The 72,089-nt window shown below is 37.8% G+C and overlaps 1 protein-coding gene and 2 long non-coding RNA genes across 8 annotated transcripts; 2 read left to right on the top strand and 1 right to left on the bottom strand.

Annotated features, from left to right (window-relative positions):
- Window positions 1-46,734: 46,734 nt before the first annotated feature.
- On the top strand, window positions 46,735-48,716 carry LOC113337499. The gene is made up of 3 exons (XR_003354282.1): window positions 46,735-46,970; window positions 47,294-47,341; window positions 48,535-48,716. It is a non-coding gene; the product is annotated as an uncharacterized LOC113337499 (long non-coding RNA).
- A 7,846-nt stretch (window positions 48,717-56,562) lies between these two features.
- Window positions 56,563-58,721, top strand: LOC113317051 (fructokinase-2-like). Its single transcript, XM_026565199.1, has 4 exons — window positions 56,563-57,142; window positions 57,700-58,032; window positions 58,131-58,247; window positions 58,375-58,721. The coding sequence occupies exons 1-4, from the start codon at window positions 56,723-56,725 to the stop codon at window positions 58,504-58,506; spliced, it is 1,002 nt and encodes a 333-aa protein (XP_026420984.1). The 5' UTR covers window positions 56,563-56,722; the 3' UTR covers window positions 58,507-58,721.
- Window positions 58,638-65,780, bottom strand: LOC113317061. Of its 6 annotated transcripts, XR_003343216.1 has the most exons (14): window positions 65,608-65,780; window positions 65,060-65,182; window positions 64,146-64,239; window positions 63,572-63,695; window positions 63,117-63,209; window positions 62,793-62,903; window positions 62,485-62,622; window positions 61,476-61,640; window positions 61,255-61,346; window positions 61,001-61,128; window positions 60,714-60,841; window positions 60,185-60,336; window positions 60,019-60,080; window positions 58,638-59,326 (listed from the first exon to the last, which is right to left on the bottom strand). It is a non-coding gene; the product is annotated as an uncharacterized LOC113317061 (long non-coding RNA). The 6 variants fall into 6 exon arrangements; XR_003343224.1 differs by lacking the exons at window positions 60,019-60,080; window positions 60,185-60,336 and having other exon boundaries at window positions 58,738-59,326; window positions 61,276-61,346; XR_003343213.1 differs by lacking the exons at window positions 60,019-60,080; window positions 60,185-60,336 and having other exon boundaries at window positions 58,744-59,326.
- Between the last annotated feature and the right edge of the window lie 6,309 nt (window positions 65,781-72,089).

Raw genomic sequence — 72,089 nt, 5'->3', positions numbered from 1 at the left:
TAGTAGCAATAAAGGCCATGTGGGGTGTAGAACGCTGTGTGTGGCTGATCTTCTTCTGCCAGGGCTACTTGGTTGTAGCCAGAATGTCCATCCATGAATGACAGTTTTCATATCCTTCTACTGCTTCTACCAGCTGGTCTATGCTCGGCAGGGGATAGCTGTCCTTTGGACATGCCTTGTTGAGATTAGTAAAGTCGATGCATATTCTAACCCCTCCATTTTTCTTAGGAACAATGACCATGTTGGAGATCCAGGTAGGATACTTGACTTCCTTGATAAATCCTGCGTCTAGTAGTTTCCGAAGTTCTGTTTCTACTGCCTCATGATACTCTGGAGCTACTTTTCGTATTTTCTGCCTGAACGGGGGCGTGCCCGGTTTGATGCGTAGTTCATGTTGGATTACTTTTGGGTCAATCCCCGGCATATCTCCTAGCTTCCAGGCGAACACATCCGCGTATTCCTTAAGTAATTTGGTTAAGGAATGTTCCCTTCCTTCGTCCATTATGGTCCCGATTTTGATCATCTTCGGGTTTTCTTCCTTCCGTTTTGATTTCTTTACGGGCTCCACTGGTGTGAACACAGGCTTCGGGTTTCCGAGGACTGGGACGTTCTTTAATTGCTATTTAGCGTGTTTCTGTTCTTCGCTGGTTGTTGAAGTACTTGTTTCTCTGTGCTTAGGACATTATCATCTTTCGTCAAGCCCTTCCCTGTAGTTTCCTTGAGGAACAGGTCTATGGCCTTCTCTTTCGCGGTTTCTTGATTTTTTACTCTTCGGATTTTTCGCTGCTCTTCTTGCTCGTTGTTGATATGATCCTGAGTGGCCTGGCACTCTCGCGTAGTGATCCGATCTCCCTTGATTTCCATTACTCCCTCAGGTGTTGGAAATCTGAGATATTGGTGGTATGTTGCCGCAACTCCTTTGAGCTTATGTATCCATTTTCGTCCAATAATAGCGTTGTAGGGGGAAGGGGTGTCCACCACACTGAATCGGGTTTCCAGTTTCATGGGCCCTGCGTTAACCTGCAACACGATGTCTCCCAAGGGCTTCGTGGCTGCTCCATTGAATCCGTAGATGGTGTGATAAGAGGTCATTAACTGTTCATCATGGAGCTTCATCCGTTTGAATGCATCGTAAAATAGGACGTTTACGGAGCTTCCCCCGTCTATGAGGATCTTTTTGAGGTTACATCCAGCTACTGGTAGTGTTAGGACCAAGGGATCGTTATGGTCTTCCATATCTTCTTCGATATCCTCGGCATCGAAGATGATAGGAGATTCCATCCATTCTTCGTGTTCGTCCACCACTATCCCATCGACCTTATATAATTCGCAGCGGTCTTCGAATTGCTTCCGTAACCTCTTTCCTATCTGCGCTGTAAGTGAGGGTCCTGTGGCTTCAGAACACGAGATGGTGTTGATTGTTCGGTTTCCTTCCGGAAGTTGGACTGGTTTGGTTCGCTTGGATCTGTCCTCGGTAACATCCTTTCGTACGTAATGTTTGAGCTCTCCCGCATCAATTAATTTTTGGATCATTATTTTAAGGTTCTTGCACTTTTCGGTCTGGTGTCCGTTGAAACGTGATATTCACAGTAATCTTTAGACTTCTCGGATCTCGGGGGCTGCTTTCCCTTAGACCATGGCCACTCCAAGTTTTCCCTCCCTTTGATCTCTCGTAGGATACGAGCATAGCTAGCGTTGAGTTTCGTGTAAACTTGATCTTCGAATTTTCGGTCACCTGCTTCGTTCATCCCTTCGTTCCTTCCTATCTTCGTGAGGTCTCTCCCCTGAGCAACTCCTTTTGGCCCCATTGGTTTGTTCCGCTGAATTGGTGCGGTGAGACCTCTGCGGATATGCCCTCGGGTTTTCCCGTTGAATTTCTTCAAGTCGAGCGTGCTTTTCGATAATTATTCGAAGATCTCCCTCTGTCTTAGGCACGCTCCCATGAATTTCAACAAATAGGGGACTCATTCGGTCTAAGCCCCATTTGTAGCAATTGATGCTTACCACTGGGTCCACGCTCCCTATGGCTTGGCAGATCTTGTGCCATCTGTTAGTGTACTCCCTCGTGGTTTCCTTGTAGCCAATCGCTAGTGAAAAGAGCTTATCCATTCCGGTGTTTACAGTCTTGTTGTACATGTACGTTCTTAAGAATTTCTCTGCGAGTTGGTCGTATGAGTGGATGGAGTTTGGTTGAAGATTATCGAACCATAACGCCGATCCCTTCAGGCTTGACGGGAAGTATATGCAGAGTATGGCGTCGTTCTGACCCCATCTAGATAAGACACGGTTGTAGTACCGAATATGTGCAGCAGGGTCACTGGATCCATCATAGCATTCGAACGTTGGGACATGGCATTTCAGTGGAATAGGGGTGTTGGCCAAGCGATGAGTTAAAGGCGTGGAGTTAGCTTCTCTCATGACCTCTTCTAACCTCCCCCCGCCTTGTTTATTTTTTAATTGCCTGATCTCGGCCATCATCTCATCTCGTAGTTCTTCCATTGCGCGGTGGTGCCCTAAATTCTTCTGCTCGTTACCGTCTGACTCTCCATCGTCATAATCCGGGTCGGATACGCTACTTCCCCTTGTCGCGTCTTCATTAGCCGCTATGACGACTCTACAGTCTCGGTTTGGCTCTGGTGTTTTTGAGTTTGCTTCATCAAGTTGTTGGCTGGTCTTCGTGCTTAGAGAAATCCGCTCCTTTAAATCTTGATTTTCTCTGGCCAACAGGGCTACAACATCTGCGTAAACCTGCTGGCTCTTCTTCAGTTCCTCAAGCTCAGCCATCAGTCGATGTGATTGGTTGGACCCCTGATTGGGAGTCCCAGCGCGTGCTACTACAGCCATGGTGCCGCCCTCCTCCACGGTTTGCACTAAAGGTGGCAGGGGTTCAGCTTCGGTTGCTGGCATTTCCAAATTGGGGTGAGTGCCCCTCTGCGGTGCTAGAGCCGCCGGTATGGTTTGATTTTGATCATTTGTTGGTGGCATTCCAAAAGTTAGAAGGTGCACGGGTTGGAATGTTCTGGATTCATCCACCCTTTCTCTTGGTTGATTAAGTTGATTCATGGCGCAAGTATTGCTAGCCTCTGCAGCCTTCGGGACTACCGCAGCCGCACCGTACTTTGTCGCTGCTGCTCTGAGATCCGCCGCTGCAACTGAATTAGCGTTCATAGGTGAAGTGATTTCCGCAGTATCTTGCCTTTGACTGGTCATTTTAGCTTTATCTCCTTTCTGCTTGCTTCGGGTGATGACCGGGGTTGTCCTGGGTGTTTCTTTTGACAAAGCTTTGGATTTTCCTGCTTCCTGCGTCTTTTCCATCACGTGTCCTTTTGTTGACAATGAAATCTCGCCGAAACTCGCCTTCTTTACTCACAATACGTTCTTTCTGCATAAGGCATTTCAAACAAAAAACGGGAATATCCGCGTGAAGCGGGTTAGTTGGAGAAATACATTCTTCCAGGAGAGGATTAATACACGCAAGTTACAATACATGGGTTAAAGTTTTATTAAAGGAGATCCTTAGTATAAAAACTACGAAAACCCCCCCCCCCCAGAGAGACGGGTTCGCACGAGATTTAAAGAAAATCGTAAATCCGCGGATTAGAACAATAAATCTTATCGAAGATAAAAGGTGGGTTTTTGAATACAATACAGTTAACAAATGATCTATACGGTCCGAGCTGATAAATCAGAGCAATCATATGCCAATTTAAAATGAAATCACAGGACAAGATAAATCTTTTACCGGGACGAAGTCCCTGTTTCTAGCGCCAAATTGTGAACACACAAACCACGAAGGGATCCGAATGCTCACAATCAATCATCATCATCTAAAGATATTTGTGATGATGATATCCTAGTGTTGATTCCTTGGCTCAAAACCTTCGGGTTTATCATAGCCTCATCTAACAACTCCATGCGAGGCGTTTGCGCACGGGATATAAGTACAAACAAAGAAAGCAAAACGTATAAGTAAAGATCCATGGGGCTAAATAAATATAAAGTGCTGAAATGTAAACAAGACCAAGGTTTACGTGGTTCAGCACTAAGGCCTACGTCCACGGGGTTTGTTGTTTTACTATATTCTTCACGGTTACACGAATAGTCGAATGACTTTTGGGTTTACATGTTTCTCTCTTCTAAATGATGAACTTACACTTGCAATCTCTCTCTCTTTCTCTTTCCCTTCCTGATTTTTCCGATCCCCTTTCCTCTTGGTGGAGACGGGGTATTTATAAGGTTAGAATGTGGGACCCATCTCTGAAGGCCGTTGGAACCTTATCTTCTTGTGTCCCTGCGTCTATCACGCAGAGGTCTGCGTTTGCCCCTTGATCCCGCAGAGGCATCCTCGCTCGTTCCACAGGTTGATCGACACGTACACTGCTCAGAGTGTTTAATGTGGGTAGTTGAGGGGTCTGCTCGTGTCAGACAAGTGTCTTCTGCCCCTGTCACGTCCGTGTCAGCTAACTTTCTCTCCACCGTTGATCTTAGCTTCTCTTTTGGGGATGAGATAAAGTAACTCCTCGGGGTTTATTTGGTGTTTCGTAGCGCATCATGTTTTGATGTTTTGGCCTGCATGCTTTCCACGTATCTTTTTATATACACGTGTCTGATAGTGAGATATATGTGTACACAGTATTTTATAGATACTCGTGATCCTTGCACCTGTATTTTATTTGAAGTGCATGATCCTTGCACTTTTAAGGCAACTAAGAATACATTAAGGAGAGGCAGTACAAGTTGTACAGCTAATTTAGTGTGCAAAATATTGTGGCTTTGTTCATTATCTGTTTGGTCGGTGACAATGATCTTGTGGACGTGTATATATACATGTAAGAAATTTTCTTAGCAGATCGCGTAGTAGGCTTTTCCAAAATCGTGTTATTAATTACTTCCCAGAAAGAAATTTATAGAGTGATATAGTAGAGTCTGACGTTAATAAGTTGAATTTAGCATTGCTCTGAGCTTTAGAAGATTCCTTTTTCTACTTGTTTAGAAAACTACTGCCTTACTAGAAGGAGGTTCCTCCAAAAACCATCCAAGGATTGGGAAAAAGTACAATCACAATACTATTTTTTTTTGCTCAATATGATTAAACAACAATCCATGGTTTTAGTCATTCAGAATCTCAGATCCGTTTTCAGAATGGTGGGCTCTTTTCAACCTGGTTTGGGCATATGCTTGTTCAGTTCCCAATAAAAGCCGATCACTGCTCACCGATCATCAAAAACGCCCCTAGCCGATCACTGCTCACCGATCAATCAAATAAAAAATCAGTGCTGAGGAATTTTGTAATATTGGAAGTCTTGGATTATATATTGGGATCAATATATTATCTTCTAATAATTTTACCATTATATTACAATAACAACGCTAAAAATCAATGGTTATCACAAGTAAACAGATCCTACAAACGTTTTAGGAGAACAGGAAGAATCATCTTCTTGTTTTTGATGAGCAATATCGATCATGTGAACTTCTAAAGCTAATCGAGTAACAGTTTACTTCATATGACTTCCTTGAATTACCAGACGTTTTTCTGTTGCTTTCTTACTCGTTGATTGCACTACTCATTAGTCATTTCTTTCTCTATGGACAACAACTGTCTATAATATTCAGTAACAGTGTTGTTGTCTGTATATTATTAAACTCATGTAGCAAATTCATTAAATATATATATTCCTCTTTCACGTATTCTATGATCCAACCAACCACTAGTTATTGCTTGTTACTTATTTTATGTAGCAATTTACATTTAATTTGAGTCTATCACTTGGCCGAAACCGTCTTTGGTTCACTTCGCTAGCTTTCTATTCTCTTTTTTAAACAAGAAAAAGCGAGGTGAATTTTATAACTTATAGCTTTTTTTTTTTTTTTTAGAGACAAGCAGGTGAAGTAATTATTACACTGTATATTTAACCAACAAGTAAAATGAAATCATGTTTTGCTGAGAAAATGAAATAAAATCTTTACCGTAATTTCAGTTTACAAACTAAAGAGTGAAAAAAGAAAAAGAAATGATGGTTCTAAATCTAGACCAGTATATTTGGAACTGGTTCAAGGAATGTCCAAGAAATTGGAACTCCATTGACTAGAGATCATCTAAACCAGCTATGCCAGGATCATAAACCAGACATAATTTTTCTTTTTGAAACAAAGGCCCAACTAGACAAAATGGAATTTTTTTCTTAAAGAATTCCAATTTTCATGACTGGTTCATTGTTCCATCTGTGGGATTAGCTAAGGGGTTAGCCATTGCTTGGCATAATAACTTGGAAATGAAATTATTATCTGAAAATTTCAATGTTTGCCATTTAGAATCAAAAATAGGAGATACAGTTATAGAAATGGTTTGTGTATATGGCACGGTGGAAGCTGATGAAAAACATTCCCAGTGGTCTTATATTTCAGATTTAGCGAAAGCAATTAAAAATCCATGGTTTTTAATTGGAGACCTAAATATCATCCAACTCCCGGGCGAGAAGCAAGGTGGAAACAACACAAGCTCGAGTAGTAAAGCTTTTGTGACAAACGTGATAGACTCAATGGGTTTACAAGATGCGGGTTATGAAGGTGCACCATTCACTTGGTCAAATAATAGGAGTGGAGAAGCAAACATTTGTGAGAGAATTGACAGAGCACTTGAATCTTTCCAGTGGATTCAATTATTCCCGGATACAAAGGTAAGCCATCTATCCAGAATAGGGTCAGATCACACACCGATTTTATTTAACTCAAACCCGGAACCCAAGAAACTACAAAAGCCTTTTAGATGTATCCGATCCTGGTTAAACCACCCTACGTTAACTTCAGTTGTTGAGGCTTCTTGGAAACTAAAATCCAGTACCTCCTCAAACTTAGCCCAACAACTAAAATCCTTATCCTCGGAATTAGCCCCTTGGAATTATGAAGTTTTCGGTAATATCCACAAAGATATAAAAAGATTGATTAGCAGGATAAAGAATATTCACAATTCGGGAAATATTTCTACCAAAATAATAATTCTCAAGATTTACAAGCGGATCTTGGGAAATGGTATGGAATCAAAAGTGATTATTACCACCAGCTCTCTCGTGATAAGTTTTTCAAGGAATACGATCAAAATATTGAGTATTTCCATGCTTCAGCTTCTAGTAGGATAAAAATAAATGCAATCCACACCCTCAGAGAACCCTCAGGTCTTTGGATCTCAAATAGAGAACAACTAAATTCCCTTCTTATAAACCATTTCACCCAGATTGGAACCTTAAATCAAATCCCATCTCGAGAAGAAATTTGGTCTACCCTATCCAATATGAATCCTTGGGGTGCTCCTGGCCCGGATGGTTTTCGACCGGGCTTCTTAAATGAAAATTGGGAAATTTTAGGGCCTGATATCACCTACACGATCCAGGAGTTTTTTAAAAAAGGAGTTTTGGACTAGGATTTAAATCACTCTTTCATTACCCTTATCCCAAAAACCACCACTCCTCAAACTCCGGGCGATTTTAGACCCATCATCCTCAGTAATATAGTCTACAAACTTATCTCAAAAATTCTCGCAAATAGACTAAAGCCCATTTTAAACAAAATCATTTCCCCAAACCAATCCGCTTTTCTACCAGGAAGACAAATCACCGACAACATCATCATTGCTCATGAGTTAATTCACTCGATGAAAACATCAAAGAAAAAGAAAGGTTTCTTAGCGCTAAAATTAGATCTTTCCAAAGCGTTTGATAGGGTTGAGTGGCCATTTATAAAAAAAGGCGCTATCCTCGTTCGGTTTTAGTGATACCTGGGTCAACCTAATTTCTCAATGCATCTCCATTACTTCGTCCTTAATCCTCCTAAATGGCTCCCCAGGTCCAATTTTCACTACCTCAAGGGGTCTCAGACAAGGGGACCCTCTATCCCCCTATCTTTTCCTCATTAGCATGGAGATCCTTTCTAGACTTTTAGAAAAAACTACCTTAGAGAAAAAAAATTCTGGCCTAAAAATAAACAAAAATGCCCCAACCATCTGCACCTTTTCTTGTTCGATGATTGTTTCTTATTCACCAAAGCCGACCTGGGAGAAGCAAAAAATCTTCTAGATATCCTATCCTCATTCGGGGAGATCACTGGCCAAATGGTAAACCTCGAAAAATCCGGAATTTACTTCAGCCCAAAAATCCATCCCAAACATGGGAAAATAATAAAAAAAAATTCTAAAAGTTCCCCTGATGATGAAAAAACATAGATATCTTGGAACTCCCCTTTTCTTCGACAGAAATAGAAAATAAAATTTTGAACCTCTCCTACAAAGATATTATAACACCCTTCAGGGTTGGAAGGCAAAATTGTTATCTCAAGCGGGAAGAACAGTTTTAATACAAGATACTCTTCAATCTTACCCCACTTATCCAATGCAAATGTTAGTTCTTCCCAAAGAAACTTTGGATAAACTATACAGAATTCAGAGAGATTTTTGGTGGAAAAAAGACGATTCCAAGAAGAAAGGTGGATATATAAGGGCGTGGAATAATATGTGTCGACCTAAATCTCAGGGAGGATTGGGCATCAAGAACCCACATAAGTTTAATATAGCTCTGCTCACAAAGCTAGCCAATGGATTAATAATTGAAAAAGACCAATTATGGGTAAAACTTTTAGAAGCGAAATACTTCGATAACGGAAACCCAATGGAACCGACTAGAAACTATGAGCTTTCTTGGATATGGACAAGCATTCAAAAAGGTTTGAATATTATCAAAGGAAATTACACTTGGAAAGTGAAAAATGGAGATCACGTGAAGATTTGGGAAGACAATTGGATACCCAATGAAGATATCGTGAACCAACCAATTGATAAAGAAGAACCCTTACCACAGAAAGTCAAAGAGCTATTAAATGCAAAAGGAGAGTGGAACTGTGATTTAGTAACTAATTTATTCACCCTCGAAATAAAGGAAAAGAATCTGACAATTCACCCTAGAATAGAAGATTTGGATAAAAGTAGATGGAAACACCATGATTCGGGGGTCTTCTCGGCAAAAAATATATACAATTTTTTGATAAATCAAGGCCAGGATAATGAGAACGACAAGGATTTCCCTGGAAATCTTTATGGAAAATAAAAATTATCCCAAGAATTAGACTATTCATCTGGAAGTTAATTCAAAAGGACTTACCCACAAAAAGTAGACTGGCAGCACACAATTCGGAAATCTCGCCAACTGCCCCATGTGCAATTCTCAAGAGGTGGAAACGGAAATACATCTTTTCAAAAATTTCCCCTTCGCGAGGCCATATGGTTTGGGTGTTCTCTAGATGCAGCAACCATGCAAATTTTCACAGCTTCGATTGAGGAATGGGTTTAAACTTGGATTGAAGACCCAAATTTCTCACAATTCAAGGAAAAAATTGCTACTATTACGTGGTTTATTTGGAAATACAGGTGTGAGATAGTTTTTCAACAAACAAACCCAGATCCCATAAGACTGATCGAACAAATCAAGAATTATATGAAAGAGACAAGCACAAACGACAGTCCTTTAACTAAAAAAGGAAATAAGACTAATAGATCCTATTGGTCGAACTTCGATTCAGATTGGATAATATTTGTTGATAATGCTTTTAAAAAGGAGGATTTTTCTATGGGATACGCCTTCATACTTTACTCAACTGACCAAGAAGCGTTCATGCATATATCAGTGGGTTCAGAGTTGGCTTTCACAGCCGTACATGCAGAAGCAAAGGCGCTCCTAAGAGCTTTGAAATAGTTAGAAGAAAATATCCTCTCAAGTGTTACAATATCTACAGATTGCAAAATCTTGGTTGATTCTATAAACAAATCTAGTGAGGTCAGTTCTTGGGTCACTGAGAATACTATTGAAGACATTATGCAAAGTCTAAAAAGACTTTCTCAAGCAAAAATCAAGCACATAATTAGGGACCATAATGCAGCGGTAGACTCAATAGTTAAAGAAGCAAGGATTTCGAGATCCCAACACAGGACTAGCCACATTCACCGGAAGGTCAAAAAGGAGAGTATCATCTCCAATATATTTGCAAAAAATAAAATTATAGAATTATTGTACAATATCTTTTAGTTTTAATATAATTTCGTTTTCCATAAAAAAAATAATACTTGGAACTAGTTTCAATTCTGTCAATTTAGTAGGTCATGAATTGATGGCACGTGGGATACTGCATTGATTTGATGTCTGAGCTACATATGTTAGATATGGTCTAAAGATCCTTTTTATTTGATTGAGAATTCAGAAATTGTCTTTATCCACTTTTTATATTCCTTCTCCTTGGATCAGTTTTTTCCTGATAATGCTAAGTGTACCAGGAAAATATCGCGTCGTTTCTCCCAGGTGAAAAGAAATTTGGTGGGCTCCACCACTAAACCTTGCCCCTGCTAATCTCTGATGGGGCCATCGGAATTTCTGTTTCACCCGGGAGAAACGACGGGATTTTCTCCCGATACACTTAGCACTACTGGTTTTTCCCTCTCATAGCGAGGTTACAAGCTAAGTCCTATGGGATGGATTGAATTTTTCTTCCAAGCTCACGACAAGAAATGTCACTGCATTCAATAGGGACCTCACCTTGTTTAACCCATAAAAACGTCTATTTTGTTTTTTGAGATTATCTTTGGTTTCCACTTCTAAGGAGATACTGCCATGGAGGTGTCTTACTCTCAAGCAGATAATGTATTTGGCTTTTATGGAACTAGCGAAAGAACCAACAATATATTTGAACAAGAGATTAGGGCAATTCCTATGAAAATCAAAAAATCCATTTTTTTGTTGACACGTGGATGAACAAACTGTGTTTTCCATTATGGTAAAGGATTGGGCGTTAGATAACTAAGCGCGCGACCGTAATAGAAACGCTAGCGCTCGTAGGTAAATCGCTGGCGCTCGTTCCACAAACTCCGGTGTTTGTAAAAGAAACACTGGTGTTTGAACCAAGGTCGCCAACGACTACTTTTCAACGGTCACCGGAACGGTTAGTTTCTACCGGCTGGTTTTTTCCTCCATAAATACGGCTCGAGTTTGATCTTACAAATTCACAAAAATCTTTCATCAGATCAATCTTTTCATTCAATTGCTTTCAATTTTCAACCATGAATTCTGATTTTGATTCTTCTGAGGAAGATATGGAGATGGATGAAATGTTGTATGAAGAAGATGAAGAAATGTGTATGGTTTTTTTTGCGTCAAATGGATGAAGATGCAGATCAAGATAGAAGAAGGCGAAATTTTATGTTGCAATTACAATCCGGGTTATACCAAAGTCTTTAGAGCCATATGAAGTTGCGACTAGATTAACAGCTTTCTGACCCCCTCCTCTTCTTCTCTTGATGTTGGTGTTAACGAGTGATCAAAGCTATATATTCACCAACGGCTCCTGAAATTGTGCAAAAACGATGAGACAACCCATCACCATCACGTCTATTGGGGTTACCTGTTTCTTCACAAAATATTTGAAAAATCTTATCATAATTTTTTTTTCTTAATGAATACCATTGGTTTCATCTAATGTATATAATACATAATTTCTGCAAAGTGACTCGTTTTCATCCATCGTATACTTGACACCACGGATTCTTGTGTTTCTTGGTTGTTTTTTTGTTGTGATTATTGTGGTGTTTGTTGTTGTTGTGATTGTTGTTGTGTTTGTTGTGGTGTTTGTTGTGGTGATCGTTGTTATGCTCGTTGTTGTGAGGATGTCATATTTGTTAGAAATGAAATGTGGAGAGATGAGGTTTTTCTAGTAGATTGAGTTGATATGAATAGTTTTGTTTGAAGAAAAAAAAAATTAGAGATGATATGAAATTGTGCAATTTTGATGTAGTGATGAAGAAGGTGTGAGTTTGAGTCCGGATATGAACTGAATTTATAGGGAAATAAAAAACAAAATCAGTTGTTGGATTCAAGGAGTCGTTGACGCTTTTAGGATAAACGCTGGCGTTTCAACTTTCACCGCGCGCTGGAAAAAAAAGCGCCGGCGCTTTTGTCTAAAACGCCAGCGTCGTTCTCTCAAGCGCCAGCGTTTAAAGCAAGCTCGCGCGTCCTATCATCAAACGCTAGCTACATCCTCCAACTCAATGAACAAACCAACAAATTTGTTGGTTTGAACATCCATTTTTCACGTTTGTTGAGTCCATAATGGGAGCAAAATGAACAAACTATCAAGTTTGTTCATTCCATAGGAAATGCTCTTATTCGACTGAAGGCAGTGTTTTCTTTCCTAAGGTTTTTCATAGATAAGGTCCATAAGGACACTTTTGGAGATTACGCTTCAAAGGCTGGGGGGAGTTCGGTGGCAAGTTGAGTGAGAGTTTTACATATGATTTTACGTATGACTTTAGAGTTTATATTAGTGATAGTGATCTTTCATTTACAAAAGAAAAAGAAATTATTACGATAAAGGGCTATATCACAATAGGTTTGAAGAAGATAGGCTGCTTGCTCAATGGCACTAACTTCCATAAACGCTTCCGTGCAATTTTTCACCCACCTAACCTGAAATTCAACCTAATATTGCTTTTATAGCTTTGTGAGTCTGTGACCTTTGTCAGATGTAGCTTTCTTATGAATCTCACCTCAAGAGCCGCCGAGGTTACAATATTTGGTGGGATTTCAGCTGTGCAAAGGGTGATTACGATTTGCCACTTAAAATAACTTTAGGCTTTAGTTCGACTGTAATGCTTTATATCCCATCAATCCAAGGTAGCTGGCTTAGTATTTCCGGTTAGAAATTTTTTAGTAATTTATTAAAAGAGTGATTAGGATATTCAACTAAAGAAGCCATACAGAAGTGTGCATTAAAAGGTCATGCACACTCTCACAGCTCAGACTTACATTAATAGTGTTTGGCTTTTATAGGTGGAACTTGAGTACTTGGCGAACAGCCAAACAATTCAGTTGAGACTACTCTTATAGGTAGTCTTTTTCCTTTATTTTCTTCACTGGACAAGGACATGAAGTTAGTTTGGAGAAACAAAAGAAACTAGTTACGTCTCTAAGATCGTGGGTACACGAAATAGACTCGCCACGTGTCGAACGCAAAAGGAAAAATCATGATTAGGAAATCTTACTTATAAATCCCAGTCAGAGACTTGTCAATTCGAATGTCAGAATTACCTCGTCACCGATCGATCCCGCGAAGTATCATACAGAAACAAGGAGACTTACACGAAGAATCTAAGTTACGAAAAACCAAGCTAGAGTATCCAACAAGATGCCAACGAAGAAACCGAAAGGGCGAAGTATGGTAACTTGGTTAAAAAGATAGATCGCAAAGTAAATATATGGGGGAACAAGAAAAGAGACAGGTGTCCCGACAAACCCATGTGAAGGTAGCGAAAGAAGGGGAATAACTTTATGGACAATGGCCTGGACGAAGTATAAAGCGTTCCCGAGAAGATTCAACGAAGTAAAATGAGATGTACCCCATTAGGGTTGGTTGGCCTATAAATATAGGTCCTTGAGCAAGGCATGGGGCATCCGATTTTGAAGAGAGAAAAGAGCTTAGTGTAGAGAGCAAGATTAGGGTTTCCTTGTGTTCAAGAACTTGTATTTGTTCCCCTAGAATTCATCAATAAAAGATTTCTTAGTTTATATTACTTAAACATGTCTTAGATCTTGATTGTTTTCCTTTTGGGTGTACTACTGGATTTCCAGTAGTTACATTTTGGCGTCCAGAAAAAGGGAACTTAGATTGGGGATTCATCCTCATCTAAGGAGTGAAGAAAAGCTGAAGTTGTAGGAGTGAGAGATCTTAGCGAGAAGTTCCTTTTAAGATTAGGGTTTTAAGAGTGATTGATACTGAAACTAGGATAAGATTGATGACTAGAACACCAGATCGAGCGACACACATGATAGTGACGAGGAGAAGCAAGCGATTGGAGGCCAAAAGAGGAGGAAAAATGGAAAAAGGAGGAACATCGGCTACAGGAAAAAGGCAAGGCGTGAACCAACAACGGACTGAGGAGGACAACGAAGATAACTTCAGAGAGGGTTCGGTACACACTTCTGACACGGACACCATTGCAGGAGAAGAGATGACTCATGAGGAAATGGAGGAGAATATCGGTGAAGAATACATGACGTTGGAACAACTAATGTAGGATCAGAATCTCGCAACAATTATGTCTCAGCGAAATTATCAATGGTATTGCACAATAGCGTCGCAGAACAATTTCAGAAACGACGTCAGCAAGGATCATGAGAAAGATATGGTAGTCTTGCGAAAATTAGAGAGCTTGCGAAGTTAACATTTGTAAGGTTGCGAGAATGTCGCAAACCATATCCGAAAATAAAGGACATATTAGTTGTCATCCACTATGTATTTCCTTATAAATGGTCATTCGAGTTGTAAAGGAGAGGGAGATCTTTTTTGAGTAAGAAACAAGTAAATAGGAGAGAGAAAGTCTAGAGCAGAGATCATTCTTGATTTCTTTATCTTTTCTTGTAAGAACATTCAAAGATTAATCAATAAAATTAAGAGTGTAAACCTAAATATGAGTTGATCAATAATGAAATCATATGAGGGGTGTAGTGTAGGATTTCCTGCAACTACATAATGGCGCTAGAAACAGGGAATTGAAGATTGAAAGTTGAAGATTGTTGATTGAGAATATTCAAATCAAGAAAGTGATTAAATAAACCAGTGAATCAGTTAAAAGAAAGATGAGCAGAATTAATGAAAATGGCAAAAGATTTGAGTGTAATATGATAACAAAAAGCTTGATCAATGAATTTCATGAAAACGTCAAAGGAAGAATACATAAACAAAATTTTGAAGGAAAGAAAGTTATAGCGGTAGAAAAAATATCACCCTTGAAAGAGTGGGAAAAGCAAAAAATTGCATTCATGGCGGAAGATATACCAAAAGAAAATTTGAACCATACATCTTCGTTGGTCATCACAGTGCCTATTACACGAAAAGAGATGGATACAGCAATAAAATCCGCAGGAGAATGGATGTTGAACATAACTTTAATCGATACAGGAAGTTCAGTTGATATAATATTTTATCATGCATTCCGGGGAATGGGATTTAAAGATGAAGAAACGTCCAGTTCAGCATATTTTGTTCACGGCTTTGGAAAATCCACAACAAAACCTAAAGGAGAAATAGTGGTGCGAATTCCACTTGGAGAAATCGAAACATATGTAACATTGTGTGTGGTGGATATGGAATCGCCATATAATATGTTATTAGGAAGATCATGGATACATGCGATAAAAGCTGTGGTATCAACATTGCATCAATGTATTAAATTCCCCACTCCAAATGGAATAGGTGAAATTAGAGGAGATGTTGACAATGCGAAATTATGTCATCAAATTAAAGTAAAGCATTATAAAGAACAAGCAAAAAAGAAACAATTTCGCAGAAAATTGGCAAAGGAAGCAAAGAAGGAAGAAGAATTTAGAGTTTATATGATAAGGGCAAAAGAAGGAAAAGGAATACCCAGCGAAATTTCGGAAGAAGAGGAAGAACCCATAAAAGAAATAAAAGAACCAACACTAATGGGAGAACCTAAACCCAGTTACACTGCCGCAGAACCAACAAAAGAAATAAATGTTGGGACTGTAGAGGAGTCTCTAAAGTTGAGAATTGGAACCAAAATGGATATAGAAGAAGAAGAAAGAACTGTCAACTTGTTGCGAGAATATAAAGATATTTTCGCAGGAAACATGGATGAGATACTAGGAATAGATCCATCAATTGCTTGCCACAGATTGGAGATTAACAAAAATGTGAGACCATTTAAACAGAGAATAAGAAAAATCGCAACAACTTACCATTCACAAATAGAAGAAGAATTACAGAAAATGTTGGAGGAAGGAATTATAAGAGAAGCTAAATACCCATAATGGATAGCGAATATGGTCATTGTCCCAAAGAAAAACAAGGGAATCAGGATTTGCATAGATTTCACTGATTTGAACAAAGTTTGCCCTAAAGATAGTTTTCTGTTACCCGATATTCCTCAAATGGTGGAATCTGCAGCGGGAAATGATAGGGTATCATCTTTAGATGGGTACAAAGGATATAACCAAATTCCTCTCGCTGAAGAAGATCAAGAACATACTGCTTTCTTTGCCCCTAGAGGTTTATATTGTTACACGAAAATGCTATTTGGTTTGCGAAATGCGGGAGCGACATATCAAAGAATGGTAGAGAAGGTGTTCGCAAAATGAATACATAAAACATTAGAAGTATACGTGGACGACATGTTAGTAAAGAGTAAAGAATCTAAAGACCATGTACAAGACTTGAGGGAGGTTTTTGAACAAATGCGGCAGTATAATGATTAATATTTTTTTGATTGTGGTTGTAGTAAATAGGATTCGAACTCTAAGACTCGTTAAGATTAATTTTAAAGGAATAAAATAGAGAGTTATTGGGTCTAGGATTCGGCCAAACTCATATCAATAGGTTCAATTATTCATTCTCAAACAATTATCGCTCGACGAATAAAACAACATCGACTCTTATTCTTGCCAAGGTAGATTCTCCAAACATTAATTATAAATCGTAAGCATAGGACATCAAACATCTAAGCAAGCATGACCCATCTAATAAAATAATAACAAATTTTTTCAAATCATAATTCTATTTTAATTAAATGCAAAAGTCAAATAGAAAATAAAACAAATTCACCCAAGTATGAAGTACGGCTTCCTCCGTCGACCCAGTGTTGGGGTTTAGCTCCACATGGTGAAAACACTCTCAAAATAATATTTCATTGCTCAAAAAGGTGTTTACAAGGAGAAAAGGTATAAAACAGTGTATTTGCAACAGTTATAATTGTTACAAAACCCACTGTTACAGAGAACCTAACAGAACTGTTGCGAACTCAAAATAATTGTTGGAAAGATTGTTACAAAGTTATTGAGTTTGAAAGTATAGGTCACGGTTTTTCTGTGACTGCTTTTAACTGCTGTTTCGTGTTCTTCTTCTTCTTCAATGGCAGCAGCAGAGACAAGCTCTGCAACTCCCAATCCTCAACCTCTGTTCGAACCCCTAACTCTCCATAAACCTTCTTTGATACTCCAACACCCTATATACTACTCAAGCCTTCGAATATCTCCTCATTACTCCGAATAATCTCTTCATACTTCAGGCAGTAAATAATAAATTCTCGGAATATTTTCTTTCCCATCTTGCATTCCCATAAGTTAAAATGCTACAGACACGCTCTAGACTTTCTGGTGCACGCATACGACTGAGTCAAGACGCTGTAGAGACACGCAACGTTCCAAAATATCACCACAGAATCCCGCGTATTGATCCAACCTCTGTTTCATGGGATATCCACGTAACTTCCCTTTTTTATCGATACCAAAAAGATTACCACCCCTGTTTGGATAAAACAGGCCCAAATCAAACAAAATCCGAGAGGCAGTCCAACAAAAACTCTCTCGAAATCATGTCAGGCATCTCCGCCGGTGAAAGCTAACTTCCCCTGTATCACTTCAAACTGATCATCCAGCCAAATATAATCGATTCTAAAGCACATGCCAACTCTGTTAGGCCAAAACAAATCGTTCCCAAAAGTTTCAGCCATTTAGTCTCTCAAGAACCCCACAAAGTCTCGAACCCTAATTCTGGTTTTTTCCAAACCAGATTTTCCCGCAAATTTTGAATTCAAATGGGAAGAAGAAGGTCGCCCCTTAACCAGCTGCTTGGGTGCGAAAATCAGATGGGTACCCCTTATCATTTGAGGTGCCCCTTATCCAAAAGTGAGAGTCCGAATAACACGTGTCCTCCGGGTGCAGATAACAACTTTTCGAGCAACTTTCTCCATAAGAGCTTATTTCACAAAAACACATACAAACAAGTTTATTAGTGATAAAATGAGTCCCAGCTAATGTATTTATGGGTGAAAATGTGTCGCACTTTCGTGCTCATCAAATTCCCCCACACTTACATTTTGCTAGTCCTCGAGCAAAACAGAAAACTGACCCGCTACACAGCTGGTCATATAATAAGAGACAGAGAGAGACTCGCTACACAGCTGGTCATAATTAGTTTTTTTTTTTGAAGACCCGATACACAGCTGGTCATAAAATGCAAGAAAAAAGAAAAAACCCGCTACACAACTGGTCATAACCCTAATAATCATAATAATTTTTTTTATATAGACCCGCTACACAACTGATTATTATTGTTATTATTTTTTATTTTTTTATTTTTTTTTATTTTTTTTGGAGACCCGCTACACAGCTGGTCATAAAGTGCAAGGAAATACCTGAAAAAGAAAAGTAAAACGTTAACCACTCCCCCACACTTAAACATTACATTGTCCTCAATGTAAGTGAGTCATCCAATGCAAAATTTAAGATGGGAAATCCATAAGATGAAAAAAAAGTAAACGAAAATATAAAAATAAAAATAAAAATAAAAATAAAATAAAATACACCTACTGGAATGTACAAAAAAGGATCCCCAAAAATTAACAACCTGAAAATTTGGGGATCGACCCAAAATATTACATTTGTAAATGACAACTTCACACTTATGTTATAACGATGCGGAGACACTGAAACTATCAAAAACAAAGATTTACCCCTAAACCAAGTTTTTACTGCACAAGGAAGTGCGTAAAGAACAAAATATGGGGATACTATTGAGACTGAGAAATTGTCATTGGCTCATGCACGGTATTAGAAACAGGGACGTCCTCTGGGTATTTTGATGCAAAGTATTCCAACAAAAATTTTGAAGCACATAATTCTAACCCTAAATTAGGTAACTTTTGGAAGTCTAGGGGACTAGAAACGACCTCTAAGTTGGGTGAAAGATCTTGCGAGATAGGTTCTTCTAATAAATTAGTCGAATCATTTACACAATCATTCACAGGGTCATCTATATATTCAGTATGGGACAGAGAGTCACTACATGATTCATCATCATCATCAGCAAATAATCTCTGACATTTAAGAACTCTCAATCTTTGTTCCAAACTAGGTGGTGTGTGTTTATAATACTTCTCGTATATCTCTAAAGGAGATTCTTCACTTACCACATGTGGATCAAAAACTCCATACCGTTGCCTCTGCATGTATTCACCAAGCGTCATCTCAGATGAGGATGCATGCTGATTTAAATTTCTACGCTTATATTCTGCCAATGTCATATTAGGTGACGTCTCCTCGGAAGAAGTCATCATCCTCAAAAATTCCCTGAAAAGAAATACAAAAAGAAACACATAAAAAGGAAAAAAAAATAATCTAAAATAAAATGAAAATACTGTACAAATAATAATAAAAAAATAAAAAAAATAAACCTAAAAATTAATCTAAAAACAAATCCGCGTCGGCGGCGCCAAAATGATTAAGATTGTTTTTATTGTGGTTGTAGTAAATAGGATTCGAACTCTAAGACTTGTTAAGATTAATTTTAAAGGAATAAAATAGAGAGTTATTGGGTCTAGGATTCGGCCGAACTCATATCAATAGGTTCAATTATTCATTCTCAAACAATTATCGCTCGACGAATAAAAAAACACCGACTCTTATTCTTGCCAAGGTAGATTCTCCAAACATTAATTATAAATCGTAAGCATGGGACATCAAACATCTAAGCAAGCATGACCCATCTAATAAAATAATAAATAATTTTTTCAAATCATAATTCTATTTTAATTAAATGCAAAAGTAAAATAGAAAATAAAACAAATTCACCCTAGTATGAAGTTCGGCTTCCTCCATCGACCCAGTGTTGGGGTTTAGCTCCACATGGTGAAAACACTCTCAAAATAATATTTCATTGCTCAAAAAGGTGTTTACAAGGAGAAAAGGTATAAAACAGTGTATTTGCAACAGTTATAATCGTTACAAAACCCACTGTTACAGAGAACCTAACAGAACTGTTGCGAACTCAAAATAATTGTTGGAAAAATTGTTACAAAGTTATTGAGTTTGAAAGTATAGGTCACGGTTTTTCTGCGACTGCTTTTAACTGTTGTTTCGTGTTCTTCTTCTTCTTCAATGGAAGCAGCAGAGACAAGCTCTGCAACTCCCAATCCTCAACCTCTGTTCGAACCCCTAACTCTCCATAAACCTTCTTTGATACTCCAACACCCTATATATACTACTTAAGCCTTCGAATATCTCCTCATTACTCCGAATAATCTCTTCATACTTCAGGCAGTAAAGAATAAATTCTCGGAATATTTTCTTTCCCGTCTTGCATTCCCATGCGTTAAAATGCTACAGACACGCTCTAGACTTTCTGGTGCACGCATACGACTGAGTCAAGACGCTGTAGAGACACGCAACGTTCCAAAATATCACCATAAAATCCCGCGTATTGCTCCAACCTCTGTTTCATGGGATATCCACGTAACTTCTCTTTTTTATCGAAACCAAAAACATTACCACCCCTGTTTGGATAAAACAGGCCCAAATCAAACAAAATCCGAGAGGCAGTCCAACAAAAACTCCCTCGAAATCATGTCAGGCATCTCCGCCGGTGAAAGCTAACTTCCCCTGTATCACTTCAAACTGATCATCCAGCCAAATATAATCGATTCTAAAGCACATGCCAACTCTGTTAGGCCAAAACAAATCGTTCCCAAAAGTTTCAGCCCCATTTAGTCTCTCAAGAACCCCACAAAGTCTCGAACCCTAATTCTGGTTTTTTCCAAACCATATTTTCCCGCAAAATTTGAATTCAAATGGGAAGAAGAAGGTCGCCCCTTAACCAGCTGCTTGGGTGCGAAAATCAGATGGGTACCCCTTATCATTTGAGGTGCCCCTTATCCAAAAGTGAGAGTCCAAATAATACGTGTCCTCTGGGTGCAAATAACAACTTTTCGAGCAACTTTCTCCATAAGAGCTTATTTCACAAAAACACCTACAAACAAGTTTATTCGTGATAAAATGAGTCCCAGTTAATGTATTTATGGGTGAAAATGTGTCGGACTTTCGTGCTCATCATATAACATTAAATTGAATCCTGAGAAGTGTACTATTGGAGTTGCATCAGGAAAATTTTTAGGCTACATTGTATCAAAGGAAGAAATATAGGTTGATCCAGAAAAAGTGCAAGCAGTTCATGACATGCCAACACCAGCAACAATAAAAGATGTACAGAAGTTGAATGGGCTTCTAGCTTCGCTGGGGAGATTCATTTCGCGATCATCAGACAAATGCAAATATTTTTTCGATATACTCAAGAAGGGTGCAAAATTTAAATGGAGTGATGAATGTGAAAAGGATTTTCAAGGAATCAAAGAACATCTTATGAATACAACTATTTTACAAAAGGCAGAACCAGGAGAAGAATTATTGATTTACCTTGCGACAACGTCGCATGCATTAAGTGTTGTGTTATTGCGAGTAGACGCAGGAGTGGAGAAACCCATTTATTACATTAGCAAAACTTTTAATACTGTTGAGAAGAATTACTCAAAGATTTAAAAATTAATCTTAGCATTGGTTTATGCATCATTTAATCTCCGCATATACTTTCAAGCACACAAGATAAAGGTATTAACAAAAGTTCCTATTGAATCAGTGATGAAGAATTCTAAAAGATCGGGAAGGGTAGAGAGATGGAATGCACAAGTAGGCCACTTTGATATTAAATATGAAATTTTGTCTTCACCAAAATCACAAGTTGTTGCGAAATTCTTGGCAGAATTTCCTTTAGAAGAAGATGAAGCAGTAGAAGAAATAATGGATGTAGAAGAAGAACATGGAGATCCAAAAGATTTATTAACAGAACCAAATAGATGGGAAATATTGGTAGATGGATCATCAAATGAAGAAGGAAATGGAGTTGGAATTGTTTTAATTTCGCCAGAAGGAATAAAGATGGCTTTTTCATTCAAATTGGAATTTGCATCCACTAATAATGAAACAGAATATGAAGCTGTGATACATGCTTTAAAATTCACAATAGAAATGAAACTAGAAAATGCTAGGATCACTAGTGATTCGCAGCTAGTTATTCTCTAAATAAAAGGAGAGTACACTAGAAATGAACCATCCTTGAAGAAATATAAGAAGCTGGTTGAAGAATTATCAGCGAAAATCCCAAAGATAAAATGGAGGCACATTTCAAGAAAGGATAATAGACTCACAGACGCTTTTGCTTTCATCTCAAGCATGATGACAGATCCAACTGCGAGATGCATAAAAATATTAACACTTCTGTCACCATCAATAAATAAAGAAGAGGAAGATGTGGATGTGATGGTGATAGATAATGAAAAAGAAGAACAAATAAAATGTCGCAGACTGGAGAATGGAACTTCAGCATATTTGGCGAAAGGAGAAACACGAAATAGATTGGAAACACACAAGTTAAAAAGCCGAGCAACGAATTATGAATTAAGAGATGGGTTGCTATACCGAAAATCCTTTAGTGGACCATCACTCAGATGTTTGACACGAGAGGAAGGAGAAAAGGTGCTGAAAATGTTACATAGTGGAGATGCTGGCAATCATAGTGGAGGAAGATCTTTGGCACATAGAGCAAAAATGCAAGGTTATTATGGCCATACATGCATGAAGATGCAAAACAAATATCAAGACGTGCGAAGATTGTCAGCGACATGGAAAGAAAATACATGCACCAGGAGCACCATTGTCATCTTCAACCAGTGTATGGCCCTTTGGAAAATGGGGCTTAGACATTGTGGGGCCATTTTTACCAGGAACTGGACAAAGAAGATACTTAATAGTCGCAACAGATTATTTCACAAAATGGACAGAAGTGAAGGCAGTACAACATATTCGCGACAAAGATATCTTTACATTCATATTCGAAAATATCATTTGCAGATTTGGAATTCCTGCACAGTTGGTATCTGATAATGGGAAACAGTTTGAGGGGCAGAATATAGAAATGTTACTTAATGCATTCAAGATAAAATGTGGAAAGTCCACTCCTTTGTATCCACAAGCTAATGGGCAAGTAGAAGCAACAAATAAAACAATTGCAGATATATTAAAGAAGAAATTGGAAGGACATCACAGATCATGGTGCGAACAAGTACATAATGCAGTATGGGCTTATAATACAACTAGAAGAGAAGCTACTGGAATGTCACCTTTTTGTTTAACATACGGAGTTGAAGCGGTGTTACCAACAAAGTTGTTATTCCGACAACAAAAAGAGAAGCTTGGGAGAAAAATCTTAGTGCGGGTTTAATTTTAAACAAACTTGATGAATTAGAAGAAAAAAGAGAAAAACTTTACAACATATGGAGAATTATCAGCGAAGATTAGCTCGAGAATATAATAAACGTGTCAAAATACGTGAATTTCAACCAGGAGATTTAGTTCTGCGAGAAACACCAATATATCAGCGAGAAAATGGTGGAAAATTAGCGAAAAATGGGATGGACCTTACATCATTAAGGAGATAGTTGGAACAGGAGCTTATAGATTAATGGATCCAGAAGGAGAGATGTTGGTCATAGATTAGACAGACCATGGAACAGGTTGTATTTGAAAAGATATTATCAGTAAGAAGCTTTGAGAAGTTATGAATTCTGAAAAATAATCAGAATTACTCATATCAAAAGAAGATCATGATGTGCGAAATTGTCGCAGAGATAACCAGAACAATGACATAAAAGAAAGGGGAACCTTTATGGCGTACACCCTAGTTCGCGAATAAAATTTCGCAAGAGGCAAATGTAAGACCTAAAGTACGTCATATTAGGGGGTACCTGTTACATGGCTCAGGGAAAGGCTACACCGCCACCGGAACCTGAGTCATGGAGATTTGGGGTCAATAAATCCCATCCGGGAGAGGCACCTTGGATTCTCAACTTAAGCATATGACTTAGGTTGGGCGACTAAGGTAATAAGGACTCTCTCAAGGAGTGCAGAATCTGATCAAGGCGCTGAGGTACACGGTTGAGTCAAGGGTGCCGGGGGCGTTTGAAGCGTCCTTGCCATTCTTGACAAGTCTTGGCTTATACTGCACTCGGCCTGAAGAAAACCCCACTTAGGGTGCAGTCTCGTAATCATAAGCCCTATAGGCAAAAGGGATAAGAGGATGCAAAAACAATTGGTTGTTGTTAAGACTTGATGGGAGGAGCTAACCTTGTATGGTAGAAGTACACCCTCCTTGAAAGGGCAACCAGGGGGGAGATAAGGACGGCATCCTCCATTAGGGAGCTGATAAGTGTCTTAAGACGCAAATGTCATGAGGCTTTTTATTCGCAAGGATATTAAGGATTATCATATTTGTGCAGAAATCCTGAAGAGACAATAATACAAAAGAAAAAGATAAGACGAGATCAATGGGTTTTCGCATGAAAGTGCGAAGACGTCCTGCGATTTCGTCGCAAGACGGCAATGTCATGGGGCTTTATTTTCGCAAGAATATTTAGGCCTGTCATATTGTCGCAACATTCCTGAAGAGGCCATAATACAAAAGAAAAGGTTAAGACAAAATCAATGGGTTTTTGTATGAAAATGCAAGGACGTCCTGTGATTTTGTCGCAATGACAAGAGATGGCATAATAAGACCTTTAATTAGGAAGGAAAAATAAGACCATATGATAAAACAAATTAATGATAAGCATTCACAACAAATTATTTTTGCAAGAAAGATAATGAGAGGCAAGTATGGGAATCGATATACAAGAAGCATTATCTTTCTTATCAACAAAATATTAAAATGAAAAATTGACTTCAAAGATTATTGAAAAATGTAGCTCTCAAAAGTAATAAAAATAAGACAGCTCAAGAAGAAAAAGCTAGAAAAGAAGCTCAAGCTTCAATATTAATATCAGTAGCAGGAGATGACAGAAATTCTTCGCCAACATTCTCGCAAGCTTCTCCTTCATTTCGGATTTGATCTTCGCCATGACTAGCATTTTGATTATCGCCAGCAATTACTTCTTCAGGAGAAATTTCTTTCTCATTCTGATTAACACCAGCAGATACTTCTGTAGAAGGAACCTCTTCTTCATCTTCCAGGAAATTATCCTCTGCACCGCTTTCGTAATCATAATGACTATCAGCAGGACGAGGAACTTCATCATCGTCTACTTCTAGAGGATCAATTGATGTAGGAGGAAGAGAGTTGGACAATAAGATCTCATTTACAAGGACTTCAGACAGGAGATGGACTTGGCGAAGTAGTGCTCTTTGATGATTCCTATCTTGAATATCTTTGAAATAAGCAAGATAATCAAGTCTTCTTTCTGCTCGATCGCGAGAACCAGTAAGGGTAGAGACGAGCAAGGAATTCTCTTTGCGAATTTTAGCATACTTAGCCTCCAAGTCAGAAATAGAGGAATGAAGATTCTTCTCAGACTCTGCGAAAAATAGAATACAAAATTTTGTTAAAATAAGGAATTCAGAGAGATATGACAAAGAAAAGATAATTAAGGCAGTCAAACTATTATGACTACCTTCCTTTTGCGAAATAAGGTGTTGAATCAAGGATAGGCAACTATTCTCCCAATGGTCCATTGCGTCATCAAATTTATCTCCAACTAAACCTTTAAGTCGAGACTGAATATTTTTCTCTTTAGAAACAAGGAAGGCATTTTTCTTCGCAAGAGAAGAATAAGATTCTTCTAATTTGTAATATTGTTCCTTAAGCTGATTTTTCTTCACACTTAAAGCTATTCTACCTTGAATGAGTGTATCGCTTTCAGCGATAGATGATTCTGTTACTTCTTTAAGTTCATTTCTTAAAGAGCGAAGAGATTTCTCTTGGTTAGCACATACTTTTTGGAGAATATTAAGTTGTTGCGAAGATATCGCCATCTTGTTTAAATAAACTCGCTTCTCTTGAGATAAGGTTTTATTCTCATCTGATAAAGTTTCCATACCTAAATTAGATTTGGTTAAAGAATAAGAAAGACGAGATACTTCATTACTTAATAAGTCTTGTCTTTGAACTAATTGGGTATTTTCATTGGTAAGATTATTTATTTGATCAAGAGAATATGAATAGAGGTTATATAATTGGTTATATTGATACATTAAGACTTCTTTTTCAACATGGGCTTCTTCAACAGCAGATTCAAATTGATATCTCTCCATTACTCGTTTCTGATTTAATGCTTAACATGCGAAAGAGGGATTTAAATGATAATTAAACATGGGAAGGATAAAACCATCGAAAAGGCAAATTAAAGACATAGATGAGGAAATAATACCTCTTAATTCATCATTCTTCTTGCGAAGATTGTCACGATCCAGCAAAATATTCTGAAGTTTTTGATTTTCAAGACGAAGAGCATTACATTCTTTTTCTAAAGCTGTCTGCGAAGCAGCTTTGTCAGAACCCAAATGCTTGCTCAGAATTTCGCAAACATTAGACTTGATGGGATCAGTAGAAGACTTCTTGCCATCATCCAGAATCTCAGATAAAACCTTAAAAGCAATATCTATCCCTTCCACGGTCTCTTTCGACAAAGGAATAGACTTAGGTAGAGAACTAGTAGAGATAAAAGGTTGAGAAGCATTCTCAATGGGAAGAGAAGAGGATTCATTCGCAGAAGGATCCACAAGGGGAATTTCTATCATAGAAAGATCAACTAGAGAAATGAAATCAGAGGCAGCATTTTCGCGAGTTGGAGATAAAGGTTTATCTTGCGAAGATGTCGCAGGAGATTTGGAAGAAATGAAATCAGAGGCAACTTCTTCATGAATTGGAGATAAAGGTTTATCTTGCGAAGATGTCGCAGGAGATTTGGAAGAAATGAGTAGGTGGAAGGGAACAGAAGTTGGAACAGCCTTGAGGTGGCGAGATTTCTTGTGAGGTTTATGAAGATCTTTATCACCCTGAGAATTACAATCTAGATAAGAAACAGAGGCAACAATATTGTTATTAAAAAAAATAGTGTTTCTTACTACCTTCTCATTCGAAGACTTTCTTTTATGTGCGACAACTTTATGCTGTGATTTGGGATTGTTAGGTTTCTGAACTGTAAATTTAGTGTTGGAGCCGCTTTTGCTGAAATAACAAGAGTATGGGAATCACATAAACAACATCACATAAGGAAATAAACAAGATTAATTTCAAATATATCAATTTCAGCAAAAATCATAAGGAAGAAAAGAGAAGACTAACCTTGATGAATCCATGAGAAATGACAGCAAGGAAATTGTCTCGAAGAAGATCACGAACTATGAAGATCTAGTTTGAAGATGAAGAAGAATTTAAAAAGATTGAAGAGGAAAGAACAAAAGTTGCAATAATGGAATTTACAGAAGAACGATGAAGTTGCAGAGAGAATAAAAAGAAAGAAGAAGAGAGTGAAAATAAATATATATAGAGGGAATTTTTCCTCGAGAAAATAAACAGGTTAATACGGAGAGATTTAAGCGGTTAAAAAGTAACGATTACAAAAGACGTGTCGATAAATAAATGGAAGAAAGAATACGTGTGATAAATGCAGAATATGAGAAGATAAGAAGTTGCGGCATTTCTCACATCATTCTCTACTTTGAAGAGAAGATATGAGAAGAGGCAAGATGTAGGATCAGAATCTCGCAACAATTATGTCTCAGCGAAATTATCAATGGTATTGCACACTAGCGTCGCAGAACAATTTCAGAAACGACGTCAGCAAGGATCATGAGAAAGATGTGATAGTCTTGCGAAAATAAGAGAGCTTGCGAAGTTAACATTTGTAAGGTTGCGAGAATGTCGCAAACCATATCCGAAAATAAAGGACAGATTAGTTGTCATCCACTATGTATTTCCTTATAAATAGTCATTCGAGTTGTAAAGGAGAGGGAGATCTTTTTTGAGTAAGAAACAAGTAAATAGGAGAGAGAAATTCTAGAGCAGAGATCATTCTTGATTTCTTTATCTTTTCTTGTAAGAACATTCAAAGATTAATCAATAAAATTAAGAGTGTAAACCTAAAAATGAGTTGATTAATAATGAAATCATATGAGGGATGTAGTGTAGGATTTCCTGCAACTACAACTAAGGGAGACACTTCGCCTTGAAAGGGAACGAGATAGGGATCTAGCGGAGCAGCATTCCCGATTGACGAGACAAAACGCCAGACTGATGCTGCAAAATCGCCAACTGAACGAGGAAGCTGCAGCTGACGACACGGATTCAGAGGTGGACATGATATCACCAGGAGAAGAAGATTTACGACGAAGAAGACATACCCGCGAGGACGACGGAGGAGAACGAAGAAGGAGACGACGAAGATAAAGCAGTGAAGAAAGAGAACTGAGAAGAAAATTGGAAACATCAAGTTGGGAAGATCAAATGAGGAGATATGAAGAAGAGCAGAGATATGAGGAAAATGAGAGGAGGAAAGAAGATGAAAGACAACGCGAATTCGACCGGAGGAATGAAGAAGAAAGGAGACGTGGTGAAGGAAGGCACAGCGTGGTGAGAGGTGGCCGTCGGGAAGAAAACAGAGGGAACCTGAACCAAGAAGTCCTGGATGAGCTACGAGATATGAGGATGTTGATAAATAATTCGTGAAGAGGCGGCAGAGTGCAGCTGGCAGAGGCAATAGAGGAGGCCGATAAATCTCCGTTTACCTATGAGATAATGTACGCTGACATCTCAGAGAAATGTGTACGGCCAACACTTCCGAGCATATTTAGCGGATCCGAGAGTGTTGTGCAGGACCTGAAACAATATTTCGTTGATGCAATGGGGACGAAATGATGCGGTGCTTTGTCGATATTTCACCGCGAGCTTGGCTGTGGAAACATTAGCTTGGTATGACGGGCTACCAGAAAGATCAATTTCGTCGTTCAAAGACTTACAGAGAATATTCATGACCACTTACATCACTAACAATATGCTGAGGCCGGGGATCGAAACTCTATTCAACCTAAGGAGGAGACCTACAGAAAGCCTGTGAGGATTGGTAACGAGGTGGAGGACCGTATGCAGCGGGCTTGCAGGGAGAGTTGACGAGAAAAATTTCATCCTAGCTTTCGTGAACGTGTCAATCCCAACTGATCAGTTGTACACTCAAATATTCATTATTCGCAACTCCTTAACCATGAATGAATTAAGAGAGTACCAAGAGGAGTACATAGCGTTAGAAGAAAAGTAGAGGCAAGTCAGCGAAGCAGTACCAATTCCAGCAAAGGAAAGGAATTCGAGGGTATTACCAAGGGCAGTCATGTTATGGAGAATGATCCAAAATATGAAAAGGGAGAGCCATCAACTCCGGTCCCAGCGAAGTTAGTAGTTGTATCAAGCGGAGATCAAGAGTGGATCGATCAACAAAGATATGAGTAGTCAAGACGAAGGAATTATGAGCCACGAAGCTACAACACGGGATATTAAAAAAATAAATAACCAAGGGCCCAGATTTGGAGAGCGAAGACCAAGTGCACCATCTTTTGAAGACATAAAGCTCCCTAGGCTTAACACAACTGTGGAAAAGGTATGGGAGGCAATAGTATTAACAGAGGAGATCCCACCACCACCTAATTTGGGAAGAGAACCACCATCGAGAACTAGGAGTCATGAGTTATGCAGATATCACTGCTTTCATGGGCATCATACTAATGATTTTCAAAACATTCGACGAATTATACTTCGTCTGATAGAGCCGGGAAAACTCGCACATTTCCTAGAAAATTATGTACCACCACCGCCACCACCTCGTGACAATCAGCCGGTATACCGAATTGAAATATATCGAGGAACAAAAAGGATGAATTATAACACGATAATACATGCAGTAAAGAGCATCCAAAATTTCCATGACAATATACTCAAGAGAGTACATCAGAGGGACTTCGAAGGAAACAAAATATTCAGCATCAATACGAAGAAACCGTTGGAGGAATGGAAGAAAAGAGAAATAATGTTCTCAGCAAAGGATGTACCCGAAGGAGGAAATTCGCACACAAACCCTTTGGTTATAACCCTGAATTTTGGGAAATACTCAAGGTGGGAAGAAGATCCAGCCGAGAAGGCAAAAATCTGGGACAAAATCTTAGTGGATATGTGGAGCTCGGTTGATATACTCTTTTATCATACATTTAGAACCATGGGATACAAGGACTCGGATCTCGTGCCATCGACGTACAACATATATGGATTCAATGGAGTTGCATCTAAGCCAAAATGAGAACTAGTTGTAAAGATTTTTGCTGGCGAGCTAGAAACAAAAGTCACAGTCTGCGTGATAGACATAGACTCACCTTACAATGCTCTTACAGGAAGACCATGGATACACGGGATAAAAGGAATCACATCGACATATCATCAGACCATACGGTTTCCTATGCCGAGTGCAATTGGCGAAATAAGGGGAGATCTTAAGGACGCACAAGATTGTATTAAAAAGGATGTCCATAACTGTGAGGAGAAAATAAGGAATAAAATGGAACAAAAAAAGAGGGCATGCGAAGAGAGAAGAGCGGAGCGGTTGATGGTATTCACAATAGGGATAGGTGAAGAGCTAGTTGCAATGCAGAAGGATGTAGAAGAGACGGAGAAAACAACGACGGACGGCGAGAAGAACCGCATGATGACTCCAGAAAAAGGAATCCAAGCCGAAATAAAGCAAAGCGGAAAGGCAAAGAAGGGAAAAACGGCTGAAGAAAGCGAGGTGACAAAAAATGAGAAATAAATCCCCGCCATCAAGGAAAAACAAACCCCGCGGGGAGGAGCAAAAACAAACACTAATAATCTCAAGAAAGTGTCGATACAAGAAGCTGAGGAGAGCGTTGAATTACATGATTCTCTAGGTAAGGAAGGAAAGGCTTGAGAAGAAGAAGAGGTAAAACGATTAAAGAAAGAACTCTACGAAGAAAGACGAAAGAAGGAAGATTTTGTGAGAGAGCGTATAAGGTTGGAAAGGAAAAATGAGAAACTTGTTATTAAGAACAATCATCTAAAAAGGAAGCAAGCGGAAGGTAATGCACAAAGTGGAAAATATGCTACAAAAAGGGCATTAGCAATTGAAGGACATCGCGAATACCGCGCGAGAAAACAAGGGACGAGGAGAACAAAATAAACGGGAAGATCTAAAAAGAGCCATAGAGAATAGAATGAGGGAATTCGGAGAAAAAGAGTATCTAATGCATCGATCGACGATGGCCGGTGGGAAAAGAAACAATATCCCAGTGACAAAAAAGACAACCGGACTGCAGCCAGAAATGAGGAACAAATGCGCGAAAAACGAACCGTGCAAGACGGAAATAGCGGCACTTTTCTTGTTAAAGCAAAGGGAAAATGAAAGCTTACGAAGTCTAGTGGCGAGATGGGACGTGATTTGCGAATAACTAAAAGGTAGGATTTCAGAGGAATATTTAGTGCACTCGTTCATTTATGCGCTGTCAACTAGGCAGCCATTATTTCCGACTCTGTTCAAAATTAGGAACGAAGTAAAAATGAGGGGGTTAAAAGGATATCAATCAGAGTATATTCGCACAGAAGAAGAACGCTGATAATCAAGGAAGGATTGCAGGAATAATATGAATGTACTTATTTTAATCCAGCAAATGATAATGTATCGAATTTTTAAAAGGATAGTAATGAAATTTTGTTGAATCGTGTCATAAATATGAATTTTTATACTTACAAGATAACCAAGGAAAGATAAGACCTCGCATTAGGGGGAAGATAAGATTCACGAAGTAAACGGTTTCCAGGGAAACTTAAAACCTTCGCCTAGGAAGGCTGAGAATCCAAGGCATGCACCGTAGTTCGCATGAAAATGCAAGAGGCAAGACCTAATGCATGTCGTGAACAACTCTCAAAGAGAAAGTTAGGGGCAATGATAAGACCTATCCGCCGAGGGTCCCTTTTATGATGGCCTTTGGTAAGGGGTGCATAAATATGACCAAGGCGCCGAAGTATTCGGTTGAGCTGCGGGTGCCTGGGACGTCTGGAGCGTTACCGTCCATGTCCGTATGGAAAGTCTTGGCTATGATGCACTCGATCCCAAAGAAGCCTCACTTAGGGTGTGACTTCGTAATCCCAAGCCATATCGGCGAAGGTGATAAGAAGTCACGAAAACAACTGAATGTCGTAATAACTGGATGGGAGGAGACCAACATGCATGTTAGGGTTAACCTACTTGAAGGGGAAATCAGGGGAGTATAAAGGGATGAAACCCTCTAGATTAGGGATTGTGTGACCAAAAAAGACGGCAATGTCATGGGACTAATATTCATGGGAATGTCTAGACCTGTCGCATTGTAGCGAGATGGGGAAAAATAAGTGTTAAGGCGAGGTTGATGGATTATTATTCGAAATAGTAATAAGCGCCTGAGACTTCGCCGAATTAAAATCCTTAAAGAAGGATGAGGCACAATAAGACCTTAATTAGGAGGCACAGTAAGACCTTGTATAAAGTAACATGTAACAATCAGAAAGAGAATAAGGACTAATTACGGCGAGACACTTGATGAATTCCAAAAATAAAAGAAGGCAGATAAAAAAATCTAGCGAGATTCAAAGTTTGTGAAACCGCAGTAAAGGCAAAGCGACCAAGGAGAAGACATAGCTTGACTTGAACAACTTCGCCTTGATCGTCTAATGCTCAACAAGAACAAGAGGCAAGTATATACTTTTACATTTCATGTTCTTCTTTAGCATTATCCTCGCAAGACTCAGCGTTCCGCCAAAATAAGACCCTATCAAGAAAAGGCAAAGGTAAGAACAAGTGAAATAAGAAAGTTGAAGAGGGGGACGACGTGAAAAGCACAGACGAAATTTAATATAAGATGCGGCGAAGATGCCTAGCAAACCCCAAGGGAAGAAAGGAGCTCGCAAAAATTTAAAGCTTAAGGTCTAAAGCTTATGGGGAGGGTTGGATTAGCCTTGGGTTGTACCTTGGAAATACACAAATGAATAAGAAGCAAGTATATGCTTTAAATTTAATTATTCTTTTGAAGTATTTCTCCGATAAGTATATGTTTAACGAAATAGAAAATCATAACAGTGATACAAAAATTCAATCAAAAGATTACCCAAAGAATAAATTAAGATGTTTTGCTCCCCAAGCTTGGGAGCGCCCAGAAAGATAAATTGTTTCAAAGATAGTTAAACATAAATATGAAGGAAGAAAAACTAAGATTGATGCTGAAGAGGGATGTCATCAGAGAAAGCATCACCCGCTTCACCAGGACCAACATCAGTACTGGCAGAGGCACCCTTGGATTCTTCCTCCACGACCTTTTCCTCGTCGATCTTCCGTTCCTCGCCATCTTCGCTGAGCCTCTTTTCTTCGCCAGAGATGATCCTATCGTCCTTTGGTTTCTCATCATCGGAGAACACCTCCAGAGGAAAGACAGGACGAGGAAGGTCATGTTCGTCGCAGAAATTACCAAAAAGAGAAACCAGATAGTCCTGGGTGTTCTTGCGATCTAACTTCGCCACCTTCGCAGAAGTTGCAATCATCTCGTCCATATCATCATTCAAATCACTGACTTCAGTTGTAAGGCGAGAAACCTACGTGCGAAACTCATCCCTTTCACGAGAAAGACGAAGGACTTGGTTCTTATGAAGATCTTCAGATTCTGCAAAACCAAACAAAACTAAATCAGGAACTAGAAGTATTATAATCAATAGCATTCCGCATTGCACCTAAAGCTACCTTCCATTTGCAAGATAATGGTGTTCAAGGTTTCTTGGACGTCGGTATGCAAATGATCCAGCCTGGAGATAGTTAGATCCGACTCGTGGAGTTGAACACATAACTCGTGGTAGGCATTGTCCCATCCTGTACCATGACCCGACTTTGAGGTATCTTTGTCAGATCGAATGACGAGGGAATCCTTGTTCTTGCGAGAATCTGTTGACTTGGTAGACCTCGGACGAGATGAGTTATCTAACTTAGCTTGAAGAAGTTCCACTTTCTTCTTCAGACAGTTGATCTCTTCATTTAAACCGGCTACCTTGTTACGAGATTTGCGAAGATCAACCACGACTTTAGCTTTACTCTTGATCACGCGCTCGTTATCTTCTTCCAGTCTCTTATAGTTAGCCAGTGCCGAGGAATGAAGGTTCCTTGAAGTAATGAGGGAGTAGCTGACTCGTTGAAGCTCAAACTTGAGGCGCTCATTCTCATCGTGAAGATGATAATTCAGTTCCTCGTTACGAGAACAATTGACAGATAGATGGTCCACTTGTGAAAAAAGGGTCTCGACCTACTCATTCAAAATCTGGTTCTCAGACACATAGCAATCATTTTGGGTAACGAGGTTCAGATTCTCAGCGTAAATATCTTCTAGCGAGGTAGATGTTTCGGAGGAATCCATTTGGCGTTGCATACAACGAGCTTGACGAAATACAAAACAAGAAAATAACATAAGTAAAAGCAAAGGCAAAGAACGATTCTGCAAGGGGAGAGAACTTACTTAGAAGTTTCTCTATCTTCTGATCCAGCTTGTTGGAATGCTCCTTTTCCTCTTGAAGATCCTTATCTAAAACTTTGATCTGAGCCTCGTCCTTCTTTTCCTTCTCGCAAACAAATCTGATTTCCACAAGGCTGGCCATATGGCGGTGGACTTCCTGCGAATCAAAGAGTCGTAATTCAAGAAATATGTCTCAGGACAGGAAGAAGGCATGACGGGAAAATCATAAAAGGTTCACCTGATTCATCAAGGCTGAATGTTGTTGGAGAGACAAGTTCATAGAGGCGTTAAGCAATATGGAAGATTCTTGAGAAAGGAAGTCATCATAGCTAAAAGTCACCAGAGATTTTAAGGAACGAGTCCTCATGGCTGGATCTTCGCGAGCTTTGTCGTTGACCTCTTGGAGAAACTTCATGTCCGAGTCATATAGAAGATTAGACAGCACCGACGGATCCGCCTGCTTATTATTCTCTCCAACAGAGGGATCCTCTGTGGATTTCTTCAGACGGTCAACCTTGGGATGAACAGGAGGATCAACTACTTTGGGAGGAGCAGTTGTGCGAGGCTGAGAAGGTTGGAACTTGGGAGGGGTAGAGAGACTTGAAAGTATAAATGAACTTGGAACTGCGGTGAAATCATCCAGATCCAAGACCTTTCGTTGCCTCTTGGACCCGCCAGAAAAGGGGACACTAGTCTGCGAGATAACGAGTTCGTCAGGTAGAATGACTAAAAACATGAAATCTGCGATGTAACAATAATGGCGAAGTAAAATACCTGAGAAGAAGGAGTAGGTGGAACAGGATGATCACGCCTTTTTCTCCACTTAGTTGACTCATGAACAAGCTACTTCGCAAGAAGAGAGCCATCCTGCGAAGAATAGAAGGTTAGAATTTAAGGATATCACAAGAATAAAATAGACGAGATAAATACCTGTTTGGGAGTTAAAGACTCGGAAGTAGCAACCTTCCCCTTGGAAATCTTGAGAAGACCAGCGACATGAATCACAAACTGAAAGAAAAGGGGAACATGAGAACGATTCGGACCCTGAAACGAGATAAATCGTAATGAAGAAAATCATACCTCGGTTGGCACAGACCACCGAAGCTTCCAAGGACCGCATCCAGCGAGATAGCAATGTTTAGGAAGAGGGTCTTGACGAGGATCCCCCTTTTCTTCAAAGCCCCAAACAAATTTTTATGTTCTCGAGTTCCCTTGCTAAGTGCCCTTAGTACTTTATGGGGTGTACCCTCTTTTTAGCCGTTAGTAATAATTGGGTGTATTATTGAATAGTGAGCCATCGGTTAGATACAGACAGGTGTACTGCCTAGATTAGTCTTCTTTTTCCAAATAGGGTTTGTTATTATAACCTGTAAGAGAGGCGGCTTCTCATTCATGAATATTCAGCTATTTGGAGTAATTACTTTGTTCTTCACTGTTTCATTGTCTCACCTAGGCTCTTATCCTTGTAATTTGAGAATAAACTTTCATTTCCGATTGTGAATTTGTTGTGGTAACACAACAATTGGCATCAGAGCCGTTAAATGCTTGTTTCACTATGGGGGGAAGCGGTAGTCCAACTTGAAAATATCTTCAAGATAAATATGATTCACAACGGCTACAAATCAACTCATTAAATGACAAGATCGACAAGATGATGACTAAAGAGGAGTTCAACCTTCAGATGGATACTACCATTAAAGACTTCAAATCTCATATGGAGTCTTGCATTGAAAAAAATTTTCTCAGAAGGACTCTCATGGAATCGATCCAAACCGAGCTGAGTCTTCCAATAGACACACACATCATGAACATCGAGAACCCTCCACTCATCAGCGTCTACCTAAACTCGACTTCCCTTGATTCGATGGTGATAACCCACGCTCCTGGATTCAAAAGTGAAACCATTATTTCCAGCTTCACCACGTCACTGATGAACTACAGAAGGTGAAAATGGCTGCAATACATCTTGATGGTAAGGCTGAAACTTGGCTTTTAAACCTGCAATCTTTCAGATCTATTGTTTCTTGGTTCGAATTGAGCCACCAATCTTGCTTGCGATTTGAAAACCCAGCTAATGAGAATGTTGTAGGCAATTTCAATAAAGTATCCCATACAACTATTGTGGATGCCTTCTTTGAGGAGTTTGAACATTATAAATCTCTTCTGCTAACCTTACACCCTGATTTACCAGAGAACTATTTCATTAACAGTTTTATTGGAGGCTTAAAGCCTGACATTCAAAATTTTGTGCTTATGTTTCACTCCACTACCCTTTTGCGTGCTTACTCTCTTGCTAAGATGGAAGAACAAACTGTCCTACATCGGCAACAATCTCATAAGCACCCTCCCAAATCATTTACAAACAATTTTTCTTCCAAACAATTTAACTCGCATAATTTTCTTCCCAAGCCTATTTATACACCTCCTACCACATTCAAACCACCCCCCCCCCCTCCACCACCTAGAGATGCCCAATCTCCAACCCCTCATATTCGCAGACTCACTCAGGAGCAAGCTCGCAAGCGCAGAGAGCAAGGTCTTTGTTACAATTGTGATGAGTTTTACAAGACTGGTCATGTGTGTGTTAAGAAACAATTGTTTATGGTGGATACTTCTGTACAAGATGAACTTGAAGTGATTCTAGAGGAACATCCAGTTGAGGATCCTCCTTTCCTGTTTATTCTGACATGGAGATTTCTCTTCATGCCCTCACAGGTCATGCTAGTGGTGAAATAATTAGGATACCTGGTCTTCTTAAGAAGCAAGCTATTTCAATTCTTATTGATACTGGGAGTACCCATAGTTTTATTGATTCTGAATTATCTAAGTCTTTGCAATATGACATTTCACCCACTGTTCACCTTCTAGTCACAGTAGCTAATGGAGAGAAGACCATCAACACAGGTGTTTGTTCCCAACTTCAGTGGACAATGCAAGATCACAAATTCTGTGCACCACTCAGACTGCTCCCACTTGGAGGATGTGATATGGTGCTTGGTACTGACTGGCTCAAACAACTAGGTGATGTTCTCTTTAACTTCTCCAAGCTTAGCATCACATTTAAACATAAGGGTAAGAAGATTACACTTTCTGGTAGTCACCAAAAATCTACCTTATTACACATGAGTGGTAATGCTGTTAAGAATTTTTTCAACAAACACACTCATGGTGTCATAGCTCAGCTCTTTTCTATATCCACTCAATCCATTTCAGCACCAATACCACCTCAAGTCTCTACACTTTTACAACAATATCAAGATGTGTTTTCTGAACCCTCTCAAATGCCACCACAAAGGAGTTTGGATCATACCATTCCCCTAAAACCAAACTCTGCACCTATTTTTATGAGACCGTATAAGTGCCCTTATATTCAAAAATATGTTGTAGAAGACTTGGTAAAAGACATGCTAGCTTCTGGAGTCATTCAACCAAGTCACAACCCATTTGTAGCTCCTATTCTTCTGGTTAAAAAGAAGGACAATACCTGGAGATTTTGTGTTGATTATAGGAAGCTTAATTCCATCACCATTAAAGACAAGTTTCCAATCCCCATTATTAAGGAATTGCTGGATGAACTTAATGGTGCAAAGTGGTTCACAAAAATTGATCTCAGGTCTGGCTATCATCAAATCCGAATGGCACTAGCTGATATTTTTAAGACAGCCTTTAGAACACACCATGGTCACTTTGAGTTCAGAGTAATGCCTTTTGGTCTCACTAGTGCTCCAGCCACCTTTCAGGCACTAATGAATGAGGTATTTGGTGCCCACCTGAGGAAGTTCATTCTAGTCTTCTTTGATGACATTCTCATCTACAGTTCTAGCTTGGAATATCACATTCAACACCTTCAAATCACTTTGGAAATTCTAAGACAGCACAAACTGTTTGCTAAGTTCTCTAAGTGTTATTTTGCTCAAGAAGAACTAGAGTTTCTGGGTCATATTATCAATGAAGAAGGTGTTAAAGCTAACCCTGCTATAATCCACAACATGACTGAATGGCCTACTCCTACTACACTTAAAGAGTTAAGAGGATTTCTAGGACTCACTGGGTATCACAGAAAGTTTGTTAAGGGTTATGGCCTTCTCAGCAGACCCCTTACTGAACTTCTCAAAAAGAATGCTTTCACATGGTCCCCTCAAGCTATTACATCCTTCAACAATCTCAAGATAGCCATGAAAAACACTCCAGTTCTGGCACTCCCTGATTTCACTAAAGAATTTGTGCTAGAAGCTGATGCTTGTGAAAATGGCATTGGGGAAGTCCTCATGCAACAAGGAAGACCAATTGCTTTCTACAGCAAACACCTAGGCCCAAGAGCTGCTTCCTTATCTACTTATGAAAAAGAAATGCTTTCCATTTCTCAAGATGTTACAAAGTGGAGACATTACTTACAGGGCCACCATTTCATTATTCAAACAGACCACCAAAGTATCAAGTACATTCTAGAGAAAAATATTGCTATTGTGGTCCAACAGAAATGGGTCATTAAGCTTCTTGGTTTTGACTATGAAGTAAGATACAAGAAGGGGTCAGAAAATAAAGCTGCTGATGCTTTATCAAGAAGGCCTCATCCATCAGCTGAATGCTTCTCCACCACTGTCACTCAACCTCTTTGGTATCAAGATATTATTTCCAGCTATGAAGGTGATGACATAGCACAACAACTTATCTATGAACTTCTAATTACTCCTTATGAAACAGCAAATTTTACTTATCATGATGGTGTTCTGAGATATAAGCATAAAATCTATGTGGGATCTGCTTCAAATACAAGACATCATATCCTCTCCTCAGTGCATTCTTCTGCTGTAAGTGGACACTCTGGGATTCAAGCTACCTACATTAGAGCTAAGATTTACTTCTATTGGCCCAAACTGAGAGAAGATGTTTATCTCTTTGTTTCAAATTGTGATATCTGCCAAAGACACAAAGGTGAACATCAACATCCTGCAGGTCTTCTACAGCCACTGCCAATACCAGCTCAACCATGGCAACACATTTCCATGGACTTGATTGAAGGCTTACCCCTCAGTGACAGGAAGAATGTTATCTTAGTTGTGGTGGATAGGTTGACTAAGTATAGTCATTTCATTCCTCTCCTGCACCCATATACATCCCTTTCAGCGTCTAAGGAATTCATCAATCAAGTGATCAAACTTCATGGATTACCAAGTTCCATTGTATCTGGCAGAGATAAAGTTTTCAGTAGCTTGTTTTGGCAGGAACTATTCAAGGCCTTGGGCACACAATTACATCTAAGTACTGCATATCACCCTCAGACTGATGGACAAACTGAAAGGGTTAATGCTTGCTTGGAAACATACCTCAGATGCATGTCCAGCTACAAGCCAAAGAATTGGTGCAAATGGCTACCCTTAGCACAATGGTGGTACAACTCCATCTTTCACACTAGCCTCAAGATGAGACCATTCAAGGCCTTATATGGGTATGAACCTCCACACGTCGCCTTTCCATCTTCTGTGACTACATCTGTTGCTGCTGTAGAATAATACCTCCAGAAAAGGGATGAAGTTCTAAATCTCTTAAAATAAAATCTTCATAAAGCTCAGAAAAGGATGAAGCTATATGCTGATACTAAGAGAGTAGATAGAAACTTTGATGTTGGTGACTTGGTTTACCTGAAATTACATCCTTACAGACAATCATCCATTGCCCTGAGGAAAAATGCCAAACTCTCTGCTAAGTATTATGACCCATTTCCAGTTCTTCAGAAGATTGGAGCCGTTGCTTACAAGTTGCAGTTACCCTTCAGCTCAAGGATACACCCTGTTTTCCATGTTTCTCAGCTTAAGAAGAAGATTGGCTCTAGTCACATTCCATCTCCTTCTCTTCCAGTTGTTTACCATGAAGGCCATATTGTTCTACACCCAGCTGCCATTTTGGATACCATGACCATTTCCAGAGCATGGAGACAAGTTGAACAAATGCTTATTCAATGGACAAACGCTTTTGCTGAAAATGCTACTTGGGAAGACTCTGCATATGTCCATGCCCACTTTCCTAATTTTAATCCTTGAGGACAAGGATTTTGCAGAGAGGGTGGCATTGTTATGTTCTTGAGTGCCCTTGCTAAGTGCCCTTAATACTTTATGGGGTGTACCCTCTTTTTAGCCGTTAGTAATAATTGGGTGTATTATTGAATAGTGAGCCACCGGTTAGATACAGACAGGTGTACTGCCTGGATTAGTCTTCTTTTGCCAAATAGAGTTTGTTGTTATAAACTGTAAGAGAGGTGGCTTCTCATTCATGAATATTCAACTATTTTGAGTAATACTTTTTTCTTCATTGTTTCATTGTCTCACCTAGGCTCTTATCCTTGTGATTTGAGAATAAACTTTCAATTCTGATTGTGAATTTGTTGTGGTAACACAACACAAAAGGGCCACCAACCACCAAAGGAAACATCGCCCAATCATCATCATAAGAGAGGCGAAGTTGGGAATCCACATCTAACATGAGAGCTTTGGTCGGAGCCACAACGATATTTCGAACAAGATCAATGCCCCACTCTTGGTACTCTCTCGCGCTGGTGAATTTAGCTGAGTAGTTGGCCACGAAAGAATCCACATTGAAGTCACGAGAATCGAATTCTTCAGCTACTGATGGGACTTGGGAAGTACCATTATCTTAGCGAATCTTAAACTCGCTGGAGATGCGAATTGCATTACCAGAGAGTTGGAAAACTCCACACTGCAGCTTACCTAGAATCTCGAAAAAGATGGGGTTAGAAGGGTCGTAAAGGGGGAAAGATAACCCATCCCTCAGTTGGACCATAGTGACGATCATCTTGTCGGACGACCAGATATCCGACTGAATCCACCTGCAATTCAGTTCCATGTCCTGAGTAGCAGTAACGTGAGGACTCACAGAAGAATCGACGGCGGGAGTTAGGGTTAAACCCATCTTTTGAAAATCTGATTGGAATTCCTCAAGAGATTTGAGTGAGATAGTCGCGGAAATCTTCCTGGATGCCATGATAACGAAAGAAGAGTAAAAGGTTGAGAAGGATAGTAACAATTGCAGAAGAAAGAGAAAGTGCAAAAACCAGATAAACGCGGAGTAAAGGAGGAAGAAAATAAACCCCAGAACTAAGTAAAATGGGATATAATTAGCACAGAAAAAATGACTGCTTTAGTGGGTTGACGACACGTTCGAGGTGTACTAACCGGCAATAGGCGGTTACTCAGAGAACGTGGTCACGTGGAAGCAGGAAAGTGGAGAACGTGGCGGCTAAGGAATCCAAAGCGGTTATTCCATTCTCATACGGCTCGAATGGAATAAGAAAAGGCAAAATGTGGGTACACGAAATAGACTCGCCGTGTGTCGAACGCAAAAGGAAGAAGCATGACTAGGAAATCTCACTTATAGATCTCAGTCAAAGACTTGTCAATTCGAATTTCAGAATTACCTCGTCACCGATCGATCCCGCGAAGTATCATACGGAAACAAGGAGACTTACACGAAGAATCTAAGTTACGAAAAACCAAGTTAGAGTATCCAACAAGATGGCAACGAACAAACCGAAAGGGCGAAGTACGGTAACTTGGTTGAAAAGATAGATCGCGAAGTAAATATATTGGGGAATAAGAAAAGAGACAGTTATCCCGACAAACCCATGTGAAGGTAGCGAAAGAAGGGGGAAAACTTTATGGAAAATGGCCTGGACGAAGTATAAAGCGCTCCTGAGAAGATTCGGCGAAGTAAAATGAGTTGTACCCCATTAGGCTTGGTTGGCCTATAAATAGAGGTCCTTGGGCAATGCATTGGGGATCGGATTTTGGAGAGAGAAAAGAGCTTAGTGTAGAGAGCGAGATAAGAGTTTTCTTGTGTTCAAGAACTTGTATTTGTTTTCCTGGAATTCACCTATAAAAGATTTCTTAGTCTATATTACTTAAACATATCTTAGATCTTGATTGTTTTCTTTTTGGGTGTACTACTGGATTTCGAGTAGTTACAAAGATAATGGGAGTTGGGTGGGCAAGTTGAATTGAGTTTTAAATAGGACTCTAAACCAGTGAAAGTGATCCCTGGTTCATCAAGGTAAACAAGTGGATCAAACTTCTAAACGATATGTTGCTAATGGGGGATACCAATTTGATTAGGGATATACCCATAAGACAAAATACTCCACACCATTGATTAAATGAATTAATTTGAAAGAGCTACCGGACATGTGGGAGTCAAATTTAGCTCAATGGCACATAGCCTACCAATTTATGGCGCTGAGCCTAGGAAAGGTTGTTGCTAAAAAGAAGGTACACCACCGCAGCGTTCCTGATTATTACTTCTTCTTTTTTTCCCGTCCAATGCAAAGTGAACTTTTATTTTTCTCTTTTCCACTCAAAATAAACAAAATTTGAAGAGTAAAAGTCCATTTCCGTGGAACGGAGGTAGTAGTCAAGAACTTATATAGGAGTTTGCATTTTACATGATGGTGTTCTATTGTCGGTTAAACAGTTTCATTCAGGGTTCAATTTCTATTGCTTTCTTAGGGAAAAAAAACATAACAGTTTTGTCTCCTCGAGGCGTTACGATATTCTTGGGATTTCAATTCTGCAAAGGGCGATTACAATTTGCAACTTTAAACAAATGAGTACTGAAAATAACTTTAGGCTTTAGTTTTGATTGATTGATCGATTGATCAAACAAATGAGTTAATGTGCTTTATATGAATTTATTTATAATACAAGAAATGTGGTCTGTTGAATCATTGGCCCATTGTTTTGAAAGACACCCCCCTCGTGACCCTCGCACGTTATTAAACAAAAGAAACTCTAGGAAAATGCACAGTCAAGTGCATACTATACCCGAAATGCTATTCACATCTCTATAACAACACACCACTCACACCTTAACAACATCTAAACCCCACATCTATTAAATGGTGAACCATTTTCTCCATCCGTGGACTCCTTCTTAACAATCCTAAACCAATACCACCTATCATTGAGTGCTAAATAAAGCTGTGAAGGGAACTGTGAATAACATTTTCGATAGTATACTAGTGTTAGTATATATGCATAAAGAACACGGTTATATATCTCAACTCAAGTGTTGTATTGGGATCGGTTAGTTTGGACTATAGTTTACTTATACATCTTGCAAAAAAAAAAAAAAAAAAAAAAAAAAAAATAGTGATTAAATTTTCCTAGCATTTTTAGGGGCCATCCAAAAAGAATTAGCCCTTATCTCGCGTATTTTATAATGGCAAAAATGTCCTTCCACAATCGGTAGTTAATACTACAATCGGTAGTTTAACTACAATCGGTAGTTAATTTTGTTACTTTAACCTCCGAATATATTCAATTTTCGAATGTATTTCTTCCTTTTACTATTTTAGTTTCTTGGGACATCATTTATAGCGTTGATGATATCTTTACCCTATCAATGATCTACTATGTGAAACATAAACTTCCCCTCAGTTTTTCTATTCCAAAATGGAGAAATTTATCTGTGGTTCCCTTTCACGTCTTCTGTTTTCTCATTGCCCGCCTCAAACGGGATATCGACGTTTAAGCTTCAACGTTTGGGCACATATGGTGTTCATTCATATCCCCATTCATTGTTGGAGTAGATGGTATCACATCTGATCCATTAGTAATTAACCTTTTGACGTGCCATAGTAAATCCATTTTCTTGGGAAAAAAATGAAAGAGTACATCGGGACCCTTGAAGAGTTGATGGGAGTGTTTAAAGGAAAATTTGTTGTTTGGTCCTATGCTCATATAGTTATTTATAATAGGGTCCAACCGGATTTTATAGGTAGATAAATAGATTGTTATCTATCGATTATGTTTCTGTTACTGTAAATTTCGGATCAAATTTTTGATTTCAAACAATCAAATCATAATTTTAAATCACAACTACTATCATCTACTCATTTTATTTGTTTGTTTGTTTGTTTGTTTTTTGATATTCTAACTTTCAACTTTAAGATTAATAAATTTTGAGTTTTAATTTTAAACAACCAATCATAAAATTTGTTTGATCGACGATCTTTGGTTTCGATCAAAATTAAAACGATGAAATTTTTTTCAATCGGTAGAAAAGAGAAGAAGAAGAAGAAGAAGAAGAAGAAGAAGAGGAATGATATAATTTTGAAAATAAAGGATATAGGTTTAGATTTAGTATAGAGGTGAAGGACAATATATACGATTCTTTATCTTAAGACACCCCTTAATCACCTCCAATGGATGAGAATAAAAAGATGGCCTCTAATTCTTTTTGAGTGGTCCCAAAAATGCTAGGTAAATTTTAAGTAACCTCAAAGAATAACTAACCCAGATTCTGGTGCGAAACCTTAAGCTACAAGCTAAACCAAATCCATCTAACTCGGTCTCAAAATTGATATTGCCTACCTAATAAGGCAATGTTGCTTACGGGTCCATATTGGTATGCCGTCCAAATGGAAAGAAGGAATTCAATGCTTTTGTGGGGCAATGTCAACTTGGGAGCATCAAGCATGGTGTGGCGGTGAGATTATATTTTGGCCGGTTTGCGGCAAGGACTGGTTTCATTTTCAGGTTTTAACCATGCTCGGATGTAAGATCTCACCGTGATTTCTACAATTAGCCGAGTGGGGTATGATGTTTTGGTCTCAGGCTCTCAGCTCTGAAGTCCACTTGCAACAGTTTTGGTTGGTGTGATTCATGATGTTCCCTCCTCCCCTGGTAATCGTACCTTTTTAATAAGCTAGATCTACTGTAGGGAGGGAATCATCGTATGGTGTTTCGGCCCTACCATTAGTATTCTTTTACTTCTCTTTTTTCTTTTTTTTTGTTCCATTCTAATTCTTGATTATGAAATTAGTAACGGGTTAATATTAATTTTAAAATTAGTAGTACAAAATCAGCCATGTAATGTAATTGAATTTCTTTGAGCAAAATTATTATTTATCCGGAATCAAGAATTAATTTAAAATTAGCTGCTAAAACAATCAAAAAAAAAAAAAAAAAAAAAAAAAAAACAGGTGTTGCTGTTGCCATGGTCGTGTGTTTTGCTGGTTTGACATTTGAATTTTACACGATATATACAAATTTGCTATTACCATATTATTTGACTTCATCTAAATCGAGTATGCCATTTAATTCAAAGATCATATAGACAATGTTAGCAAGCCCCATATGAGTTTTGTGAAAATTCAAAGTTTTAATGAAGATGAATATATATATTCCAGCAAGTTTAAAGAGTTTTGTGAAAATATGCATGAATAAAACTTTGGAACCCGTAAGCTACCAGATAAGTAGACTAACTGCATCCAGTTACCCGAATCCAACTGTCAAGCTATTTACAAAATTGGTTTGCAACAAATTCACCGGATTGAGATTCTTTCATCAGCTTCTTCATCCAACCATTTTGTCACCTCAAAGAGAAAAATACAGTACAAGACTGTTATTTTTCTCCTCAAGAGATATATTTTGTTTTATGAGATCCTCTCAAGAGATGTTACAAAACAATATTTGGTGGGATTTCATGTTCTGCAAAAGGTGATAAAATTTGCAACTTTAAAGAAATGAAATTTGAAAATGACTTTCGGCTTTCACTACCAGATTCATCAAATAAATTAATGTACGATAGGGAAAATAAAGAAATGTATGAGCATGATCCTTGCACCTTTGAGACAGAAACTAAGAATACATAAAGGCAATGCGGTACAGGTTTGTACAACTAATTTAGAAGTGTGCAAATATTTTGGTTTTGTTCATTTATCTAAATGATCCCGTGGACGCGTATACGTACATGTGAGAAATTTCTTAGCAGATCGCATGGTAGATTTTTCCAAAATCGTATTATTACTTCCCAAGAAAAAATTTATAGAGTGATACAGTACAGTCTAACATTAAGAAGTTGATTTTCCAAACAAGTAGTTAAATTGTTTTGCTGTGAAACAGAAGGAAAAACACTTCTACTACTTTTGATCGCCACTCGAGGCAAGTTATTTAAAAACAATGCCTTGAGCCTTACATTTAGATTATATAGAGTTGGTTGGACCTCTTATCTACTTCACAGTACTTAATCACTAAAATGCAAATCAAAACTAGAATGAACAAAAGATTAAGCATAGAAAAGCAGAGAGTAGCTAATTAATTTGGTGTAACCAACGAAGGTTTGTGTGTTTTGGTCTCCGGTCTATTCCCATTAAGTTTAGTTAGGTACAAATATTCATGATAGTCTAGGCTTTACTTCTATGGGGTGTCTGTATTTTCTTGACTCGGTACCAACATACGACTAGTCTGTATTATAATTATCTATATCAGTATGTGCTAATCTTGGTTTAAAATTTGTATCACTTACTATAATTTAAGGCTAAAAACTACCACCTTACTAGAAGGAGCTATCTACCAAAACCATCAAAGGATTGGAGAAAAAAAAGTACAATCAATATATTACTCCAATGTTTGATTAAACGAAAGCCCGTGGTTTTGATCATCATTCAGATTCATTTTCAGGATGGTGGGCTCTTTCGAACCTGGTTTGTGCATATGCTTGCTGAATCCTCAAATAATAAACTGATCACTAGTTGGTACGGGTCGACCATTATCAAAAACGCCCCAATGTATATAGTTATCCACACCAAAATCACAATACTTCTTGTTTTTGATGAGCAATATCATGTGAACTTTTGCCGATCAAAAATACAAAAAATCATGTGAACTTCTAAAGGTAATCGAGTAACAGTTTATTTCATATGAACTTCCAAAAAATCTGTTGCTTTCTTACTCGTTAATTGCACTGCTCGTTAGTCATTTCTCCATGGACAACAACTGTCTGTAATATTCAGTGACTTCAGTTACAGTGCTGTTGTCTGTATATTATTAAACTCATGCAACAAATTCATTAAATTTTATATTCTTCTTTCAGGTATTCTATGATCCAACCAACCATTACTTATTGCTTATTATTATTAGCAAGTTACATTTAATTTGAGTCTATCACTTAGCTGAAACTGAGTCAGGTCGGTTAACTTCTCTCTTTTTTTAAAACAGAAAAGTGGGATGAATTGAATATCGTATAGCTTCTTTTTGAAAGAGCAGGTAAAGTAACTATTAAACTTTTCATTTAACAAATAAAATGAAATTATGTTTTGTTTAGAAAATGAAATAAAATCTTTACCTTAATTTCAATTTGCAGACTAAAAGGTGAAAAATGAAAAAGAATAAATAAATGATGACTGCTATTCACCACCCAACCAATTTCTTGATAAATTCCAGAAAATGAATTTTAATTTGGTGAGAAGGACATTCAAACATCCTCCGGTTTGTCTTATATGTATTTTGACATCCTCCTCCCTAAACTAGTATACTCTCTTATTAATTTGCAATTCTGCTATGCATGGTGGTTGATCGTTCTCGTTGGATATAAAACTTTCTGTTGATTTGAAGTTCTGCTAGTTTAATTTGGAAACAAAACGACGTTTTCCCTAAGCATAAAGCCTACTTCAGATTTTTTTTTTCTTCTTAATTTGCTCCTTTTAAAATATTATGGATAGGTTTGTTGTTTTAATTCTAAGACTTCACTCAAGTTTTGAAAATCATTTTCTATGATCGGGTACCCTTACAATATGAAGTAAAGAATTAGAAAACCAATATGACAAAACGGTTATAATAGTCGTGTCAGACTATTATAACGTCCTCAATATTGTTAATGTTTTCTAATCCACGACTAAAAATCGAGGAAAACCCAAGATAAAATCTGGAGCATAAGCCTTAATTATGGGTGCGTGTCGTTTGGTGGTCAATTTGTACCCTTGAACGGATGGCTTGCCTTATCGGGTATCAATATCGGATACAATATGCGCGATGTGGGTGATACTGACTTATATTTACCGATGTTGAGAGTTTCTGTCTAATTAAGGTATTGTCATTCTCCATCGTATAGATTTGCATATATTAGATGTACAAATATACTTCAAGTACATTAAATAATGGTGACTAAACCACTGAATCCGAAAAATATTGTAACTTAAATACATTATTACATTATATATGACTAAGTATATTGTCTTCAGGGGTCACGAAAATAATGGGAGAAAGTATTAGGTTTGAGCTAGCTTCTTCAAAATTTGAATAATTAGTAGATGGTTGACTTTGTTCTTCGAGTTGATACCCCACTTGTAAAGAATATGTGCAGGAACTAAATGAATCTTCAAATAATCATTTTCGTTTAACACGACACTAGATATCGAGATTGTTGATTGAAATTCCATTTATTCTCCCTTGTGAAGCAGGATTGATCGGTGAATGACGTTGAATGCATTTGACGGCTAAACTTCCAATTGGGGATTCGTCACATAAATACTGAGAATTGTATTATCTTAATTATAAATCTAAGATGTTACGCTGTAAAAATATATGAATCTTGTTTTTAGCACCATGATCTTGATCTTGAGTACGAATATGGTGCCTTAAATATGCCTTTTTTATTTGGTATCTGTCAGTATAGAAACCACCCGCATCAACGGATACGTATTAGATACCAGGGAATACTGATAAACTATGCTTGGACATAAAATGTCATTTTAAATTTGTTAGTCCTGCCAGTTGAATTTGGAAACCAAGTTCGCCCTCGTAAAAAACCAAGTCCCAAATTTATTTCTTTTGCCCCTTTTCTATTGAAATCCTGGCTCTTTCCGTGGTCTCAATTTTTAGTCTTCAGACAATTTTTGGATAACCGATTTTTACATTCGGAGATTGTCGCTCACATAGTTGAAACAACCTTAATATACTACTAATTACTCCTTACGTCCCTAAATAGATGACCTATTCATTTTTAAAAAAATCCCCACTAATAGATGACTTACATTAGAAGATATTCTAAAACTACCCTTTAATTGCTTATTGTCGGTATAAGAAATACGTGTAATTTCATAGTCATGTGTATATTCGTTACGTAAGTGTTTTAAAATGCTTTTCAATGATATAAAGTTTACGAATATCCATCTATAGTTTAAACGACAAATTATTTTTAAATTTTATTAGTTCATAAAGATAAGATCATAAAAAAAATACTTAAAAATATTCTCTCTCCTCCATGCCTTAAAATTGGTGCAAACTTGAACTAGGTCATCCATGTAGCAATGGAGAAAGTATTTGCATTTCATGATTACAGACTTAGGTCAGAGGAAAAACTCAAACAAAACCGCATAGCCAAGCTCTTATTGCCAATAAAATGCCGCTCAGATTATTTTAACGGCGTTGTTTTTAAACATCAGCATATCAACAACGGTGAGTCCCATGAAGGAAAACTAGTTATTTAGGGGCAACATGAAAGAATCTCTGGGATAGGAAATAACAACAATTTAAGGTAAAAAATCCTTTGTTTGTCCGAAAAGAAAGTTAATTATCCTGGCGTTTTTAGGGGCCACTCGAAAGGATTTAGGGGCCAACAATAAAACAAAAAAGGTCACCCAAAGGGAAAATGTAGCCAGCCCTTATTTCGCGTAATTCGTAATGGCGAAATTACCCTTATATATTCGGAGGATATGATAACATTGTTATCCTCCGATTGCAATCGGAAGCCAAAATATTTCCCAGACTTCCGATTGTAGTCGGTGCAGTATTAGAATGATTTCTGTTTCATTTTTTCATTTCTTTTTCATTTGTGAGTTGTTAGAGTTATAGAGAAGAAGATGAAGGTTGCTATAATCGGAAGGGAATACAACTTAGCAACCTACCGATTATAAGGAGCCATAGATCGAACCCTTGCCATATTCCATATGTTTTGAGTGTAACAGCCAGCCATAACCACTTGGTTCGTGTTTTGGATGCAGCGTTAATCGGGAGTTAAAATATATTACAAAACCTACCGATTATAAGTTGCCCCAAATTCAAATTTTGAAAGCTACCATAATCGGTAGATATGCTAAATAAAATACCTATCGAGTATTGGTTTCTCCACATTCAACTTTCGTCAAATTAGCCGTTGGAGTTTTTGGGAAAAACAAAAAGAGCCGTTGGACCCTAAACCTATATGAAGAAACTCATATCTATCACCCCAATTGCACCAAACTCTTTCCTCTCTTCAGTTTTAATTTTCATAACAAAAAACATGGATATTGCTTTTGCCGAAGAAGAAGATTGTGCTATTTATAGAGCGTGGGTTGTGGTAACTGCTCATGATCGTGTTCACAAGCTCCACAAATCGGAATCCGAAGAACAGATATGGAACCGTATCTTAATGGTATTTGAGGCCTTAGATGGTAATCGAATTCGAAGATCATCCAATGACATTAAGATGAGAAAGAATGCGCTCGATAAGGAGATTGACAAACTTGAAGATGAGGAACGGTTTGTTAGGAACGCTTTTCCTTGGTGGACGTATGAAAAACGATTAAGTATCTCTGTAACTCCAACTCACATTAACAAAAGTTAGTACTAACTTGTTACTCATTCGTAATTTCAGAGAAATCTTGCGGATCGCCGGTATGTGGACCTCTACGGGAAACGATTTGAACATGAAGGATGCTACAAAATCAAGAGGGACAATTTCTATGGTCACTGGAAGTTATGATCTGTTTTAATACTTTTATGGTCAATTAGGAGTATGGATTTAGGTGCTTTTGACGAAATTGTAAGGTTAAGGTCGTTTGAATTTTATGTAATGGATGTAATCGGAGTATTATTAATATAAAAACTAGCCGATTATACGAAATCGGTAGATTATTTTGTTAAACAACCTACCGATTGTAATATTCGGTTATGTTATGAGTCAACTTTCTTTCCGATTATGGTGTTGTTAGGTTCCAGGAAACAGTTTTTTTACATTGAATAATCGAAAAGGTAATAAAAACTAAACCTTCCGATTATGGTTTGTTTTGAACTTGTAATATTCGAAGGATAATTTTTTTGTAAAGTTCCGAATGTACGATGGCCCAAAAATCTGAATTTGGAAAAACTTATACTTTTCAAATTTTGTCTTTGAAATAATCGGATGTTAAATTAGTTACCAAAACTTCCGAATATGGGCTGTCTACCTTCATATTGGCCCTTGGAACCACCTGGAGCCATGGCGTGGTTTGTTTTGAACTTGTAATATTCGGAGGATAATTTTTTGTAAAGTTCCGAATGTACGATGGCCCAAAAATCAGAATTTGGAAAAACTTATACTTTTCAAATTTTGTCTTTGAAATAATCGGAGTTAAATTAGTTACCAAAACTTCCGAATATGGGATGTCTAACCTTCAATATTGGCCCTTGGAACCACCTGGAGCCATGGCGTGGTTTGTTTTGAACTTGTAATATTCGGAGGAATTTTTTTGTAAAGTTCCGAATGTACGATGGCCCAAAAATCAGAATTTGGAAAAACTTATACTTTTCAAATTTTGTCTTTGAAATAATCGGAGTTAAATTAGTTACCAAAACTTCCGAATATGGGCTGTCTAACCTTCAATATTGGCCCTTGGAACCACCTGGAGCCATGGCGTGGTTTGTTTTGAACTTGTAATATTCGGAGGATATTTTTTGTAAAGTTCCGAATGTACGATGGCCCAAAAATCAGAATTTGGAAAAACTTATACTTTTCAAATTTTGTCTTTGAAATAATCGGAAGTTAAATTAGTTACCAAAACTTCCGAATATGGGCTGTCTAACCTTCAATATTGGCCCTTGGAACCACCTGGAGCCATGGCGTGGTTTGTTTTGAACTTGTAATATTCGGAGGATATTTTTTGTAAAGTTCCGAATGTACGATGGCCCAAAAATCAGAATTTGGAAAAACTTATACTTTTCAAATTTTGTCTTTGAAATAATCGGAAGTTAAATTAGTTACCAAAACTTCCGAATATACCACACAAATCATTGTCATTTGAACTTGTCTAACTTAGTTACCCAAACAAATTTCCGAATGTACAACAAAAATCATTGTCATTTATCTGCTCTTCTTTACTTTACGACCGTGACTACCTCCCAGTCCTGCACGACCACGGGTTTGAGCACCTTCAGTTGGAGCAGCTTCAGTTGGAGCAGCTTCAGCGCTCGATGAAGCTCGAGTTCTTTTACCCGTCTTTGATACTGCCACCTTGGGCTGATGCCTCTTCGTGACTTTCTCCCCAAACTGGGCAGCATAATCTTCGTTATCCATATTATCAACTAGATCTCTAGCCTCTTTGATCTTCTCAGCTGGCATGGGATCTCCGCTCTTCAGCATGCAGTTAACATTTTGGAAACACGCTTGAACCTATTCACCTGTTTTTTATACGTAATGACATAACATCAAACGGTAATTACCTAAGATTTATAGGAATAATATAAAATGAACAAAAATATAAGAACACGCACCAGTCTATCATAACCAGCTGGTTTGTCTTTGATGATACAATTATAACTTGAACCCGCCGCAGTAGTGTTGGATTTGATTTCACGGATAACCAAAGGATGTGATACCTTGTTATACCAACTCATATAGTCTGGAGAATTTTCATCACCTCGGTGGTTCGTCTACCAGTGTCGATAATGAAGTCATTCCTCTTATCCCAGTTATCAAGAACAGTAGGTGGGCCTGTGTGAACAATCGTGAGATTATCACCACTAGAAGACACAACTCCAACTCCAATTTGTAGTAATCCCCCATTTTCTCCAGAGGTTGATGTTGTATATACCCGTGTTGTCGCATCACCCTAGAGGGGTTATACATCACATATCCTGTGGGGTGCCACAATGGTCCAAAATAAAGGGACAAGTCCGACCGAACATTTATATGCCCACTGACTCGATCTTCCTTGTATGGATCAAAGCATACGTCCGAGGCCTTCAATTGGTCCAAAATCTCCCTCATGCGAATCAACTGCTGCTCTTTGTCCTAGAACGGTTGTCTTCAAATATATACTTTGTTCCTCTAGGAGTACCTTTGCACCACCCCGGGTTCTCTCCGGCCAACTTCAGGATAGGGAAGTGGTCATAGATCCATGCCTATATACATAAGAAACCAAGTTTTAGTAAATAGATTGTGTATATTCGGTAGTAATTTCCAAACATAATTTCCGATATATATAATCGGAAAAAACTGAGTACCTATCCACCGAATACCCAACATTCGGAAATATATATGGATCATTTCCTACCGAATATGCGTCATTTGGAGTTCAGTAACCTATAGTTTTTCTGGCCTGTATATTCGGTAGTAATATCAAAAATATTTCCGATTATATAATCGGAAATAAAACTAAGTACCTAGCCACCGAATAACAAACATTCGGAAAATAGATGGATCATTCCTACCGAATATGCGTCATTTGGAGTTCAGTAACCTATAGTTTTTCTGGCCTGTATATTCGGTAGTAATATCAAAAAATATTTCCGATTATATATAATCGGAAATAAAACTAAGTACCTAGCCACCGAATAACAAACATTCGGAAAATAGATGGATCATTCCTACCGAATATGCGTCATTTGGAGTTCAGTAACCTCTAGTTTTCTGGCCTGTATATTCGGTAATATCAAAAAATATTTCCGATTATATAATCGGAAAAAAACTAAGTACCTAGCCACCGAATAAAACATTCGGAAAATAAGATGGATCAATTCCTACCGAATATGCGTCCTTTGGAGTTATGAATATGCATCATATGTATTGTCTACCGAACTATAGAGTGAGTTATAGAGTTAAAGAAAAAACCTGCAATAGAGCCACGTTCCCGGCAACTTGGCAGGTTCCTAGCCTCGACGCCTTTCTCAACTCTTCCATCAAGAATGCTAGGCATGCCGTGCCCCAAGAATAGTCACCGACTTCATGGAGAGGATCCAAAAGTTGTATAAGGTTGGCGTCGATCCGGTTGCCAGAAGTATTGGGGAATATGACACATCCCAATACACAGGAGATATGCAGTGGCAGCGTGGTTCACTTGCTCATCAGTTAACGTTCCATTCTTTTCCTTCTCCAAGGTGCCTCGGAACATATTCATCAAAGCTGTAATGTTGATCTGTCTTGTTCTATAACTGCATGCCTCCTAAACTCTGCTGTTGTTGTCTCTTCATCCCAACCTAAGCACTTGTTAGTTAGAGAATAAAGTTGTGCCCAACTTAACTGCTTTGTGTAGTTAAACTTCACAGCTGTGCCTTGGTCGGGAAGGTTAAGAATCTGCACAACATCATCCGGGGTAATCGTCATCTCCCCAAACGGCATATGGAAAGTATCGGTCTCAGGATACATTCTCTCCACGAACGCCGATATGGCCACACGATCATGTTCCAACAATGAATTCTCGGCGGCATTAGCTAACCCCGAGTTGGCAACAATTGTCTTGAACCTTTCACATTCACCGGATAAAGGCCACGCAAGCATTTTTGTTGGTGCGGTGCGGCGGTAGGTTTGAGTAGACGGACCGCATCTTGATGATCCTATTAAAGTACATAAAAAAATCCTTAATACAAATATTACGATATAACACATAGACAATACATTAATAAAAAATAGTAATTTTATTACCTCGGTTTCGTATATTTCTCTGGCCCATGAGTCTTTGTATCCAAATAGCAATTTTCCTCAATCCGCTGGTAGTCCAAGGATTGTGCCTGCTGGAATACCCTTCTTCTTCAAGTGCTGAGGGACAAGATGTGATGCTTTCTTAGCAATATCCTTCCTTACAACATCTTTTCCTTTTTTGGCTTTTTGGGTACCACTTGGTTGTCCTTCTTCTACTCTTGGCACTGGATCAACTGGTTCAACACTTGGTCCTGCACTTTGTTGAGCGGCTTGTTCAGCACTTGGTCGCACCCCTTGTTCACTGCCTTGTTGTTAAACACTTGGTTGCACTCCTTGTTGACTGCTTTGTTCTTGTTCGCTTTGTTGAGCACTTGAATTATCTTTGGCACTCCTTTCCCTCCTAGCACTAGCTGTCACTTTCTTCCTACCTTCTCGACTTTGTCTAAACAACAAAGAAAGGAACAATATTTACAAACTATACAATCGGAAGACAAAGTATGGAAATATAACCCGAATAAACACATTCGGACGTAAAAAGACACATATTGTTCCCGAATACAAAACAATCGGAAGCTAACTAAACATATGTGCAACCGAATATACATCAATTGGAGTTCAGAAGCTGTAAATTTTTCATCCTACAAAATCGGAAGACAAAGTGCACAACTATAACCCGAATGTACAAATTCGGAAGTAAGAAGACACAAATGTTTCCGAATAAAAAACAATCGGAACATAACTAAACATGTTTACAACCGAATATTCATCAACTGGAGTTCAGAAACTCTAAAATTTTATCCTACACAATCGGAGGTATAAAACATTATATTGTCTTCCGAATAAATACTGTCCCCAAAATGGGATTTTTCCTATATCAGAAATTTTGAGATTTTTTTCAATATATACATTCGTTATTGAGTGTTCTTCCGAATACTGTGTGTCTACTTAAATATATTCGGTAGCCAAAAAAATCATTAAACTACCGATTATTAGCAGTTTGTATCCAGGAAGATATGGCCACCAATATTCGGCAGATAATCATCAAATCTTTCTCCCGAATACTGTCGATGTTCTTGAGGAATGAAGAACACGACTACATTCGGAAGTAAATGAGCATGAATATCGTCCGAATCTGGATAAATAACCGAAAACCCTAGAAAATTTTTTTCTCGATTCGACGAATTAAAGCGAAATAAACCCCAAAAATGATAGATTCTTACCTAATTGGGGCCATTTGAAGTTGACGAAGTGTTTGACTATCGGAATCGCCACCACCGACTATATTGCCGGGTACTTCTTCTTCGCGTTCTTCTTCATTTGCAGCAACAATTTCTTTATTTCCTGCTAAAATTCCAATGTTTGGATCGATACCCCGAGCAACATTTTTGGTTCTAGGTTTGTGGGTTTCATTTCTCTTATCCATTGTTTTATAAACGAATCGACGATGTTTTGATTTTACGATTCGCGGCGATGTTTCGGTTGAACGAGGAAATTTTTTTTTTCTTCCACAATCGGAAGATAATATGAAACTGGAAGAAGAAGAGTTGAAATGAGTAGAATTGTTTTTGATTTGGTTTTTATACAGTTTTACCAGAAGGGCATTTATGTAACTTCAATATCATATAGTGTACCCCTTAACTAGAGTCTTTGGCTGGGTATAAATTGATGGCCCCTAAATCCTTTGGGGTGGCCCCTAAAAGTGCCAGGTTAATTATATCCAAATCCTAATCGAAGTTAAATAATTACCATAAAAATTAGGATTTTATTTCCAACTCTGAAATCCATAATTAATACTATAAATGTATACATCCCACCATCTTCTTTCTTCGTAATCAATTCATCAAAACCACCACCATCGCCAACCAAACCTGACTTCTTTATATCTCTCTCTAGACCCACTTTCTCTATAAATCTCTCCATCTAAATCCTCTTAAAGATCTCTCTTTCTCTTTTTCTTTCATTCTTTCTCTGTAAGAATATCCAGTCCATAAACAATGGCACCAGCAAGCAACACTGTTAATGGTGCTGAATCAAATTCACTTATAGTATCTTTCGGTGAGATGCTTATAGATTTTGTACCGACAGAATCAGGAGTTTCATTAGCAGAAGCACCAGGTTTCTTGAAAGCACCAGGTGGCGCACCAGCTAATGTTGCCATTGCTGTTTCGAGATTGGGTGGGAAAGCTGCTTTTGTTGGTAAACTTGGTGATGATGAATTTGGTCATATGTTGAAGAATATCTTGAATCAGAATGGTGTTAGTAGTGAAGGTGTTATATTTGATCAAGGTGCAAGAACTGCTCTTGCTTTTGTTACGTTGAAAGCTGATGGTGAACGTGAATTCATGTTTTACCGGAATCCTAGTGCCGATATGCTCTTGACTGAATCTGAACTTAACCTTGAACTCATCAGAAAGGTAACAGTACTTCCTTTTCTTTTACATCACTTATTTAATCCTCCAACATAATTAGCTTTTACTTTACTTTGGATCCGATAAGTTCGTTTGGGGGATGATATCAATAACCTGAGTTTGAATCGAAATTCATTGGATCCGATTCTTGGGGGCTGGTTGCTTTGACTTGTTTTAGTTTTTGGATCAAGTATATTCAGTAATGTTTTTATGGATCTGATTCTGATACAGGATTGAAACAAGAAAGTTCTGTTTGTATTTGACTTTACTATATTGGAGTAATTTGATGTTGATACACAAATTTCTTAATCAAATCACTAACATAAACAAATCATTTTGCAGTAATGAATCTCTGAATTCAGTGCTTGTAATATTTTTGTATTATCCATACAAGATTACAAAAATTTCAAATTGACAAGGACATGAGATTTTTTTTAGTTTTTTTGTTGTCCAGATTCTTTTTTTGTCTTTTCAAATTGAAAATTTTAATTTATTCCCCTGATGCACATCTAATTTTTTTTGTTTATTGGTCTAATTTTTTTGACGGATTTGGTTAATTGCAGGCTAAGATCTTTCACTATGGATCAATAAGTTTGATTACTGAGCCATGTAGATCAGCTCATCTAAAAGCAATGGAAGTTGCAAAGGATGCTGGAGCAATTCTGTCTTATGATCCCAATCTAAGATTGCCACTGTGGCCATCCGCCGAAGAAGCTAAAGAACAGATCATGAGTATCTGGGAAAAGGCAGATGTGATCAAAGTCAGTGACAACGAGTTCGAGTTCTTGACTGGCCTTGAGACTGTTGATGATGAAGTTGCAATTTCCTTGATGCACCCAGGATTGAAGCTCTTGTTGATTACTCTAGGTGACCATGGATGCAAATACTACACCAAGGTACACACCAATTGCCTGCCCCAGTCAGATCTATCAGGTCCTTTCTGAATGCCATGGTACATTTCTTTAATACTGACAGTTTTTATAAAAAAATGCAGCATTTCCATGGAACAGTGGACGCATTTAAAGTGAAAGCTGTGGACACAACTGGAGCAGGAGATGCTTTTGTTGGTGCCCTCCTAAACAAGATTGTGGAAGATGATTCTATTCTTGAAGTAAGTTTACATTGTCTCTTGGGATGACCGCTGATCGATAACCGAAATTGTTGCAGTAAAATTAGGAGCCAGTTGAATTGGCTCCGATTAGTGCAAACATACTAATCATTTTCTAATCTATTTGCAGAATGAAGCAAGTTTGAAGACAGTGCTTAAATTTGCAAATGCATGTGGAGCAATCACTACAACCAAAAAAGGAGCTATTCCTGCTCTACCAAATGAAGAAGAAGTTCTCAAGCTTTTCCAAGCAGCAGCATAAAACACACACTAAAAGTTTCACATTTTCTTTGATTTTATCCTTGTTTCTGTGTTTGAAGAAGTTCTACTTGGAAATCAGTTTTAGAGTTAGGCCGTCAGTGAGAAAGAAAGCGAGTCTAGTTGTTCAGATGGACTCTTTTCTTCTGTTAGTGAATTGTGCAAGTGTTTGTATGCATCAAATGTTAGGAATAAATGAATGAACTTGTTTAAAGAAAACATAATGAATGAACTTGTTTAAAGATAAAGAACATTCACTGTCACTTTTAAAGAAAACAATTGGATCAGAAAATTGAATCAGCTGAATTTAGAAAGGTATAACAGGGACATATAAAAATGCAACTCCAGGACAGCTCAATATCAGCACATGGGAAGATATTCTGAAAAAACTTGGTGAACCTTAGAAAATCACTACATCAGTAAAACCTTTCAGGATCTCATGATCAATCAAGCAAGAAAAATATCATGATTTATTTTTAAAACAAGTTGTATTAAACAAACCGAGCCATCATTTTCAGTTTCTCAGATATGAACTAATTTATGATATATAAGTATAGGCGTGACTTACAGAACATAATGAGATCATCAACAACTCAATTATACTGATTATTTTTCTTGAAGCATAAGCAGTTCTTGGATTTTATGCTTCTACTCATAACAAAGATTACTAACTACTACCACTACAGTACAATTGCTATCGGGTTTACAATTTTACATTAACTGACCTCCATCTTCAAAGAAGCTTAAGCGTGCTTGCACTTTTCTAACTTCGCCAGCGTGCGAGTTAGAAATGCCTTTACCAAAGGTTCATTCTCCCCTCCATCCTGTTCAAGATATAGATAAAGTAGGGTCAGCTTATCAGACTATACACACTCCAAAACAGGAAGGCGTAAAGGACTATAAGGATGAGTTTGGTGCATGGGGGACCAACATGAAGATGACCCCAGGAATGATATTTACATACTCATAGGTCACCTAAACTGATTAAGGCCAATTAATACAATAAGTTTAACCATTTAATGAGGATGATCAACATGGTCGGGAAAGATCATTCGTTAAGAAGAAAGAAAACAAAAAGGTGGTGGACCACATTAAACAATGCAGCAATAGTGTAAATAAATTGTGGCAGTAGAGCTGTTTACTACAAATGCATGAACTTATGAACGACAAAAATATTTAAGAACTGTATTTTGAGCCCAATGGAGCAGAAGAGAAGCCTAAATTCAATTGAAGACGAGGAAAAGAACAACTCCATTACTAGATGTACCCCCAGTTCAGTGGCAGTTGGACATTAAATGCTTAATTAGTTCCAGCACTTATGAACTGACATATGTATTAAAATCTGGGGAACTTGATGGTTAGGTTCTAAATAAAATCAGATACATGCTTCTTGCCACAAGTACACTACGGATAACTAAGAATCCATCTGAAGGTAATCAAGGATTGGCATCATTATATGACCAACAAACAAGTAAACTTAAAAAGGGAAATGTCATTCTACAATTTTTAGTCTCACTTGTCTATTACATCTGTGCAATTCTGATTCAAGTTTGTGGATTGTGATTATGCGTTTTGTTACTGCGGGCAGAAAAAAAAAACTGTTTTAGAGACTATAACCAAGGAAGATACTGCAGCTACGAAGGCTGAGAACATTTGAAGAGGATTGGGAAGGGAGAGCTCACCAACCAACATTTTATTGCTAGCCACATCATCCTAGGACAGAGGAAGAGCCCTTGGTCCATTCCATCAGCAGAAAATACCGGCAAAAATAATCTTTAATTTAATAAAAGTTCTTTTAGGATTCAATTTTTTTTGTTTCACATTGAGATATCATCTACATAACCAAAAAAACATAAAAACAAACCCAGTTACCCAAATATTATAGATCCCTATTGAGGAAACACCATCAGGACTGTTACTTATAGAAGAGTGTGTCTGTTCACATTTTAATTAAGTTTTCGAATGTAGTATGAGATTTAATTTGGTATTTTCGACATCTAAGAACAAATTTGATGCTAACTTCAATAGGCAGAAGTCTAATAACTCCGAAAACTAACGATTTTCCTTGAAAATACCTAAAAAGTAAAAGCAGGTATTTGACAATCAGTGAATTCATTTGTTTGGAACAAGTGCAATTTCAGGGGGCAAAAATATTTATCATTTCAGGATCATTAAACAAACATTATCCAAGCTGATGGAGAAAAAACTGACCTTTCCTGTTCAGCAAAGTGCGCTTGAATTTGGCTTAATTTTTACATAGTTGACAAGTTCTTTGACATGTATCAAATAAATCATCGTCAACATACATCACTCTTTAAAGGCCTAAAAACAGACGATTCCTGCAGTACACAAAAACAATATAGAGTTATAAACCGTATAAGCAACAAAACCATGAAATTCAAGCTGTTCATAGGAAATAAGAATGTGAATCTCTTTCATAAAAAGGGGTCCAGCAAAAACATCATAACCACTCTGGCAGACATTATTCATACACTTACCATTCCAAAAATTGCACCTTTTGACTGAATTCTAAGACAGAAGAAAAACATTTCTGTAGTTCTGGCACTTTTACCACTATAATCCACCATTAGAAGCACCTGCAACATTCCTGAGCCAAGATATCTGCCTGCCCAAAGAAATTGTACAACAAAATAAAGATGAAGTGAATTTTTCATTCATCTAAATCAAACCCAGATTTTAAAGAGCTTGATAAAAGAACTTAGTAGTGACAGCAAAAAACCAAAAGAGGTACCTATCTGGTACAGAGTCTCACATGGGTAGCCATGTCTGCAAATCCCTCAGAATCACCTCAGCAGGTCTTCTCCATTTCTTCTGCCTCTAATTCTGCTCGATGAACAGAGATGGGTGAGACAAAATATGAACTTATGCAAGACAAAATATATTTATGAACTCTACTTTGAGTCCAATGGAGCAGCAGAGAAGCCTAAATTAGAGAAGGAAAAGAACATTTACCTCATTAGTTCCTCTTGTCGAGCTCCACCACTAGTAGTACGGCCAATTCTGTTGCAGTTGGGAATCTAATGCTTACTTAGTTCCAGCCTTATGAACTGTTTAGGAACCAAATCAGATACATGCTCCTTGCCAAACAAGTACAATGCCGGATAACTACGGATCCATCTGAAGGCAAACAAGAATTAACATCAGGCACTTTTTTTTTGTCTCACTTGTGTATTATATCTGGGATTCTGAATCAAGTTTGAGAATTCAATCATGCATTTTATTAGAACTAATTCAGAGCCTATAAGGAAGAATGATATTGCAGCTACAACAAAAGAGGAATGAGAAGTGGTGAGCTCCGAGGATTTCATCGTTAGCCACATGATCTTGATTCTATACTGAGAAGTTACTTTTAGAATTCAAATTTTTGTTCAGATTGTGCTATCATCTTCAGAACTGAAAAAACACAACCATGAATCCAGTTACCCAAATATTTAGACCCCTGAATAGGAAAACACCGTCAGGTTACCTACAGATGAGTGAGTCTGTTCACATTTCTCATTGGTATTTTTGCCCCAATGAGAAAGTCATTTCTAAGCCCATGTTTTACAAGGCTGCAACAGGCAAGTCAACAAATTTCACAAGGGTTACCATTACTAGTCCGCTATCATCTACGGAACTAAAAAACCATAACCGTGGACCCCGTTACCCAAATATCTTAGGCCTCTGTTGGGGAAAACACCATCAGGACTCTTAACTTGTAGAAGAGTTACTCCATACGAAGTTAAAATTTGGTATGTTTGACATCTAAGAATAAATTTGATTAGTTTAATAGCCAGAAACCTAACAACTCGGAAAGCTGATAATTTTCACTGAATATACTAAAAAGTAAAAGCAGGTTTTCTATAATAGGTACATTATACACTTAAGATGCCATGATGCTATCTAATGAAAGCAGCAAAACTAATTATCATTTCAGGATCATTAATCAAACATTACCCAAGCCTATGGAGAAAAAACTGACCTTTCCTGTGGTAAACAAAGTGCGCTTGCATTTCTGAATTAAGGCTTAATTTTACATAGTCGACAAGTTCTTTGCCATGTATCAACTATATCATCATCAACAAACATCACTCTTTAAAGGCCTCAAAACAGATAATTCCTGCAGTACACAACAACAATAGAAACCGTATAAGCACAAAACCATGAAATTCAAACTGTTCATAGGAAAACAGAATGTGAATCTCTTTCATATGAAGGGGTCCAGAAACAAGATCATAACAAGCACTCTAGCAGATATTATTCATACACTTATCATTTCAAAAATTGCACCTTTTGACTGGATTGAAAGACGGAAGAAAAACATTCTTGTAGTTCTGGCAACTTTTCTACTATAATCCACCATTAGCAGCACCGGCTACATTCCTGAGTCGAAATATCTGCCTGCCCAAAGAAGTTGTACAACAGACATAAAGGTGAACATAATCAAACCCAGTAAACAAAAAGTGAAAATTTCATTAATCAATATAAAACCCAGATTTTGATATGCTTAATAATGTAATAAGCAATCGCCAAAGACTCTAAAAAGCTTGATAAAAAAAACTTAATAGTGACAGAATCCATAGAAATAAAATTAGGGAAAAACCCAAAGACTACCTATTTGATACAGGAGTCTCACATGTGTAGCCATGTCTGTGATTCTTTCAGAATCACCTCAGCAGATCTTCTCCACTTCTTCTGCCTCTAATTCTGCTCGATGAACAGAGATGGGTGAGTTAAAAGATGAATTTTTCCCCAATGAGAAACTCTTTTCTACATGCCCAAGTTTTACAAGGTTGCTACAGGGCGTCACCAAATATCACAGTGGTTACTATTACTAGTACGCATTCCTATTCTTCAACGTCATGGAGTTTGGTAACCCCAGCTAACATCGGGTCTTCAAAAGAACTAATCCGCTAACAGAACCAACTCACACCAATTTCAGAAATTCTAGATCCGATCTAAAGGACTGATTGAGTCGATTTGTCTTGGATGGTCTACTTTTGATTATTTTTTCATTACTAACAACTACTACATTACAATACAATGGGTTGCGGGTTACATTGACTGACCTCCATCTTCGAAGAAGCTTAAACGTGCTTGCACGTTCATAGCTTTGCTAGCATGCGAGCTACAAATGCCTCTGACAAAGGTTCTTTCTTCACTCCCATGCTTTAACCCCAAGGTGCTGAGAAACTGATCAAAGCATAGACAAAGTAAGGTCAGCCCATCAGACTATATACAATCCAAAACGGAAGGCTTGAAGGACTAAAAGGATGAAGTAGGTGTGTGGGGGACTATTTAGGTCCAACATGGAGATGATCCTAGGGACACCTACATGTAAAAACTTAATTGCTTAAACAATTGTACCATATCAAAAGCATGAGGAACTTGATCATCAAAAGAGCATTACGGCTAAAATTGATTAAGGTCATTAATATTATAAGTTAACTATTTAATAAAGATAAATCAACATGGTAGGGCAAGACCTATCGTTAAGAAGAAGAAAACCGAAAACGTAGAGGATAATTTACTATAAATACATGTACTAATGCAAGATTTTTTTTATTAAAGATCTCTATTCTGAGTCCAATGGAACAGCAGAGAAGCCTAAATAGAATTGAAGAGAAGGAAAAGAACATTTACCTCACTAGTTCCTCTTGCCGAGCTCCATTACTAGCGGTACCACCAATCTGTGGCAGTTGGGAAATAAATGCTTAATTATTTCCAGCTATATGAACTGTTTAGGGACCAAAAACCAACAAAACTTGTGTATTAATATCTGAAAGACTGGAACAGATGAAGGGACTTGGTTGATTGATTCTAACCAAATCAGATACATGATCCTCGCCAAACAAGTACAGTACTGGATAACTACGAACAACTATGCTTAAAGGGATATCAGCCTTTATATTATATCATTTCCATTGCATCAGGCACTTTCCTAATCTCAATTGTAATTATACCTGGGACTCTAAATCAAGTTCTTGAATTTGATTGGGCATTTTATAAGAACTAATTTCAGAGCCTATAAGCAAGATGATATTGCAGCTAATAAAGTTGAGAACATTAGAAGAGGATTTATTAGTAGCCACATGATCTATCCTGGGAGTCTGGGACAAAGGAAGAGCTGTTGGTCCATTCCATCAGCAGCAAGAAGAATCTTTAACCGGATATAAGTTCTCCTATCATTCAGATTTCGGTTCAGATTGTGCTATAATCTGCACTCTGCAGAACTAAAAACCATTACCATGTAGGTGTTAAGTGTAACTCCATGTTGGACCTAAATTCGGGACTCTTATAGAACAGCAAGTGTTCACATTTTAACTCCGTATGTGGTATTTTTGACATCTAAAAAACAAATTTGATACCGAGTTTATTATGCAGAAATCTAATAACTCGGAAAGCTTACAATTTTCACTGAATAGACCGAAAAAGTAAAAGCAGGTTTGCTATAATCGGTTATTCACTTATTTGTACGAACGATATCTAATCAAAGCGGCTTATCGTTTCAGGAACATTAACCAAACATTACCCAAGCCTTTGGAGAAGAAACTGACCTTTCCTATTCAACAAAGTGCGCTTGTATTTCTTCATTTAGTCATTTTTACAAACACCACAAGTTCTTTGACATGTATCCGTCTCCAAACATCACTCTTTAAAGGCCTCAAAATAGATGATTCCTGCAATTACACAACAACAACAGAAACCGTATGAGCTAAAAAAAAACAAGTAATGTTGCAAGCTGTTTATAGGAAATGAGAATTTGAATCTTAAAGGGTCCAGAAACAAGATCATAACAAAGCACTCTAACAGACATTATTCAAACAACCATCATTTCAAAAATTGCACCTTTTGACTATAGATTATAAGACAGAATAAAAACATCCTTCTAATTCTGCATCTTTTCCACTCTAATCCACCATAAGAAGATGAATACAACAAAACCCACAAATCAAAAAGTGCAAATTTCATCAATCCGAAACAAAACCCGATTTTGATATCCAAATGTAATACACAATAGTCAAAGAACCTAAAGAGCTTAACAAGAAAAAAACCGAATAGTAAAATCAATATAAACAAAATTAGGGCGAAACCCAAAGAGTACCTATTTTGATAACTTAAGTTTCACATGTGTAGCATAGAGAAGAGATGGATTTCCTCGGTTTCGTCTGCCTCTAATTCTCACCGGTACGGTTGCGGATTAGGGGTCACCCGCAACCAAACCGTCACAGCTGCGGATTTGAAAAATCAAACCGTGACCGGCCCAATCATCCGCGGATTGTGCGGTCTGGTTGCGGATTAACCGCGGATTAGGGATAAAAAATAAAATAAAATAAAAGAGATCTGGGCCTGTCTTTGGCATCGTGTTTTTAGTTGGTAGTCGTTACTACCGTTGCGTAAAGCCTAGTGGAAGCTCATTTAAGGTTTTACTTTACTATTGAATTGAATTGGAAGCCTAGTGGAAGCCCATTTAAGCCTAGTGGAAGCCAATGCTATTGAATTGGGGTCTGGGCCTGTCTTATGTTATAAGATTTTACTTTACTAACCTACGGTGCGGGTAATCCGCGATTTTCAATATTCAACCGCACCCAAACCGCTAAAACGTGCGGATTTGAGAATCCCACCCGTGTCCGGCCCATACGTTTTGCGGTTTGGGTGAAATCCGCAATTTTGCGGACGGATACGGGTCAAATCCGCGGTTCCGGTTTTTATGCTCACCCCTACTCACCGGACGAACAGAGATGGATGAAAATGATTTTTGCCCCGAGAGAGTTTTTTTCTTCTAAAAAGCCCATGTTTTCCTAAAAAGCCCAGTTCTTTTTTTCCTGCAACGGAGTTACCAAATTTCACAGGATTGTCATTACTAGTCCGCTTAGAGCAAGCATTATGGCATATGATTTCTATCGGCTTTGGCCACTATCTAACCAATAACAGCTGCCATGGTATTGACTTCTGTCGTTTCTCCTTTTTAATTTTATTTTGAGGGGAGAAAGGGATCAAGAGAGTCCTTAACTTTTATTTATTTAGACCAACTGAAAAAGCGGGGGTATAACAACCTCACCCAATATTTCGCTTAGCAATCTGTATGGACAAACTCCAATATACTTTTAAGAGAATCAACAAGACTCAATCTATATAAAGTATATCAAAGAGTTATATCTCTCTTTCTTGATTCAATTCTTCCTCAAGCAAATAGAAATCTGCGAGTCTAATTGAATACAAGAGAAATCACTTGAACGGTACCAAAGACCAATGTTCAAGGATCAATTAATTTCCAGTCAACAACCAAAGGTTGGATTTCACAATTAATCGATACAACGCACAACTTGTGATATTTCAATTATATAACAAAATATAATGCAGAATAGAAATAACATAGACACCATAATTTTGTTAACGAGGAAACCGCAAATGCAGAAAACCCCCGGGACCTAGTCCAGATTGAATACCACACTGTATTAAGCCGCTACAGACACTAGCCTAATACAAACTAACTTCGGTCTGGACTGTAGTTGAACCCCAATCAATCTCACACTGAGTCAAGGTACAGTTGCGCTCCTTACGTCTCTGATCCCAGTAGGATACTACGCACTTGATTCCCTTAGTTGATCTCACCTACAACTAAGAGTTGCTACAACCCAAAGTCGAAGAATTTAATAAACAAATCTGTATCACACAGAAAAGTCTACGTAATAGATAAATATGTCTCCCATAGATAAACCTACAATTTTTGTTCCGTCTTTTGATAAATCAAGGTGAATAGGAACCAATAGATAAAACCAGACTTATATTCCCGAAGAACAGCTCAGTATTATCAATCACCTCACAATAATCTTAATCGACGCGGCGAAAGAAGATATCGTGGAATCACAAACAATGAGACGAAGATGTTTGTGATTACTTTTTTATCTTGCCTATTGGAGATATAAATCTCAAGCCAATCGTTACGATTGTACTCAAAACGATAGAATCAACAAGATCAGATTACACAACTACGAGAAAGTAGTATTGGTCTGGCTTCACAATCCCAATGAAGTCTTTAAGTCGTTAACCTGGTTTTTATAAAGAAATCAAAGGTTAAAGGAGAATCGACTCTAGCTAATACAACTAGTATCACAGGTAAGGTGTGGGGATTAGGTTTCCCAGTTGCTAGAGTTCTCCCTTATATAGTCTTTCAAATCAGGGTTTGCAACCAATGTTAGCTTAGTAACAAAACATTCAATATTCACCGTTAGATGTAAACCTGATTAGATTCAAGTTAATATCTTTCAACCGTTGGATCGAAAACTTAGCTTGTTACACACAAATGAAATGTACTATTTTGGGTTTATGTAACCGTACCCAAACATGAACATTTGTTGGTTCAACAATAGTTAACCAAATGGTTAGCCATATGAGCACTTTCATATCAACCATATTCTTCTTCACCGTAACTAGTTCAAATGACTCAAATGAACTAGTTAGAGAGTTATTCAATTGCAAGGAAATCTTATGTACTACACAAAACACAATTGAAGCAAAAACGATTTGATTCACTCGAATCGGTTCATGAACTATATAGCCACGGTTTTCATTTAGCATTCCTTGGTTAATATGAATAAGTTCACAAACAACCGTTTTTAGATATAACCACCTTAAGTACGCAGACTTAGTTCGCGGACTTAAGTACCCGTACGGAGTTCTCAAACTCCAGCAGAAATTCTCGGGAAGAGAACTTCCGCCAGTTCGCGGACTGGGTTCGCGGACTTAGCTCACGCCACTATTCTAGTTCTCTTGATCAACAAAGTTCGCAAACTTCGGTTCAAGGAAAAAATGACTTATACATATATGTATTGCGACACAATGCTTATATCCAACATTGGTTATATAATCTAAATTCTCATTTCAATCATTGAAACATTCTCAGAGGACGTTATCTTTCTTTATAATAAGAGACCCCCCAAAATGCCACATGGCGATCCCATAAACATTCTAATTTGTGGTGAAGCCACGTAATCATCCACGCAATCACCTTTTGAAAAGTCATCGCCATGTCATCAACATCTTAAAAGACACAAGTACACAACTGTTGGCCAAAATTCAGCTTCACATGCCCTTTCACAACCAGAAGACACAACTGTTGGCCAAAAAGTAGCTTCATATGCCCTTTCACAACCAGCTCTTTCAAAAGCATCTCCTTAAAAATAATTTCTCTGTAAAATATTCCATATACAATCCAAACCTCATTAGATAAACGATTATGAGAACACAACTTTAGGAAACTATATAAAAATGCACATAACTCTAGATTTGTTTCTATGAGAAAAATCAACGGTTACTAACAGAATTTTTTCAGAGAAAAGAAGACATCTGGCTTGCACAATTCAACAGCAGCAGTTGAAGAATGTCGAACAAGGACATAATCAGAACAAACTAAGATGTACTCCAGGTGGATGAGTGAAGAGTTACTATAAACTTTGATACGAAAAACCAGCAGTCAATTGTTTATGATTTCGGTGTTATCGTGCTATGATAGGATGATGCTATCATAATGAAAATTTCATGAACACAACAAAAAGTATGCCTAAAGAATAAGAGAGATACTTTATACAAAAAATCTAACCAAATGCATACGGGTATAAAAATAAAAGAGGTATGAAAAGGACCAAGAGAAAATCAAGCATGTGAAGAGAGTTTTCATTCGCATAGCATCGATGGAATAAACGAATGATCTTCATATATAACCTGATTGTTGAATTTTTGACAGAGATCAAACACATGGAATGATTTCAGAAGACCATATGCGGATTCATCGGCCAAAACTAGAAGAAAGGAATGTATTTTTCACTGAAAATTCGAAATTGGAGAACCTTTGGATTTCAACGACCTGTTATGGATAAATAGATGATGTTTTGGAGATGGCATATGATATAGTAGAAAACTAAAGAAAATTACAAATTCACATTCATGGAGTTTGAAGAAATCCAAGGTAACTGAAGTTCTTATGGACGGATCCTTATGTGGGTGAAGTTCTTATGTTTATCCTAGAAGTGCTTCAGCGATATCATCAGAGAAATAGTAGATTAACAAGCTTGGACATGCGAAACCATTTGTCAAAAGTGATGACATGAGATTATTTTAACCAAACTGACAGCCGGAAAAAAAAAAAAGAAAAGAAAATATTAAAAATGGCAGAAGGTTACAACGTATGAGTATTTTGCATATAGAGCACGAGTAAATGAAGGCCTAACTACAATAAAGGGTCGTTCTCCGTTTGAAGGATATTTGGTCAGACACGTAGACATGTTTTCAAGAATCCGAAGTTCTATGGGTTAGAAATAACAAAATAAACTCAAAGATGAATTTTACAATTGGTTGCATGATGTGCTAATATCATGAAACTATATAAATCACTTTCATCGACGGTGATTGAAATTTTGTTGTCATGGTTATTCACCGGGGGACCAAGATTTTAGGTTGCATCACTATTAAGATTTTATGTTACATCACATGTGCATATTTATGGGTACACTCTAGATTTGTTCATAACATCATGTAATACAAAGTGGCTAGAGGTAAACCAATTTGATTGCATCTTAAGGAACAGATGATCATCCCAATATTATCTCGAGTCAAGAGGATTCAATGGTGCAAATTGCTAAAAAGGAATAAAAACAGATGGCCATTATAAAGATACATCATATACACTTGATTCACATTTGAATTGGATAAAACTAGAATTGTACACCTGCTTAATTGGGACGGGGAAGAATTTGTTCGTAGCTTAAAACCCACTTTGTGTATGTGGCTTTCGCATAGTACTATAAATTTTGAGAAATGGACGGATGGCCAATATTTAAACATGTAACTGATACATTTAATCATTTTTGATGGATTTTTGTGGAAATTGGAACTTATATGCTACAACACACTTACTTGGGAATTTTTATAGGCATGAAGTGTTAATTGGACGTTAAACCATGATGCCTAAGGTTCTGTATTTGTCGGGTTTCAAGCATAAAAGATTCAATGATGACAAAGACTAGCTCACTTCAAATCACTTCACCTGAAGCTTTTCATAAACTTCACTTGCAAAATATCCGGTGCGTATGCACCGACTTAGATGCTTATATAGTTGTTATTCACAAACCATCTTTCGTCAGAGCAATTTTCAAAGTGATTGAAACATAACATGACTTTCGTCACAGGGTAAAGATGAACTTGGTCAAAGCGAAATCTTACCAACACATATTTAGAGAAATAGATAGGCGAGATAAACTCGGCTTGAAATAGCAAATTTGTATAATTAAAGTCTATATCGCAAAACGACTTTTGTCTCAAGATATGAGATAGAGTAGATAAACTTTTGAGTGATAGGTAAATTCAAGTCTCCATATAAGTTTTAGTCGATGAAGATCCACCAGTTCCTTAAGTAGTCCTTCGTCTTGTATGATGATTGCCATGGAGTTCTTGATCTCAACTACACTTTCTATCCTAGTCCGAGACTCTAGCTATAGTAGACTAGAAATCAAGACTTATAGTTTTGATCACTAATATTGACAAACATGCTTGAGATAGCAACGCATGCGAGTTCGACCGAGCAATGCTCTAACACCACCCCTTACAATTGAGGTTTGAAGAGTTACATACCGGTGATGACGTAGACTTCCACCAACCTGATACATCATCATGTTTGGAAAAAAGACAAAATTCATGAGCCGGTACATTTTCATTTTTAGGAACACAAAAGAAACTAATGTCTTCAAAATAAGAAGCTTCATCACAAATGCGCAAAACCAGGGAGTTAATACTCTAGGGTATATCACTTGTATCCCCATGATAACTTTTCGAACATTATAAGCATCTCCCTCTATGAGTGCATTTCTCCTAAATAGCCTGTGCAACATTAATTAGAAATAAAAGTAGGTTACGACCCAAAGAAAGGGAATTTTTTCGACAATGCTGACTAAAAAAAGGTTGAAGGAATAATTATTTTCAATTTATCATGTTTAATTTAGACGAATTTAATCGACTAAAACTAAGTTTAATCGCACTAATATATATATATATATATATATATCCAAGAGTTATATCTATGTTTTTCAATGTAATCAGCAAATCAAACATATATAAATCCGCGAGCCTGATTATTATGAGAAACAAATTGAACGGTACCAAAGACCAATGTTCAAGTGTCAATTAATTTCAATCAATAGCCAAAGGTTGTATTTACCAATTGACTGAATTGCGCACAACCTGTGATATTTTAATTATATAAACAAATATAATGTGGAAAAGAAATAACACAGACACCAGAAGTTCTGTTAACGAGGAAACCGCAAATGCAAAAAAACCTCGGGACCTAGTCCAGATTTGAACAATACACTGTATTAAGCCGCTACAGAATCTAGCCTACTACAAGTTAACTTCGACAAGACACAATTGAAGCAAAATCAGATTGATTCACAAGAATCAGTTCATGAAAATTTTAGCCACGGTTTGCATTCCTTAATTTATAAATGTATTTGTTCATGAACATGAAATCATACTTAGCCAATTTTAGAACTTAACCTCATAAGTTTGAAAATGGGTACGCAAACTTAAGTT

This window comes from Papaver somniferum, chromosome 1 (assembly GCF_003573695.1).
Source record: "Papaver somniferum cultivar HN1 chromosome 1, ASM357369v1, whole genome shotgun sequence".
Taxonomy (NCBI): Eukaryota; Viridiplantae; Streptophyta; class Magnoliopsida; order Ranunculales; family Papaveraceae; genus Papaver; species Papaver somniferum.
The sequence above is the reverse complement of the archived record's forward strand: the minus strand, read 5'-3'. Positions and strand labels throughout refer to the sequence as shown.

Coding starts and splice junctions, on each gene's coding strand:
- LOC113317051 (XM_026565199.1), top strand. CDS start 56,723: ATGGCACCAGCAAGCAACACTGTTAATGGTGCTGAATCAAATTCACTT. Junction 57,143..57,699: donor ACCTTGAACTCATCAGAAAG/GTAACAGTACTT, acceptor GGTTAATTGCAG/GCTAAGATCTTTCACTATGG. Junction 58,248..58,374: donor AAGATGATTCTATTCTTGAA/GTAAGTTTACAT, acceptor ATCTATTTGCAG/AATGAAGCAAGTTTGAAGAC.